This window comes from Pseudophryne corroboree, chromosome 3 (assembly GCF_028390025.1).
Source record: "Pseudophryne corroboree isolate aPseCor3 chromosome 3, aPseCor3.hap2, whole genome shotgun sequence".
Taxonomy (NCBI): Eukaryota; Metazoa; Chordata; class Amphibia; order Anura; family Myobatrachidae; genus Pseudophryne; species Pseudophryne corroboree.
This window is the reverse complement of record NC_086446.1, coordinates 134,902,614-134,974,702: the sequence shown is the minus strand read 5'-3', so window position 1 is coordinate 134,974,702 and position 72,089 is coordinate 134,902,614. Positions and strand designations below refer to the sequence as shown.

At 38.9% G+C, this 72,089-nt stretch overlaps 8 non-coding genes across 8 annotated transcripts; 7 read left to right on the top strand and 1 right to left on the bottom strand.

Moving 5' to 3' along the window:
- Window positions 1-26,175: 26,175 nt before the first annotated feature.
- Window positions 26,176-26,249, bottom strand: TRNAN-AUU (transfer RNA asparagine (anticodon AUU)). Its single transcript has one exon. It is a non-coding gene; the product is annotated as a tRNA-Asn (tRNA).
- A 17,806-nt stretch (window positions 26,250-44,055) lies between these two features.
- TRNAS-ACU (transfer RNA serine (anticodon ACU)) lies at window positions 44,056-44,129 on the top strand. Its single transcript has one exon. It is a non-coding gene; the product is annotated as a tRNA-Ser (tRNA).
- A 4,605-nt stretch (window positions 44,130-48,734) lies between these two features.
- TRNAS-ACU (transfer RNA serine (anticodon ACU)) lies at window positions 48,735-48,808 on the top strand. Its single transcript has one exon. It is a non-coding gene; the product is annotated as a tRNA-Ser (tRNA).
- A 4,595-nt stretch (window positions 48,809-53,403) lies between these two features.
- Window positions 53,404-53,477, top strand: TRNAS-ACU (transfer RNA serine (anticodon ACU)). Its single transcript has one exon. It is a non-coding gene; the product is annotated as a tRNA-Ser (tRNA).
- Window positions 53,478-58,081: 4,604 nt separating this feature from the next.
- TRNAS-ACU (transfer RNA serine (anticodon ACU)) lies at window positions 58,082-58,155 on the top strand. Its single transcript has one exon. It is a non-coding gene; the product is annotated as a tRNA-Ser (tRNA).
- A 9,759-nt stretch (window positions 58,156-67,914) lies between these two features.
- On the top strand, window positions 67,915-67,988 carry TRNAS-ACU (transfer RNA serine (anticodon ACU)). Its single transcript has one exon. It is a non-coding gene; the product is annotated as a tRNA-Ser (tRNA).
- A 2,259-nt stretch (window positions 67,989-70,247) lies between these two features.
- Window positions 70,248-70,321, top strand: TRNAS-ACU (transfer RNA serine (anticodon ACU)). Its single transcript has one exon. It is a non-coding gene; the product is annotated as a tRNA-Ser (tRNA).
- Window positions 70,322-71,416: 1,095 nt separating this feature from the next.
- TRNAS-ACU (transfer RNA serine (anticodon ACU)) lies at window positions 71,417-71,490 on the top strand. Its single transcript has one exon. It is a non-coding gene; the product is annotated as a tRNA-Ser (tRNA).
- Window positions 71,491-72,089: the final 599 nt, after the last annotated feature.

Here is a 72,089-nt window from a genome sequence, read left to right as displayed (position 1 = left end):
CTATTGCTCGCTGGATTTGTAACACGATTCAGCAAGCGCATTCTATGGCTGGATTGCAGTCACCGAAATCGGTCTAGGCCCATTCCACGAGGAAAGTGGGCTCTTCTTGGGCGGCTGCCCGAGGGGTCTCGGCACTACAGCTGTGCCGAGCTGCTACTTGGTCAGGTTCAAACACCTTTTCAAAATACTATAAGTTTGATACCCTGGCTGAGGAGGAACTCATGTTTGCTCAATCGGTGCTGCAGAGTCATCCGCACTCTCCCGCCCGTTTTGGAGCTTTGGTATAATCCCCATGGTCCTTACGGAGTCCCCAGCATCCTCTAGGACGTTAGAGAAAATAAGATTTTAAACCTACCGGTAAATCTTTTTCTCGTAGTCCGTAGAGGATGCTGGGCGACCGTCCCAAGTGCGGACTACTTCTGCAATACTTGTATATAGTTATTGCTTCAATAAGGGTTATGTTAGAGTTGCATCGGTCCTGCACTGATGCTACAGTATGTTGTTTTTTCGTACTCATAACTGGGTAGTTTATCACAAGTTATACGGTGTGATTGGTGTGGCTGGTATGAATCTTGCCCTGGATTAACAAAATCCTTTCCTCATACTGTCAGTCTCCTCTGGGCACAGTTTCTCTAACTGTGGCATAGAGGGTCATAGAGGGAGGAGCCAGTGCACACCCAGAACTAAAGTCTTTCTTAAAGTGCCCATGTCTCCTGCGGAGCCCGTCTATCCCCATGGTACTTACGGAGTCCCCAGCATCCTCTACGGACTACGAGAAAAAGATTTACCGGTAGGTTTAAAATCTTATTTTCTACTTTATTCTTTTCTATCCTAGTTTATTACGACCAACTTTCATCCAAGGAGTTTGATATTCTACTACCTGCATGCAATTTAAATTGCTTAAATTGTTTATATGGTTGATTTGTCCTTCACAATCCATAATCTGCAACTTGGATGTACTTGTGTCATTGAAAATCTTATAATAAAAATGTTTATATATTGAAAAAAAAAGTTATAAGACATATGCCTACCTACTAAATGGGGTAAAATTAGGGGATTCTGTACTGGAAAAGTACTTAGGTGTCCTCATAGATAGCAAGCTAAGCAGTAGTACCCAAAGTAGGACTGCAGCAAAGAAGGCTAATAAGATATTAGCATGCATAAAACGGGGTATTGATGCTAGGGACGAGAGTATTATACTCCCGTTATATAAATCACTAGTGAGGCCACACCTTGAATACTGTGTACAGTTCTGGGCACCGTACTACAAAAAGGATATCCTGGAGCTTGAAAAGGTACAGAGGAGGGCGACCAAACTAATTAAGGGCATGGAGATGATGGAATACAAGGAAAGGCTTGAAAGACTAGGCATGTTTACATTGGAAAAGCGGAGACTAAGAGGGGATATGATCAACATCTACAAATATATAAGGGGACAATACACAGAGCTTGCGCGGGACCTGTTTCTGGTTAGATCAACACAGAGGACTCGTGGACACTCGCTCAGGTTAGAGGAGAGGAGATTCCGCACAATACAGCGTAAAGGCTTTTTCACGGTAAGGACAATACGTGTTTGGAATTCCCTGCCCGAGGGAGTTGTAATGGCGGAATCTGTCAACACCTTTAAGAATGGGTTAGATAAATTCCTATTGGATAAGGATATCCAGGGGTATGGTGCATAGTCATGCATTACAGTTACTATAAATAGGGATAAAATGCAATGGCTGACAGCAGCATCAGTCAGAAATTTTAGTAAAATCATCATGCATAGGACACCACAAATAGGTTGAACTCGATGGACAATTGTCTTTTTTCAACCTCAGATACTATGTTACTATGTTACTATGTAATATTTGAAGAAACAAAATAAAATAAAGCTATGTATTGGGTTTCACTAACAAGCACATTGGAAGACTTGACTACTGTTAAAAGACATGCATTACATGGTATAGAGCCACAAACCACAATGTAGTAAAATAAAAACAAACTTACATGTGTATCAAACCTATGTGAGGCTTACATTGATAGTGCAAGATCAACACTCTATCAACTGTGCAAACTAGACTGCACATAAATGCCATAAAATTTATCTGAGATTTTAGTAAATAAGGCCCGTTGCTGTCCGGGTCACATAGCCGTCACGGCCCCGCCCCCATACGGTCCGGTCATGTCTGCGTTGTCCTGACTGTGCCCCCAAAATGGCGGCACAACGCCGCTGGCCCGACTCCTCCTGCCCAGTGACCGCCTCTACCTGTCAATCAGGCAGAGGCGCTCACTGGGCAGAGATGCTGATCGCATCTCTGGCATGTGCCGGTGCACTGTGGCACCAGCACACACGCACTTCAGACCTGATCTCCTGTTGTGTGAATATGCACAGCAGGGATCAGGTCTTAATTAGGCCCTATATACAGCTGTCAGTAAAGCAGGGATGTGCTGCTGCCAGTGAGGCAGGGATGTTCTGCTGTCAGTGAAGCAGTGATGTGCTGCTGTCAGTGAAGCAGTGATGTGCTGCTGTCAGCAAGGCAGTGATGTGCTGCTGTCAGCGAGGCAGGGATGTGCTGCTATAAGTGAGGCAGGGATGTGCTGCCGTCAATGAGGCAGGGATGTGCTGCCGTCAATGTTGCAGGGATGTGTTGCTGTCAACGTTGCAGGGATGTGCTGCTGTCAGTGAAGCAGGAATGTGCTGCTGCAGTGAGGCAGAGATATGCTGCCCACTATCTCCCTATCACCCCTGCCTGAGTCGCACACTTTCCCTGTCACCCCTGCCTCAGTTACCCACTATCTCCCAGTCACCGCTGCCTCAGTCAACCACTATACCTGCGACCCCTGCCTCAGTCACCCACTATCCCTGTCACCCCTGCCTCAGTCACCCACTGTCACTCTATCACCCCTGCTTCAGTCACCCACTATCCCTGTCAACCCTGCCTCAGTCTCTTACTGTTCCTGTCACCCCTGCCACAGTCATCCACTATCTCCCTATCATCCCTGCCTTATTCATTTATTATCCCTGTCACCCACTTTCTTCCCATACTTACCCAACCCCTTCCTATCACCCCTCCCTCAGTAACCCACTATCTCCCTGTCACCCCTGCCTAAGTCACCCACTATCACTGTCACCCCTGCATCAGTCACCCACTATCTCCCAGTCACCCCGGCTTCAGTCACCCACTATATCCCACTCATACATGCTTCAGTCACCCACTATCTCCCAGTCATCCCTGCCTCAGTCACCTACTGACACCAGTGCAGATATTTCTGCTGCAGCCTCTCCACTCTCCAGCGTGAACGTCCTGACGACTGAGGAAATCCGCTTCCCAGTTGAGGACTCCGGGAATGAACACTGCCGATATTGCTGGCAGATGACGTTCTACCCAACTGAGGATTTTTTTATACTTCCAGCTTTGCCATGCAGTTTCGAGTGCCGACTTGATGATTTGTGTACACTACCGTGGTGGCGTTGTCCGATTGTACTTGAACAGGCCTGTTCTGTACTAGAGGCAGGGCCAGTATCAATGAATTGAACACTGCCCGCAATTCCAGAATGTTTATCGGGAGGAGAGATTCCTCCCTGGTCCACCGATGATGAAGGGTCGTCATCACGGCCATGACCTTGGTGAATTTCCGAGGTGCCGTGGCCAAACCAGAAGGCAGGACCTGAAATCCAAAAACTAACCAGGCACAACACTGCTTAGCTTCCAACATCAGATGAGATTGGACATATCCAGTGTGATGCGGCTGTAGATGATTTTTGCTGTTTCTAACTTCTACATCAATGAATAAGTTTCAAAATAGAATGCATCAAGAGAACGGTGTTGGTAGTATAAAACTACCTACAGCACCTGGTATTCCCAGGTGGTCTCACATCCAAGAACAAACCAGGCCTAAGATCAGGTGATATTGGGCATATACAGTGTGGTGTGGCTGTAGATGAGCTTAGTGGTTTCTGTTAGAGTTCTTCTACTTCTAACTACTAGTACATAAATGAATAAGTGGCCGATTTATTAAACCTGGTGGAATGATAATTTGCATGGTGATAAAGTACCAGCCAATCAGCTCCTAATTGCCATGTCACAGGCTGGGTTTGAAAAATGACAGTTAGGAGCTGACTGCCTGGTACTTTATCACCTTGCACTTTATCAGTTCACCAGGCTTAATAGATCTGCCCCAATGTTTCAAAATGGAATGCATCAAGAGAACGGTGTTGGTATTGTAAAAATACACACAGCTCCTGGTATTTCCTGGTGGTCTCCCATCCAAGTACTAAAACCAGGACCAACACTGCTCCGCTTCCATGATCAGGAGAGATTGGGCAAATCCATTGTGCTGTGGCTGTAGATGAGCTGGTGGTTTCTGTTAGAGCTTTTCTACTTCTAACTTCTGGTACATAAAAGAATAAGTGTAAAAATTAAATGTACCAAGAAAAGGGTGTTGGTAGTTTAAAAACACCTAAAGAATCTGATAATACATGGATGGGAGACTGCTTGGTAGTAACAAAGTCCAATACTGCTTTGCTTCAAAGATCAAATGAGATTGGGCATATCCAGTGTGGTGTGGCTTTAGATAAGCTTTGTAGTTTCTGTCAGAGCTCTTCTACTTCTAACTACTGGTACATTAATGAATATGTATAAGGTTGTAGTTTATCCAATATGCCTTTACTACCTTACCTTACCCCCCCCCTCCCCTCCCCTCCTTATAGCTTCCTTTGTTCTCTCCTCCTGTGTGCGTTATTTGTTTTCTCATACGTCCTAGAGGATGCTGGGATCACATTAAGAACCATGGGGTATAGACTGGATCCGCAGGAGACATGGGCACTTTAAGACTTTCAAAGCTGTGAACTGTCTCCTCCCTCTATGCCCCTCCTCCAGACTCCAGTTTTAGAATTGTGCCTAGTGAGACTGGATGCACTACAGGGGAGCTCTACTGAGTTTCTCTGAAAATACTTATGTTAGTTTTTCTTATTTTCAGGGAGGCTGCTGGCAACAGTCTCCCTGCTTCGTGGGACTTAGGGGAGAGAAGTATGACCAACTTCTAGTGAGTTCAATGGCTCTACTTCTGGCTGACAGGACACCATTAGCTCCTGAGGGTGCTGATCGCTGGGTACGCCTAGATGCCCACTCCCGTAGCCTGCCGTCACCCCCTTACAGAGCCAGAAGTCAGAAGACAGGCGAGTAGCAGAAGAACAGATGGCATTCTGAGGTACCACGCAGCGAGCGGAATGCTGTGCGCCATGCTCCCACACAAACACAGGCACTGCAGGGTGCAGGGCGTTGGGGGGGGGGGGGGGGCACCCTGGGCAGCATAAATTCCTCACAAAAGGCTGGCAAAAGTGGACATTAGTGCCTGGGCACTGTCCTTACCCCACCAGCGTAATTAATTATTTGTTTCTGAGTGGGACAGAAGCGTGCCATTACAGCGGCGGGGCTTCTTCCTCACCTCACCAGCACATCTATAGAGCGTTACAAGTCTATCACTATAGAGTTTATTATTTCCCAGACTGTGTACTTTTGACGCTGGGTTGTGAGCTGAAAAATCCCATCTGTCCCTCTGACAGATTTACTGTAGGTCTATCCCCCATAAGCCGATGTGTCTGTGGGTACTTGGTACATGTGTGTCAACATGTCGGTGGCTGAATGTTTTTCCCAAGAGGAAACTATATTAGGAATGCAGACATATGATGGTGGCCCTGTTGGCACCACCAATAACTGACTGGGTGAAAGTTTCAGTAATATCAGAGTGAGGTTGGATAAATCTGTGTCCCAGACACAGACGTAGAGAAAAGATGTGATGTTCATGGCTATGCTTCTTTTCCCTCAGGCCCCGCAAAAATGTTATTTTGCCCAGTTACTACACACTGATACTGACTCGGATGCTGATTCCTATGTCGACCATAATATTTCCTGATTAGATCCAATATTGGCAAGGAGCATTCAGTACATGATTGTGGATATTAAGGACATATTAACATCACTGAGGACCCTGCTGTTCCTGACAAAGGGGTCTATATGTATGTATATATAGATATATAATGAAAGCTGATGTAACGTTCCTCCATCTCTGTTTGAGAAAGTCTGGGCCAGCTCGACAAGATGGTTTCAAATCCCCAAAAGGTTTCCGGTTGTTTATTCATTTCCTGCCGCGGACAGAATAAAGTGGGAATCACCCCCTGTTCTGCACGGGGCCCTGTCACAAATCCAGCGGATCGTATGCAGGAAGCTACATTATTTCTAGTTATGTAACCACGGGTACATTACTTAGACCTGCCATTACATGCGCATGGGTGAGTAGTAGTATTCAAGAATTGGTCGAATACCTTGTCATCCGATATAGATATCCTGGAGACATGGGATGCTCCTTACGTTGGATCATATCAAGGACACTGCAGCATACTTACGACTGCAAGGGATATAGGACTCTTGAGTTCACGGGCCAATTTCATGGCAGTCTCGGATAGGAGGGCATTGTGGATTCACCAAGGGAATGCTGATGCTGACTCCAAGAAGAAAGGGAGTCTCTTCCCTATGAAGGTGAAGCCTTGTTTGGCGACGGCTTAGTTAATTTGATCTCGGCAGCTCCCGCAGGTAAGTCAACCTTCTTGCCCTATGTTCCCTCTCAACGGATGAAGACGCATCATTATCTAACGCAGTCATTTTGGCCCAATAGATATGCAAGAAGTTAAGATTCCCCTTTCTTTGCAGGTAGAGGAAGGAGAAGAGGGAAGAGGTCTGTAGCCTCTTCAAGATCGCAGGAGCAGAGATCGTCCTCTGCTTCTGCCAAATCCACTGCATGACGCTGGGGCTCTCTTGCAGGAGCCCACACCAGTGGGGGCACGTCTAAAACACTTCAGTCAGTTCTGGATTAATTTGGACCTGGACTCGTGGGTTTTACAAATAGTGTCCCAAGGGTACAAACTGGGGTTTCAAGACGTTCCCCCTCACCGATTGTTCAAATCGGCCTTAGTCAGCAGGGAGAAGGCTTTTATTCAAGCCTCTTCGTGGTCCCGAAGCCGGAAGGCTCAGTCAGACCAATCTGAAATCTGAAATCCCTCAATTTCTACCTAAAGAAATTCAATTTCAAGATGGAATCTCTCAGGGTAGGGATCTCCAGTCCGGAGGAAGGAGATTTCATGGTTTTGGTAGACATAAGGATGCCTACTTACATGTTCCGTTTAGCCACTGCATCAAGCTACCTGAGGTTTGCAATTCAGGATTGTCATTACCAATTTCAGACGTTGCCGTTTGGTCTGTCCACGGCTCCGAGGATTTTCACCAGGGTGATGGCGGAAATGATGGTTCTCCTTCGCAAGCAAGGAGTCACAATTATCCCGTACTTGGATGATCTCTTGATAAAGGCGAGATCCAGGGACCAGTTGTTGCAAAACATTGCACTCTCCCTGACAGTTCTTCAACAACATGGTTGGCTCCTAAACTTGCCAAAATCGCAGTTGGTCCCAATGACGCGGTTGTTGTTTTTGGGAGTGATACTGGACACAGAAGAGGTTTTCTTCCAGTGGAAAGGCTATGGAGATCCAGAGTCTGGTCAAACAAATTCTGAAACCAGCAAGAGTGTTAATCCATCAATGCATTCGGTTGCTGGGGAAGATGGTTGCGGCCTACGAGGCCATTCAGTTTGGCAGGTTCCATGCTAGAGTGTTCCAGTGGGACCTGTTGGACAAGTGGTCCAGATCCCACCTGCACATGCACCGGAGGATAATCCTGTCTTCCAAGACCAGAATATCACTCCATTGGCGGCTGCACAGTTCTCACCTCCTAGAGGGGCGATGGTTCGGGATCCAGGACTTGATCCTAGGGACCACGGATGCAACCCTCCAAGGCTGGGGAGCAGTCACACAGGGGGAAAACATCCAAGGAAGATGGTCAAGTCGGGAAAGTTGTCTCCACATAAATGTTCTGGAGTTAAGGGCCATTTAATAACTGCAGACACAGTACGCACTGGGACGGGTGCCCAGCATCCTCTACGGACTAAGAGAAAAGGATTTACCAGTAGGTATTAAAATCCTATTTTCTCTAACGTCCTAGAGGATGCTGGGGACTCTGTAAGGACCATGGGGATAGACGGGCTCCGCAGGAGACATGGGCACTTTAAGAAAGACTTTAGTTCTGGGTGTGCAGTGGCTCCTCCCTCTATGCCCCTCCTCCATACCTCAGTTTGATACTGTGCCCAGTGGAAACTGTGTGCTTTTCAGGAGCTCTCCTGAACTTTCTGACAGAAAGTATTTTGTTAGGTTTTTAATTTTCAGGGAGCACTGCTGGCAACAGACTCCCTGCATCGAGGGACTGAGGGGAGAGAAGCAGCCCTACTCTCTGAGTTGCAAGGTCCTGCTTCTTAGGCTACTGGACACCATTAGCTCCAGCGGGATTGGTACGCAGGATCTCACCCTCGCCGTCCGTCCCAGAGCCGCGCCGCCATCCCCCTCGCAGAGCCGGAAGATAGAAGCCAGGTGAGTATGAGAAGAAAAGAGACTTCAGCGGTGGCAGAAGACTTCATGATCTTCACTGAAGTAACGCACAGCACTGCAGCTGTGCGCCATTGCTCCCATACACCTCACATACTCTGGTCACTGTAAGGGTGCAGGGCGCCCTGGGCAGCAATATAAACCTCTTTTTGCCAAAAATATAACATATATACAGCTGAGCACTGTATATATGTATGAGCCCCCGCCAATTTTACAGTTTAAGCGGGACAGAAGCCTGCCGCCGAGGGGGCGGGGCTTCTCCCTCAGCACTCACCAGCGCCATTTTTTCTCCACAGCACCGCTGAGGCAGCTCCCCAGACTCTCGCCTGCTGAAACCACGGTAGACAAGAGGGTTGAAAAGAGGGGGGGGCACATAATTCGGCGCAAATGACATACAGCAGCACTACTGGGCAAACATTAAGTTACTGTGTTATTCCTGGGTTATATAGCGCTGGGGTGTGTGCTGGCATACTCTCTCTCTCTGTCTCTCCAAAGGGCCTTGTGGGGAAACTGTTTTCAGAAAAAGCATTCCCTGTGTGTGGTGTGTCGGTACACGTGTGTCGACATGTCTGAGGAAGAAGGCTATATTAGAGAGGAGCGGGAGCAAATTAATGTGGTGTCTCTGCGACAGCTGATTGGATGGATATGTGGAATGTTTTAAATGCTAGTGTAAACTCAGTGCACAAAAGATTAGACAAGGCTGAAGCTTCGGGACAGTCAGGGTCTCAACCCATGCCTGATCCTATGTCGCAGGGACTGTCAGGGTCTCATAAGCGCCCACTATCCCAGATTGTTGACACAGATACTGACACGGATTCTGACTCCAGTGTCGATTACGATGATGCAAAGTTACAGCCAAAATTGGCAAAATCCATTCGATACAGGATTATGGCAATAAAAGATGTTTTGCACATCACAGAGGAACCCCCTGTCCCTGACAAGAGGGTACATAAGTACAAGGGAAAGAAGCCTGAGGTAACCTTTCCCCCCTCACACGAGCTTAACGAGTTATGTGAAAAAGCCTGGGAATCTCCAGATAAAAGACTGCAGATTTCCAAAAGGATTCTTATGGCGTATCCTTTCCCATCAATGGATAGGTTAAGATGGGAATCCTCCCCTAGGGTGGACAAAGCATTAACACGCTTATCCAAGAAGGTAGCCCTCCCGTCCCAGGATACGGCTACCCTCAAAGAGTCTGCTGACCGCAAACAGGAGATTACCCTGAAGTCCATTTATACACATTCGGGTACCTTACTCAGACCGGCAATTGCGTCGGCCTGGGTGTGTAGTGCTGTAGCAGCATGGACGGATGCCTTATCTGAGGGGATGGATACCCTAGATAAGGATACTATTTTATTGACCCTGGGGCATATAAGAGATGCTGTCCTATATGTGTGTATGCAAAGTACAGGTGGTGCTGCAGGGCTCACACCCTTTTACTTGTCTTGTAGAGCAACTCTGGAGCTGTTATTGGATCCATCTGCTGCAGGCCTTCCCCCAGGAATGCTTGCACTAGTTGTTGCATTTGGTTTGTTGTTTGGGGGTGCTTCAGTATTAGGCAGCCTTCTGCCCTCCCACATTCATCTGAAAATGTGTTCTCCCTGCAGTTGTTGTCCCCAGATGAGAGTTCCCTTGTGCTTCCTCAGTTGAATCTCCTTAACTTGACGGGGGTGTGCCCGAGCAGCCGCCCTCCACAGCCCTATCCCAACACATACTTATCTTGCATATGAGATCTCTTGATCATGAAGATAGTTCTCACAGGGTGAGGTTCATCCATTACATTTTAAAGTAGGAAGGTACAAATTACATATTCGAATTACATATATGTGCTGGATTCAAATGTTTTCCCCCCTTCCTTTCTCAATTGTGCCCATCAGCAGCTATTCTTATGTTGCTGCCAATGGTTGTGACACATTTTTTTCTTCTGTGGGGTACACTGGACTCCACAAGGATTCATATTGGGGTGTAGAGTAGGATCTTGATCTGAGGCACCAACAAGCTCAAAGCTTTTGACTGTTCACAAGATACTCAGCGCCCCCTCCTCTATAACCTCGCTTCCATGAACAGGGAGCTCAGTTTTTAGTTGGTGCCTTCAGTAGCAGGCCACTTAACAGGGGGCTGCCTCAGGCATCCTATTCTTAGCTATTAATTTTGACAAGAAAAGAAGAACTTTTTTAATAAGAATCTACAAGGGCTGCAGCAGCCTAGGTCTAATAGACATATTTACTGCAGCTCCATCACTCCCAGCGGCACAGTATACTCCAGTGCCCCGGTTGCTGGGTCACTGCAGCGGAGGCTCCGGTTTCTTCCTAAGGTCAGTCACACACACACCGCCCTCCGGGATCACGAGGCCGCTGATGAAAGGGTGGTAAGGGGCTTCTGTGCCCACTTTATACCGTGATCCAGCGTGGCTGTAGGGGGCGGGCCGTGTGCGCACTGGCGTGGACACTGATTACTGGGCAGCTGCTCCACTAGCCACCAGGGACAGTTAAGGAGCACAGCTCTGGGGGTTTTTCTCCTATATTAACCCCATTTTGTACTACCCGCAGTGCATTGTGATAGGTAATAGGGCCTGATTCAGGTTGGATTGCAATCGCAATAAGCAATCCAACTGCAAAAATTGCTAAGAGCATACGCATCCGCCTGCAGATAATGCGATCGCCTCTGCCTGTCAATCGGTGCGGGGGGGGGGGAGGGGGGTCAACAACACTCCATTTCCAAGTCGGAGATGGAGCGGTGCGGGGGCAGGGTTTCAATATTGGGTCGGCAACGGAGAAACAGGAGGCGTGGTCAGAGCGGCTGCATGACATCACATGGGCCGGACTCCGCCAGTGGAGCCCCAGCCTCATGCAATAGATTTTGTAGAGGCCGGGGAGGACTTCTGTTCCTGGGAGCTAGCTGTGTTGTGCATCTTTTTTCCTCTGCCCCTACCTCTGGCAAGAAAGGACGCACCTCGCACTTTATTGTTTCTTTGTGACCGAAAGGACTGCATTTGATAATGCAGAGCTTTCTTATGCTGTGAGGGAACATAAGGTAAAAAATTTGATTTTCCAGCTGTAGCTGTGCATGTTAATGCTTTGTCCATCCTAGGGGAGGATTCCCATCGTAACCTATCCGTTGATGGGAAAGGATACGCCATAAGAATCCTTTTGGAAATCTGCAGTCTTTTATCTGGAGATTCCCAAGCTTTTTCACATAACTCGTTCAGCTCGTGTGAGGGGGGGAAAGGTTACCTCAGGCTTCTTTCCCTTGTACATATGTACCCTCTTGTCAGGGACAGGGGGTTCCTCTGTGATGTGCAAAACATCTTTTATTGCCATAATCCTATATCGAATGGATTTTGCCAATTTTGGCTGTAACTTTGCATCAACGTAATCGACACTGGAGTTAGAATCCGTGTCGGTATCTGTGTCAACAATCTGGGATAGTGGGCACTTATGAGACCCTGACAGTCCCTGCGACATAGGATCAGGCATGGGTTGAGTCCCTGACTGTCCCAAAGCTTCAGCCTTGTCTAATCTTTTGTGCAATGAGTTTACACTAGCATTTAAAACATTCCACATATCCATCCAATCAGGTGTCGGCGGAGACACCACATTCATTTGCTCCCGCTCCTCTCTAATATAGCCTTCTTCCTCAGACATGTCGACACACGTGTACCGACACACCACACACACAGGGAATGCTTTTTCTGAAGACAGTTTCCCCACAAGGCCCATTGGAGAGACAGAGAGAGAGAGTATGCCAGCACACACCCCAGCGCTATATAACCCAGAAATAACACAGTAACTTAATGTTTGTCCAGTAGCGCTGCTGTATGTCATTTGCGCCGAATTATGTGCCCCCCCCTCTCTTTTCAACCCTCTTGTCTACCATGGTATAAGCAGGGGAGAGTCCGGGCAGCTTCCTCTCAGCGGTGCTGTGGAGAAAAAATGGCGCTGGTGAGTGCTGAGGGAGAAGCCCCGCCCCCTCGGCGGCGGGCTTCTGTCCCGCTTAAACTGTAAAATTGGCAGGGGCTCATACATATACAGTGCCCAGCTGTATATATGTTATATTTTTGCCAAAAAGAGGTTTATATTGCTGCCCAGGGCGCCCCCCCTGCGCCCTGCACCCTTACAGTGACCGGAGTATGTGAGGTGTATGGGAGCAATGGTGCACAGCTGCAGTGCTGTGCGTTACCTCAGTGAAGATCATGAACTCTTCTGCCGCCTCTGAAGTCTTCTTTTCTTCTCATACTCACCCGGCTTCTATCTTCTGAATCTGCGAGGGGGACAGCGGCGCGGCTCTGGGACGGACGGCGAGGGTGAGATCCTGCGTACCAATCCCTCTGGAGCTAATGGTGTCCAGTAGCCTAAGAAGCAGGACCTTGCAACTCAGAGAGTAGGGCTGCTTCTCTCCCCTCAGTCCCTCGATGCAGGGAGTCTGTTGCCAGCAGTGCTCCCTGAAAATTAAAAACCTAACAAAATACTTTCTGTCAGAAAGCTCAGGAGAGCTCCTGAAAAGCACCCAGTCTCAACTGGGCACAGTATCAAACTGAGGTATGGAGGAGGGGCATAGAGGGAGGAGCCAGTGCACACCCAGAACTAAAGTCTTTCTTAAAGTGCCCATGTCTCCTGCGGAGCCCGTCTATCCCCATGGTCCTTACGGAGTCCCCAGCATACTCTAGGACATTAGAGAAACTAGAATTTTAATACCTACCGGTAAATCCTTTTCTCTTAGTCCGTAGAGGATGCTGGGCATCCGTCCCAGTGTGTACTGTGTCTGCTGTTATTAAATGGCCCTTAACTCCAGAACATTTATGTGGAGACAACTTTCCTGACTTGACCATCTTCCTTGGACGTTTTCCCCCTGTGTGACTGCTCCCCACCTCGAAAGGGTTGCATCCGTGGTCCCTAGGATCCAGTCCTGGATCCCGAACCATCTCCCCTCTAGGAGGTGAGAACTGTGCAGCCACCAATGGAGTGAGATTCTGGTCTTGGAAGACAGGATTATCCTCCGGTGCATGTGTAAGTGGGATCCGGACCACTTGTCCAACAGGTCCCACTGGAACACTCTGGCATGGAACCTGTCAAACTGAATGGCCTCGTAGGCCAAAACCATTTTCCCCAGCAACCGAATGCATTGATGGATTAACACTCTTGCTGGTTTCAGAATTTGTTTGACCAGACTCTGGATCTCCATAGCCTTTCCACTGGAGGAAAACCTCTTCTGTGTCCAGTATCACTCCCAAAAACAACAACCGCGTCATTGGGACCAACTGCGATTTTGGCAAGTTTAGGAGCCAACCATGTTGTTGAAGAACTGTCAGGGAGAGTGCAATGTTTTGCACCAACTGGTCCCTGGATCTCGCCTTTATCAGGAGAACATCCAAGTACGGGATAATTGTGACTCCTTGCTTGCGAAGGAGAACCATCATTTCCGCCATCACCCTGGTGAAAATCCTCGGAGCCGTGGACAGACCAAATGGCAACGTCTGAAATTAGTAATGACAATCCTGAATTGCAAACCTCAGGTAGCTTGATGCAGTGGCTAAATGGGAACATGTAAGTAGGCATCCTTTAAGTTTACCAAAACCATGAAATCTCCTTCCTCCGGACTGGAGATCACTACCGTGAGAGATTCCATCTTGAAATTGAATTTCTTTAGGTAGAAAGCCCTAGCGTCATGCAGTGGATTTGGCAGAAGCAGAGGACAATCTCTGCTCCTGCAATCTTGAAGAGGCTACAGACCTCTTCCCTCTTCTCCTTCCTCTACCTGCAAAGAAAGGGGAATCTTAACTTCTTGCATATCTATTGGGCCGAAATGACTGCATCAGATAATGATGCGTCTTTATCCGTTGAGAGGGAACATAGTGCAAGAAGGTTGACTTACCTGCGGGAGCTGCCGAGATCAAATTAACTAGGCCGTCGCCAAACAAGGCTTCACCTTCATAGGGAAGAGACTCCCTTTCTTCTTGGAGTCAGTATCAGCATTTCCTTGGTGAATCCAGATATACAGGGAATGGGGGGAAGGGGATGTGTTCTGCACCAGCTATTAAATTCTAAATATTTGTATGAAGAGGCCCCAATAAATGTCCATCAGTTATATTAAATATTAATTGTAGGACGTTCGGGGGTGCTACCAGAGACAAGTAATGTTATGCAGGAAAGGAGAAGAGAAAAGAATGTCTCTTTTGCTGGCGCACAAATGATGATTTAAAAATTAACTTTTAATAAATTCGTTAAAATTGTCTAAACACGAAATAAAGTACAATAAGTTTGTATAATGTAATTACCATATATAATAAATGGAAATACATTTATTAATATCAAGGTTCGCTACCTGTGTTGTGTCTTTATTATTGATCCAAATTGACTATATCAATTAGTCTGATACTGAATTACTGGACACTATGTAATATTAGTTGAATGTATATTAGTAATTCACTTGACAAATGTCAGAACCTGGCAATAGTTCTACATATCATACACTTACAGCACTCTTTCCACAATATTTTCCCTTTATTCCAGATCAAATGGTATAATCCCCCACAGTAATTATTCCTGTTGTAGTATAGTACAGTATGGTTGCTGGGGACGTCTTTAATGAAAAGAGAGGGAACATCTAATGTGTCTCCTTATGGGTAAAATACTTGCAAGCTAAGTGCTATGAATAGCATCAGCATGTAGATAAATGCTGAGTGTTAGGTGAGTAATGGAGATAAATAGGGATATCTAATAATTCTATAGAATAGTGGGTGAATTATTAGATATCCCTATTTATCTGCACCTCTAAGCACACTATTTGACTGTCCACACCCTGCTGTGCCTATTACCCATCTCCTCCACCACCCTCAACACTGACCCACACATCATTCACCCACAAAGATACAATAAAGGTAGTTTGGATAAATTAGCTAAATGAAATGGATTTAACCAATTTATCTAAATGACCATTTTTGGATGTTTTCCAGTGTTTGGGAGCAAATGGTCAATTGTCATTTGCTGCCACATATTAGCATAATTTTGTTTCAACTAGAAAAAAAAATTGGACAGATAATCTAAGTGTGGATCCAGTTTAATGCTGATTTCAGAGCCAACTATAGACTTGATTGAGGTACTGTGTCCCCGGTACCAAATACCAATTAAAATAATATTGTGAGGTGTGAGGTGTTCAAAAAAGACTGAAAATGAGTGCAAATTATGGTTATTGAGGTTAATAATACTATGGGATCAAAATGACCCCCAAATTCTATGATTTAAGCTGTTTTTTAGGGTTTTTTGAAAAAAACACCCGAATCCAAAACACACCCGAATCCGACAAAAAAATTTCGGTGAGGTTTTGCCAAAACGCGTCCGAACCCAAAACACGGCCGCGGAACCGAACCCAAAACCAAAACCCGAAAAATTTCCAGTGCACATCACTACTTAATTAGAACTTCGGTCAATGTGAATTAACCATTGGACTCAACCATGGTTATCCTTAAAACCCAGGGGTCTATTTAAGATCGATCTTAATCGATGTTGGGCTTCCAGGTTGAAAAAAACACACATTTACTAACATTTTAAAATTTATATAAAAAATCATCTGTTCGTAAATGCAGTGCACATGGTTTTGCCCAACTGCTAACAAGATTCCTGCTGCGATCAACTTGGAATTACCCACATCGATTGATGTTTTCACACTGCTCGTTCCAACCCCAAAAACTATGAAGAAGATGGGGGCATATACGCAGGGTCCATCCTGTGCATGTGCCTACATTTTCTCCGGGTGCCCCGCAGAAAATGCGAATGCCTCTGCCTGTCAATCAATAGAGGGCGTACCTTCGCAGGTATATCGCGATCATGAGCCATGTCTCCCATTTTTGTCATTATAGGTGCTCTGTGAGCTGCTGACCATGCCCCAGCCCCTCTGTCTCCCGTGAATAGACATTGGGGCTTATTCAGACCAGATCGCTTCAATTTATTTTCACCCAGCGGGCAATCAGGTCTGCACTGCACATGCGTATGCGCCACAATGCGTAGGTGCGACGGTCCGGAGATCACAAGAAGATTGACAAGAAGAGGGTGTTTGTGTGGGTGGCAACTGAATGTTTCTAGGGAGTGTCCGGAAAAACACTGGAGGGACCCGGCGTTTTGTGATCACACACCTGCACAGCAAATTTTCCCTTCCGCTGTAGGCGGCAACCACCTGATCACAGGGATGCAAAAAAACACACCCTAGCGATCAGGTCTGAATTACCCACAATGTGCATATTTGCAGAGCAACAAGCTACAGGGAGCCTTCCACCCCCCCCCCTTCCCCATGACTATGGGACACTGGAGGGGGGGGGGGTTATTTGGGTTAGCTGGACATTCCCAAAAAAAGTGACTGTCCTGCAAAAATTGGGTTAGTTGGGAGGTATGTGCAAATACATTTATTGTTTTGCATGCAGGGTAAATACTGGCTTCTTTGACATTTAGCCACAAATGCTGCACAGTTGAATTACAGTATTACACTGCAATTAACAGTTATGCTAGGACATTCCTTCTCCCAAAATCTACCTCTCTCTGCATGTTACATCTGTCCCACAGTGGCGTGCGGTGAGGTCAGTGGCTAGTGAGGCACTACAGCCATAATGTCCGCCGAATCCTGCCGATGACCCTTAGCCAATGCCCGCTACTGCCTCTGAGCCGATACCCACTGCCACCGCCAATGGCTTACAAACTCTCCCACAATTAACTGACCCAGCCCTTCACCACTAATTTCTATCTCAGTCCGATGCCGCCAATGCCCGCTGCCTGCCTGCTCATTGTTCTTGTGATATATTATAAATTTTTAAAGAAAAAAAATGAGTGTTTGGGACTGGGAAGGGTGAGGGAGGAGGACATGAATGCAATTTTGTTGTCCAGGGCTTCCATTAACTTAAAGGAGAAGGGTCTGAATGGGTTAAAAAAAAATGTGTGAGGTCCCCCCTCCTTAGTATAACCAGCCTCTTTGAGCCGGTCCTGGTTATTTAAATACTGGGGGAAAAATTGGACAGAGGTTCCCCGTATTTAGACAACCAGCACCGGGCTCTTAGACGGGTCCTGGTTCCAAAAATACGTGGGACAAAAGATGTAGGGGTCCCCCATATTTTTAAAACCAGCACCGGGCTCCACGAGCCAGAGAGATAATGCCACAGCCAGGGGACACTTTTATGTAGGTCCCTGCGGCCCTGGCATTACCCCTCCAACTAGTCACCCCTGGCCGGGGTTCCCTGGAGGAGTGGGGACCCCTTAAATCAAGAGGTTCCTCCCCTCGAGGCACCCAAGGGCCAGGGGTGAAGCCCGAGGCTGTCCCCAGCACCCCTGGGTGGTGGGTGCCGGGCTGATAGCCATATGTGTAAAAAAAGAATATTGTTTTTTTGTTGTGGAACTACAAGGCCCAGCAAGCCTCCCCCACTTGCTGGTACTTGGAGAACCTCAAGTACCAGCAGGCGGGGAAATAACGGGCTCGCTGGTACCTGTAGTTCTACAACAACAAAAAATACCCAAATAAAAACACAAACACACACACCGTGACAGTAAAATTATTGAGACAGGCTGTAGCATGTGGATGCATGTAACCCTATAAAAGTGATGGATTGGGTGACTATTACAATACCCACTGTTGCTGTCTGTAAAATGATGGATTTATAGATTGCTCTGCCGAGATATGTTTTTTTTTCTAAAATGCACCACAGGTATGGATGGATAGTATACTTGACGACACAGAGGTAGGTAGAGCAGTGGCCTACTGTACCGTACTGCTATATATTATATTATTTATTATTATTATCCTTTATTTATATGGCGCCACAAGGGTTCCGCAGCACCAAATTACAGAGTACATAAACAAATAATCAAACAGGAAAACAGCAACTTACAGTTGATGACAATATAGGACAAGTACAGGGTAAATAAACATAGCTACATCAGCAGATGACACTGGAATAAGTATCAGGTGGCAGAAGACTGCTGGATTTGGTGCAGCTGAAGATTATTAAAGTAAGAAAAGAGTAAGCACATGAGGGAAGAGGGCCCTGCTCATGAGAGCTTACATTCTAAAGGGGAGGGGTAGACAGACAGGGGTGAGACAGATGGGGTACATAGAGAGCGTGGAACAGAGGTTTAGGATGAGATTTGGCTGGGTTTGGTGAAGAAGTGTGTCTTGAGAGCCCATTTGAAGTTTTGTAGAGAGGTGGAGAGTCTGAGGGGGAGAGGTAGGGAATTCCAGAGAAGTGGTGCAGCACATGAAAAATCTTGGAGGTAGGAGTGGGAGGAAGTAATCCGTAGGCAGGAGAGTCGGCGTGCATTAGCAGAGCGAAGAGGATGGGTGGGAGTGTAAAGCGAGATAAGATCAGAGATGTAGATGGGAGAGGAGTGGGTGAGGGTTTTGTAAGCAAGTGTGAGAAGCTTGAAATGGATTCTGAAAGGGAAGGGGAGCCAGTGAAGGACTAGTAAGAGAGGAGAGGAGGACGTAGTGCATTTGGTGAGGAAAATGAGCCGGGCAGCAGCATTGAGGATAGATTGGAGTGGAGAGAGGTATTTGTCAGGAATGCCAGTCAGGAGGAGATTACAGTAGTCCAGTCTGGAGATGACCAGTGAGTGGATAAGAGTCTTAGTAGCATCCTGGGTCAGAAAGGGTCTGATCCTGGAAATATTTTTTAGATGAAAACGGCAGGTTTGTGAGAGGTGCTGAATGTGTGGTTTGAAGGAGAGGGAGGAGTCAAGGATTACTCCAAGGCAGCGCACTTGGGGGGTAGAGGAGATAGTAGTGCCATCAATAGATAATGAGATTGTAGGAGGTGAGGTTATGCGGGAGGGAGGGAAGATGATCAGCTCGGTCTTAGACATGTTAAGTTTAAGAAAGCGCTGGGACATCCAGGAAGAGATAGCAGAGAGACAGTTGGAGATACGAGTGAGGAGAGTAGGGGAGAGGTCTGGAGAGGAAAGATAGATTTGAGTGTCATCAGCATAGAGATGATATTGGAAACCAAAAGAACTAATGAGCTTACCTAGTGAGGACGTATAGAGAGAGAAGAGGACCAAGGACAGAACCTTGGGGTACCCCTACAGTTAGTGGAAGTGAGGGGGAGGTGGAGTCATGAGAGGAGACAGAGAATGAACGGTCAGAAAGGTAGGATGACAACCAAGAGAGGGCAGTGTTACGCAGACCAATGGAGTGAAGGATTTGCAGTAGGAGAGGATGGTCCACAGTGTCAAAAGCAGCAGAGAGATCAAGTAGAATAAGTAGAGAGTAGTGTCCCTTAGATTTAGCAGCATGGAGGTCATTGCATACTTTTGTAAGGGCAGTTTCAGTGGAGTGGAGAGGACGGAAGCCAGACTGGAATGGGTCAAGCAGTGAGTGTGAGGAAAGAAAGGAAGTAAGGCGGTTGTAGACAATACGCTCAAGGAGTTTGGAGGCAAAAGGGAGAAGAGAGATGGGTCGGTAGTTGGAGAGAGTGTTTGGATCAAGGGTAGGTTTTTTAAGAATAGGAGAGATGAGAGCGTGCTTGAAGGCAGAGGGGACAGTGCCTGATGAGAGGGAGAGATTGAGAAGGTGGGACAGATGGGAACAAGCAGAAGAAGAGATTTGGCAGAGGAGGCGGGAGGGGATAGGGTCAAGTGGGGAGGTGGTGAGGGGACAGGAACGAATGAGGGCCATGACTTCCTCTCCAGATGCATGGGAGAAAGATGACAGAGTTGGTGCGAGGGATGGGGAGGGTTGGTAAGGGATGGGAGAAGGCTGGTTACTGATAGTCTGGTGTGATGTGATGTCCTGACGTATGGAGTCAATTTTGGATGTGAAGTAAGTGGCAAAGTCAAGAGCAGAGAGTGAGGAAGGGAGACGAGGTGGAGGTGGGCAGAGGAGTGAGTTGAGAGTGGCAAAGAGGCGCCGGGGGTTGGAAGACTGGGAGGAGATGAGGTTCTTGAAGTATGACTGTTTAGCAAGAGAAAGGGCAGCACTGAAGGATGAGAGCATAAGTTTGAAATGGAGGAAGTCTGCCTTAGAGCGTGATTTCCTCCAGTGTCGCTCAGCAGTACGTGAGCATTTTTGCAGATATCTGGTGCATTTGGTGTGCCAGGGTTGAGGTGTTAATTTGCGAGGGTGAACAGTGGTTGGTGGAGCAACAGAGTCAAGAGCAGAAGTAAGGGAAGCATTGTATGTGGAAGTGGCTTGTTCAGGGCATGAGAGAGAGAGAGAGAGAGAGAGAATAGGAGAGAGAAGTGAGTCAAACAGGGAGGAAAGGAATGTGGTGTCAATAGCTTCAATGTTACGCTTAGTGATGGTAGCCTTAGGAGGTTGAGATGGGGAAGTCGAGAGAGATAGGTTGAAGGAGAGCAGGTGGTGGTCAGAGAGGGGAAATGGGGAGTTGGAAAAATCAGAAATATCACAGCGGTGAGTGAAGACCAGATCCAGTGAGCTCCCATTCACATGGGAGGGTGAGGAGGTCCACTGGGAGAGACCAAGTGAAGAGGTGAGGTTAAGGAGTTTAGAGGCAGGGGATTGTGTGGGGATGTCAATAGGGATGTTGAAATCGCCTAGGATAATGGTGGGAATGTCAGAAGAGAGGAAGTGAGGAAGCCAGGAAGCAAAGTTGTCGATGAATTTGGAAGCAGTGCCAGGGGGGCGGTAAATGACAGCTACTCTAAGATGGACTGGTTGGAAGAGACATATGGAGTGGACCTCAAATGTAGATAATATAAGGGATGGTTCTGGTGGTATGAGTTGGTAGGAGTAACTAGAAGGTAAAAGGACCCCAACACCACCCCCATGGTGACCCCCAGGTCGGGGTGTGTGTGTGAATGTAAGGCCCCCAGCAGAGAGAGCAGCAGCAGAAGTAGTGTCAGAGGGCGGAGGGATGGAGGGGAGACAGAGGAGGAGGTGGAGGAGACTAGGGGGGGGGAAGGATAAAGATACATTATTAGGTAGACACTGAGTGATGTGGGGAGTATAAGAAAGCATTGACATAGTGTTAAGTAGGTAAATAGGTTGAGGGAAAGTGGAAGTAGGAGAGGAGACTGTAAGGGAATCCGAGCAGAAGAATTGTAGAAATGCAGGTGAGAAAAGCAGTGTAGGCTCAAGGGGTGTAGATTTAGTATGAAATGAGTCAAAAGCGTAGATAAAGTGGGTGCAGAAATGTATTTGGAGTGTAAGAAATGAAAGGATTGTGAGAGGTTTAAGAAGCAATGGTAATTATGTTAGATGTTTTAAGTGTTTGCAGGTAAAATTGCATTGGTGCAGCTGTGCTTAAAAAACAAAATTACAATAATACAGATACAGGCATTTGTAGGTGAAATGGATGGTTTATGAAATGTCCAAGTAAGGTAGTTCTGTGCTATGTAATCAGATGCAACAATCAGGAGGTGAGTGATCTGAGGAGTAAGTGACTCACATTTGTTATTAGTTCTTCAGTTTTCTTTGTTTTGTTAGATTGGTGTGCTTCTGTTTTCCTTCTTTTTCACTTCGATTGAACGCTAATTGAACACTGCTGTTATGTGTCAATTTTATCATGCTTTTATAAAAATGCACGCTTAGATCAATAAATGCACAGCCAAATGGCTTTGCACAGCCTACACCATTGGACTTTAGTAGAAGACTATTACAAGTGAAACCAATAATTGAAATCTGTAACCACACCCCACCCCCTCAAATGCCAGGCAATAAATTACCTTAAAAACAACAACCAGGCATTCCACAAAGATTAAACTGGGTCTATATCATTCAAAACTTTAAAAAAGTACTTCAAAATCACATACTATGCAATAATGTTTCAATTTGCATTACCCAGCAGAATTAGCTTTGCATATATAGATATAGTGCAGCAGAATAGATTGGTGGTTGTAGTCAATTGTAATTACCCAGCAGAATTAGCTTTGTAGATATAGTGCAGCAGAATAGATTGGTGGTTGTAGTCAATTGTAATTACCTGTAGGTGACAAGAAGAGAAGAAACGTCAATTCACAATCGATATCAGCTGAAGATAAATTAACGCTGATTGAACGCTGCGTTATGTGTCAATTTTATCACGCTTTGATAAAAATGCATGCTTAGATCAATAAATGCACAGCCAAACAGCTTTGCACATCCTACACCATTGGACTTAAGTAGAAGTCTGGTGGTCAGCAAAATTTTGCACTGTCCTCCTACTATATATAGTGCGCACAACTACTAAAATACACCACAGGTATGGATGGATAGTATACTTGACGACACAGAGCTAGGTAGAGCAGTGGCCTACTGTACCCTATTGCTATATATTATATACTGGTGGTCAGCAAAATTCTGCCCTGTCCTCCTACTATATATACTGCGCACAACTACTAAAATACACCACAGGTATGGATGGATAGTATACTTGACGACACAGAGGTAGGTAGAGCAGTGGCCTACTGTACCGTACTGCTATATATTATATACTGGTGGTCAGCAAAAATCTGCCCTGTCCTCATACTATATAATACAATGCAGAACAGATATGGAGCATTTTTCAGGCAGAGAACGTAGATATTTTCAGCACACTGAGCACAGATATTTGCAAGCACACGGAGCACAGATATTTGCAGCACACTGAACACAGAAACTGAGAAAACGCTGCACGTCCTCTCCCTATCATCTCCAATGCACAAGTGAAAATGGCGGCGACGCGTGGCTCCTTATATAGAATAGAATAGCTGCTGACGGGCACGATTGAGGGAGGAAATGTCCCATTTGAATCCAGCCCATAGATGCAATGTGAATATGTAATTTGTACCTTCCTATCTTAAAATGTATATACAGTGTATATGTCACAACTGAGGGCCTGAGCTGACTGGAGGCAGCCTCAGTTGTAGGGGCTGAGGTGTAGTGGAACCTGGGAGGTTGTATCAGACCCCTGGACATGTAAGTTAAATGTAGAAGAATTGCCCGAAGGCGTGCCCACGACAACCAGGATAAAAGTCAATGATGTTTATTTTGACAAACTCCATGCATCACAGCAGTAATAAAAGAGAAACATAAAATCAGCAGAGAAATAATACAGTTCCTGGGTACTACAGGAGGACAAGGACCACAGGGCTCTGGTAGTATGAGACAGTTCTTATTATCTTCTAGTTGGAAAGTCCTTACCAGGCCCGACTGTAGCAATGGAGATAGCCCAGGATCATACTAGCTGGTGTTCCAGGAAAAGCTGGGCTGCTGTGGATAAAATGGCTGCTGTGGGTACTGGCTGAAACCAGACTGATGTAAGCACGGAGTGGATTGCTGGATGGAACCAGCCAAATAATAAATGAAGCTTGAGAGCGATGAAATATGATTGATATATGGAGTTTGAGAGCGGTGAAATAATAGTGCCGGTGGTGAGTGGTAATCTGCGGAAATGATACCGGCACTTTAAGAAGAGCTGATCTCTGCTGGAAGCTAGGCTGGAAGCAGGTAAATCTGTAACTGGAAACAGATGAGTCCCAGAGGACTGGAGAGTCAGGCTGCACCGCAGGTGGTAGACTAGAGCGGGTCTCTTTAGTGGAGGTTTGGAGATGGTAACTGGAACCTGGAAAACAACCACGGGAGAGAGACAAACTGGAACTAGGTTTGACAACCAAATCACTGACGCCTTCCTTGCTCAGGCACAGAATACTTATACCTGCAGCAAGGAAGGGATTGGCTAGGCAATTATGCAGATTACAATGGAAACAGCGGATTGGTGGAAATGAACAGGTGACAGAATCCAACATGGCTGCGCCCATGCAGACACTTGGAGGGAAGATTGGTTTGATAATCCATGTGGGAACTTTAACAGCAATGGCGGCGCCGGCCACAGTAAACAGGAGACGCCAGACTGATGAGTGCACATTTGAACCACGCGGGCAACAGCGGAGGCCGCGGCTGACATAAGCGCCACTCTGACATCCTGCATGCAGAAACTCAGGGATGGCGGCGGAGGCCGCGGGAGATGCCATTCAAGATGTAACATGGCGCCGCTGTGACAGCGTCTCAGAGTGACAGGAGAGGAGGCAGGAATGGGGACATCAGAATAACAGATGGGATCCGGTCCTGGAGCGCTGAGCCAGCCTTAGGAGGCATCTGAAAGGTAAGTTATGGCGTCCAGATACCCGGATCGTGACAGTATACACTAGAGGTCTTTCCGAACCCCCTATTCCTAACATTGTAATTTGCTTTAGGGCGCACCTCCAATTAGTCTAGTGTTTCTTGCTGCCTTTCCAATGAAGCAAGTTTAATTTAGTAATAGGTGAAAAACCATCCCATCAAAGGTGTTAATCAGAGACTTGGCTTTGTGGACACTTTTCAGAGAACAACTTTGTTAGCATAAAAGTAAAGCCAGAAAATGAAGAGCTGTTTAATCACTCAATTGGATTTTTTTGCCAGCATATTTCTTTTTCTCTGCAACCCACTGCTAAATTGTGCTTCCTAGCTGTTTTTATAAAATCACTGAATCAAATCTAACTCTGATTACATCAGAGAAGGCCAGGTACCCTACACCATTACAGTGGGTTTGAAATTTTGACTTGTCTACTTAAAGATCACCAAAATCTGATCACAAGGTCAATTACGTCCCTGAGTGGGATTGAACCACCAACCTTTTGGTTAATAGCCGAACACACTAACCGATTGCGCCACAGAGACACTTTGCAAAAAGTACATACTGACAAAGGCTAATAAGCATTTATCTAGAACGTTTCCTAGAAAAACTTTAAAAAGTCAATAATCTGGAGAGTTTTTGTAAGATGTTTCTTCCATCAACCAACGAAGAAACACATTGGTACTTTTCCATGATGAGTGAGTGCTTCAGGTTCTCTTGCACTTACATGTGCAGCAGAGTACTGCAATGGAAGCATGCTGGGCCCATAACCCAGAGGTAGGCAGATTGAAACTATCCTCTGCTATATGCATTTTTTTTTTGTTAATTAAAGTAATCCAAAACTGGGATTGATATTTTGGTTCTTTTATTTTTACTTAAAGTACAATAACTTTTACCATTTTAATTTGTTTTAATAGTATATTGCCAGTATTGTTTTCTTTCAAAAATCCACTTAATTTTCTTTACCCTATTATTAAAATGGTAATTGACAAAAACAAACTACATTGTCACCAGAAGAGCAATACAAAATGTACAAGTAATATATTAAAATCATCTTTCCAGCTTGAATTTCAATGATGCATTGGGGCAACGATTTTGTTAGCAACATCTTCACCCTTAAATAAAGATTTTCTTAATTCCTTACCTGTGTGCTAATTAGATATCACCTTGTTTTCACAATAAACAGACTTCCACATGAGAAAGCAGCAAGGATGCAGTGGCGTTAATGTTTCCTGGCTTCAACCTGTATTATTTCAGTAGACATTGAAATGAGGATGCATCTTGCTGCCTTTCCAATGAAGCAAATTTAATTTAGTAATAGGTGAAAAACCATCCCTACAAAGGTGTTAATCAGAGACTTGGCTTTGTGGACACTTTTCAGAGAACAAATTTGTTAGCATAAAAATAAAGCCAGAAAATGAAGAGCTGTTTAATCACTCAATTGGATTTTTTTGCCAGCATATTTCTTTTTCTCTGCAACCCACTGTTAAATTGTGCGTCCTAGCTGTTTTTATAAAATCACTGAATCAAATCTAACTCTGATTACATCAGAGAAGGCCAGGTACCCTACACCATTACAGGGGGTTTGAAACTTTGACTTGTCTACTTAAAGATCACCAAAATCTGATCACAAGGTCAATTACGTCCCTGAGTGGGATTGAACCACCAACCTTTTGGTTAATAGCCAAACACACTAACCGATTGCGCCACAGAGACACTTTGCAAAAAGTACATACTGACAAAGGCTAATAAGCATTTATCTAGAACGTTTCCTAGAAAAACTTTAAAAAGTCAATAATCTGGAGAGTTTTTGTAAGATGTTTCTTTCATCAACCAACGAAGAAACACATTGGTACTTTTCCATGATGAGTGAGTGCTTCAGGTTCTCTTGCACTTACATGTGCAGCAGAGTACTGCAATGGAAGCATGCTGGGCCCATAACCAAGAGGTAGGCAGATTGAAACTATCCTCTGCTATATGCATTTTTTTTTTGTTAATTAAAGTAATCCAAAACTGGGATTGATATTTTGGTTCTTTTATTTTTACTTAAAGTACAATAACTTTTACCATTTTAATTTGTTTTAATAGTATATTGCCAGTATTGTTTTCTTTCAAAAATCCACTTAATTTTCTTTACCCTATTATTAAAATGGTAATTGACAAAAACAAACTACATTGTCACCAGAAAAGCAATACAAAATGTACAAGTAATATATGAAAATCATCTTTCCAGCTTGAATTTCAATGATGCATTGGGGCAACGATTTTGTTAGCAACATCTTCACCCTTAAATAAAGATTTTCTTAATTCCTTACCTGTGTGCTAATTAGATATCACCTTGTTTTCACAATAAACAGACTTCCACATGAGAAAGCAGCAAGGATGCAGTGGCGTTAATGTTTCCTGGTGTCAACCTGTATTATTTCAGTAGACATTGAAATGAGGATGCATCTTGCTGCCTTTCCAATGAAGCAAATTTAATTTAGTAATAGGTGAAAAACCATCCCTACAAAGGTGTTAATCAGAGACTTGGCTTTGTGGACACTTTTCAGAGAACAAATTTGTTAGCATAAAAATAAAGCCAGAAAATGAAGAGCTGTTTAATCACTCAATTGGATTTTTTTGCCAGCATATTTCTTTTTCTCTGCAACCCACTGCTAAATTGTGCTTCCTAGCTGTTTTTATAAAATCACTGAATCAAATCTAACTCTGATTACATCAGAGAAGGCCAGGTACCCTACACCATAAGAGGGGGTTTGAAATTTTGACTTGTCTACTTAAAGATCACCAAAATCTGATAACAAGCTCAATTACGTCCCTGGGTGGGCTTGAACCACCAACCTTTTGGTTTATAGCCGTACACACTAACTGATTGCGCCACAGAGACACTTTGCAAAAGTCCATTCTGACAAAGGCTAATAAGCATTCATCTAAAACGTTTCCTAGAAAAACTTTAAAAAGTCAATAATCTGGAGAGATTTTGTAAGATGTTTCTTCCATCAACCAACGAAGAAACACATTGGTACTTTCCCATGATGAGTGAGTGCTTCAGGATCTCTTGCACTTACATGTGCAGCAGAGTACAGCAATGGAAGCATGCTGGGCCCATAACCCAGCGGTAGGCAGATTGAAACTATCCTCTGCTATATGCATTTTTTTTTGTTAATTAAAGTAATCCAAAACTGGGATTGATATTTTGGCTCTTTTATTTTTACTTAAAGTACAATAACTTTTACCATTTTAATTTGTTTTAATAGTATATTGACAGCATTGTTTTCTTTCAAAAATCCACTTAATTTTCTTTACCCTATTATTAAAATGGTAATTGACAAAAACAAACTACATTGTCACCAGAAGAGCAATACAAAATGTACAAGTGATATATTAAAATCATCTTTCCTGCTTGAATTTCAATGATGCATTGGGGCAACGATTTTGTGAGAAACATCTTCACCCTTAAATAAAGATTTTCTTAATTCCTTACCTGTGTGCTAATTAGATATCACCTTGTTTTCACATTAAACAGACTTCCACATGAGAAAGCAGCAAGGATACAGTGGCGTTAATGTTTCCTGGTGTCAACCTGTATTATTTCAGTAGACATTGAAATGAGGATGCATCTTGCTGCCTTTCCAATGAAGCAAGTTTAATTTAGTAATAGGTGAAAAACCATCCCTACAAAGGTGTTAATCAGAGACTTGGCTTTGTGGACACTTTTCAAAGAACAAATTTGTTAGCATAAAAATAAAGCCAGAAAATGAAGAGCTGATTAATCACTCAATTGGATTTTTTTTGCCAGCATATTTCTTTTTCTCTGCAACCCACTGCTAAATTGTGCTTCCTAGCTTTTTTTATAAAATCACTGAATCAAATCTAACTCTGATTACATCAGAGAAGGACAGGTACCCTACACCATAACAGGGGGTTTGAAATTTTGACTTGTCTACTTAAAGATCACCAAAATCTGATAACAAGGTCAATTACGTCCCTGGTTGGGATTGAACCACCAACCTTTTGGTTAGTAGCCGGACACACTAACCAATTGCGCCACAGAGACACTTTGCAAAAAGTACATACTGACAAAGTCTAATAAGCATACATCTAGATCGTTTCCTAGAAAAACTTTAAAAAGTCAATAATCTGGAGAGTTTTTGTAAGATGTTTCTTCCATCAACCAATGAAGAAACACATTGGTACTTTCCCATGATGAGTGAGTGCTTCAGGATCTCTTGCACTTACATGTGCAGCAGAGTACTGCAATGGAAGCATGCTGGGCCCATAACCCAAAGGTAGGCAGATTGAAACTATCCTTTGCTATATGCATTTTTTTTTGTTAATTTAAGTAATCAAAACTGGGATTGATATTTTTGCTCTTTTATTTTTACTTAAAGTACAATAACTTTTACCATTTTAATTTGTTTTAATAGTATATTGACAGTATAGTTTTCTTTAAAAAATCCACTTAATTTTCTTTACCCTATTATTAAAAGGGTAATTGACAAAAACAAACTACATTGTCACCAGAAGAGCAATACAAAATGTACAAGTGATATATTAAAATCATCTTTCCAGCTTGAATTTCAATGATGCATTGGGGCAACGATTTTGTGAGAAACATCTTCACCCTTAAATAAAGATTTTATTAATTCCTTACCTGTGTGCTAATTAGATATCACCTTGTTTTCACATTAAACAGACTTCCACATGAGAAAGCAGCAAGGATGCAGTGGCGTTAATGTTTCCTGGTGTCAACCTGTATTATTTCAGTAGAAATTGAAATGAGGATGCATCTTGCTGCCTTTCCAATAAAGCAAGTTTAATTTAGTAATAGGTGAAAAACCATCCCTACAAAGGTGTTAATCAGAGACTTGGCTTTGTGGACACTTTTCAGAGAACAAATTTGTTAGCATAAAAATAAAGCCAGAAAATGAAGAGCTGTTTAATCACTCAATTGGATTTTTTTTGCCAGCATATTTCTTTTTCTCTGCAACCCACTGCTAAATTGTGCTTCCTATCTGTTTTTATAAAATCACTGAATCAAATCTAACTCTGATTACATCAGAGAAGGCCAGGTACCCTACACCATAACAGGGGGTTTGAAATTTTGACTTGTCTACTTAAAGATCACCAAAATCTGATAACAAGGTCAATTACGTCCCTTGGTGGGATTGAACCACCAACCTTTTGGTTAGTAGCTAGACACACTAACCGATTGCGCCACACAGACACTTTGTAAAAAGTACATACTGACAAAGGCTAATAAGCATACATCTAGAACGTTTCCTAGAAAAACTTTAAAAAGTCAATAATCTGGAGAGTTTTTGTAAGATGTTTCTTCCATCAACCAAGGAAACATTAACGCCAATGCATCCTTGCTGCTTTCTCATGTGGAAGTCTGTTTAATGTGAAAACAAGGTGATATCTAATTAGCACACAGGTAAGGAATTAAGAAAATCTTTATTTAAGGGTGAAGATGTTTCTCACAAAATCGTTGCCCCAATGCATTAACATTAACGCCACTGTATCCTTGCTGCTTTCTCATGTGGAAGTCTGTTTAATGTGAAAACAAGGTGATATCTAATTAGCACACAGGTAAGGAATTAAGAAAATCTTTATTTAAGGGTGAAGATGTTTCTCACAAAATCGTTGCCCCAATGCATCATTGAAATTCAAGCTGGAAAGATGATTTTAATATATCACTTGTACATTTTGTATTGCTCTTCTGGTGACAATGTAGTTTGTTTTTGTCAATTACCATTTTAATAATAGGGTAAAGAAAATTAAGTGGATTTTTGAAAGAAAACAATACTGTCAATATACTATTAAAACAAATTAAAATGGTAAAAGTTATTGTACTTTAAGTAAAAATAAAAGAGCCAAAATATCAATCCCAGTTTTGGATTACTTTAATTAACAAAAAAAAATGCATATAGCAGAGGATAGTTTCAATCTGCCTACCGCTGGGTTATGGGCCCAGCATGCTTCCATTGCTGTACTCTGCTGCACATGTAAGTGCAAGAGATCCTGAAGCACTCACTCATCATGGGAAAGTACCAATGTGTTTCTTCGTTGGTTGATGGAAGAAACATCTTACAAAAACTCTCCAGATTATTGACTTTTTAAAGTTTTTCTAGGAAACGTTTTAGATGAATGCTTATTAGCCTTTGTCAGTATGGACTTTTGCAAAGTGTCTCTGTGGCGCAATCAGTTAGTGTGCACGGCTATTAACCAAAAGGTTGGTGGTTCAATCCCACCCAGGGATGTAATTGACCTTGTTATCAGATTTTGGTGATCTTTAAGTAGACAAGTCAAAATTTCAAACCCCCTGTTCTGGTGTAGGGTACCTGGCCTTCTCTGATGTAATCAGAGTTAGATTTGATTCAGTGATTTTATAAAAACAGCTAGGAAGCACAATTTAGCAGTGGGTTGCAGAGAAAAAGAAATATGCTGGCAAAAAAAATCCAATTGATGCAGTACTCTGCTGCACATGTAAGTGCAAGAGATCCTGAAGCACTCACTCATCATGGGAAAGTACCAATGTGTTTCTTCGTTGGTTGATTTAAGAAAATTCTTACAATAACTCTCCAGATTATTGACTTTTTAAAGTTTTTCTAGGAAACGTTCTAGATGAATGCTTATTAGCCTTTGTCAGTACGTACTTTTTGCAAAGTGTCTCTGTGGCGCAATCGGTTAGTGTGTCCGGCTACTAACCAAAAGGTTGGTGGTTCAATCCCACCCAGGGACGTAATTGACCTTGTTATCAGATTTCGGTGATCTTTAAGTAGACAAGTCAAAATTTCAAACCCTCTTTTATGGTGTAGGGTACCTGGCCTTCTCTGATGTAATCAGAGTTAGATTTGATTCAGTGATTTTATAAAAGCAGCTAGGAAGCACAATTTAGCAGTGGGTTGCAGAGAAAAAGAAATATGCTGGCAAAAAAATCCAATTGAGTGATTAAACAGCTCTTAATTTTCTGGCTTTATTTTTATGCTAACAAATTTGTTCTCTGAAAAGTGTCCACAAAGCCAAGTCTCTGATTAACACCTTTGTAAGGATGGTTTTTCACCTATTACTAAATTAAACTTGATTCATTGGAAAGGCAGCAAGATGCATCCTCATTTCAATGTCTACTGAAATAATACATGTTGACACCAGGAAACATTAACGCCACTGCATCCTTGCTGCTTTCTCATGTGGAAGTCTGTTTAATGTGAAAACAAGGTGATATCTAATTAGCACACAGGTAAGGAATTAAGAAAATCTTTATTTAAGGGTGAAGATGTTGCTAACAAAATCGTTGACCCAATGCATCATTGAAATTCAAGCTGGAAAGATGATTTTAATATATCACTTGTACATTTTGTATTGCTCTTCTGGTGACAATGTAGTTTGTTTTTGTCAATTACCATTTTAATAATAGGGTAAAGAAAATGAAGTGGATTTTTAAAAGAAAACAATACTTTCAATATACTATTAAAACAAATTAAAATGGTAAAAGTTATTGTACTTTAATGAAAAATAAAAGAGCAAAAATATCAATCCCAGTTTTGGATTACTTTAATTAACAAAAAAAAATGCATATAGCAGAGGATAGTTTTAATCTGCCTACCTCTGGGTTATGGGCCCAGCATGCTTCCATTGCAGTACTCTGCTGCACATGTAAGTGCAAGAGATCCTGAAGCACTCACTCATCATGGGAAAGTACCAATGTGTTTCTTCGTTGGTTGATGGAAGAAACATCTTACAAAAACTCTCCAGATTATTGACTTTTTAAAGTTTTTCTAGGAAACGTTTTAGATGAATGCTTATTAGCCTTTGTCAGTATGTAATTTTGCAAAGTGTCTCTGTGGCGCAATCAGTTAGTGTGTACGGCTATTAACCAAAAGGTTGGTGGTTCAATCCCACCAAGGGACATAATTGACCTTGTTATCAGATTTTGGTGATCTTTAAGTAGACAAGTCAAAATTTCAAACCCCCTCTTATGGTGTAGGGTACCTGGCCTTCTCTGATGTAATCAGAGTTAGATTTGATTCAGTGATTTTATAAAAACAGCTAGGAAGCACAATTTAGCAGTGGGTTGCAGAGAAAAAGAAATATGCTGGCAAAAAAAATCCAATTGAGTGATTAAACAGCTCTTCATTTTCTGGCTTTATTTTTATGCTAACAAATTTGTTCTCTGAAAAGTGTCCACAAAGCCAAGTCTCTGATGAACACCTTTGTAAGGATGGTTTTTACCTATTACTAAATTAAACTTGCTTCATTGGAAAGGCAGCAAGATGCATCCTCATTTCAATGTCTACTGAAATAATACAGGTTGACACCAGGAAACATTAACGCCAATGCATCCTTGCTGCTTTCTCATGTGGAAGTCTGTTTAATGTGAAAACAAGGTGATATCTAATTAGCACACAGGTAAGGAATTAAGAAAATCTTTATTTAAGGGTGAAGATGTTTCTCACAAAATCGTTGCCCCAATGCATTATTGAAATTCAAGCTGGAAAGATGATTTTAATATATCACTTGTACATTTTGTATTGCTCTTCTGGTGACAATGTAGTTTGTTTTTGTCAATTACCATTTTAATAATAGGGTAAAGAAAATTAAGTGGATTTTTGAAAGAAAACTATACTGTCAATATACTATTAAAACAAATTAAAATGGTAAAAGTTATTATACTTTAAGTAAACATAAAATAGCTAACATATCAATCCCAGTTTTGGATTACTTTAATTAACAAAAAAAATGCATATAGCAGAGGATAGTTTCAATCTGCCTACCTCTGGGTAATGGGCCCAGCATGCTTCCATTGCAGTACTCTGCTGCACATGTAAGTGCAAGAGATCCTGAAGCACTCACTCATCATGGGAAAGTACCAATGTGTTTCTTCGTTGGTTGATCTAAGAAACATCTTACAAAAACTCTCCAGATTATTGACTTTTTAAAGTTTTTCTAGGAAACGTTTTAGATGAATGCTTATTAGCCTTTGTCAGTATGTACTTTTGCAAAGTGTCTTTGTGGCGCAATCAGTTAGTGTGTATGGCTATTAACCAAAAGGTTGGTGGTTCAATCCCACCCAGGGACGTAATTGACCTTGTTATCAGATTTTGGTGATATTTAAGTAGACAAGTCAAAATTTCAAACCCCCTCTTATGGTGTAGGGTACCTGGCCTTCTCTGATATAATCAGAGTTAGATTTGATTCAGTGATTTTATAAAAACAGCTAGGAAGCACAATTTAGCAGTGGGTTGCAGAGAAAAATAAATATGCTGGCAAAAAAAATCCAATTGAGTGATTAAACAGCTCTTAATTTTCTGGCTTTATTTTTATGCTAACAAATTTGTTCTCTGAAAAGTGTCCACAAAGCCAAGTCTCTGATTAACACCTTTGTAAGGATGGTTTTTAACCTATTACTAAATTAAACTTGCTTCATTGGAAAGGCAGCAAGATGCATCCTCATTTCAATGTCTACTGAAATAATACAGGTTGACACCAGGAAACATTAACGCCACTGTATCCTTGCTGCTTTCTCATGTGGAAGTCTGTTTAATGTGAAAACAAGGTGATATCTAATTAGCACACTGGTAAGGAATTAAGAAAATCTTTATTTAAGGGTGAAAATGTTTCTCACAAAATCGTTGCCCCAATGCATCATTGAAATTCAAGCTGGAAAGATGATTTTAATATATCACTTGTACATTTTGTATTGCTCTTCTGGTGACAATGTAGTTTGTTTTTGTCAATTACCATTTTAATAATAGGGTAAAGAAAATTAAGTGGATTTTTGAAAGAAAACAATACTGTCAATATACTATTAAAACAAATTAAAATGGTAAAAGTTATTGTACTGTAAGTAAAAATAAAAGAGCCAACATATCAATCCCAGTTTTGGATTACTTTAATTAACAAAAAAAAAATGCATATAGCAGAGGATAGTTTCAATCTGCCTACCTCTGGGTTATGTGCCCAGCATGCTTCCATTGCTGTACTCTGCTGCACATGTAAGTGCAATAGATCCTGAAGCACTCACTCATCCTGGGAAAGTACCAATGTGTTTCTTCGTTGGTTGATGGAAGAAACATATTACAAAAACTCTCCAGATTATTGACTGTTTAAAGTTTTTCTAGGAAACGTTTTAGATGAATGCTTATTAGCCTTTGTCAGTATGTACTTTTGCAAAGTGTCTCTGTGGCGCAATCAGTGAGTGTGTATGGCTATTAACCAAAAGGTTGGTGGTTCAATCCCACCCAGGGACGTAATTGACCTTGTTATCAGATTTTGGTGATATTTAAGTAGACAAGTCAAAATTTCAAACCCCCTCTTATGGTGTAGGGTACCTGGCCTTCTCTGATATAATCAGAGTTAGATTTGATTCAGTGATTTTATAAAAACAGCTAGGAAGCACAATTTAGCAGTGGGTTGCAGAGAAAAAAAATATGCTGGCAGAAAAATCCAATTGAGTGATTAAACAGCTCTTCATTTTCTGGCTTTATTTTTATGCTAACAAATTTGTTCTCTGAAAAGTGTCCACAAAGCCAAGTCTCTGATGAACACCTTTGTAAGGATGGTTTTTACCTATTACTAAATTAAACTTGCTTCATTGGAAAGGCAGCAAGATGCATCCTCATTTCAATGTCTACTGAAATAATACAGGTTGACACCAGGAAACATTAACGCCAATGCATCCTTGCTGCTTTCTCATGTGGAAGTCTGTTTAATGTGAAAACAAGGTGATATCTAATTAGCACACAGGTAAGGAATTAAGAAAATCTTTATTTAAGGGTGAAGATGTTTCTCACAAAATCGTTGCCCCAATGCATCATTGAAATTCAAGCTGGAAAGATGATTTTAATATATCACTTGTACATTTTGTATTGCTCTTCTGGTGACAATGTAGTTTGTTTTTGTCAATTACCATTTTAATAATAGGGTAAAGAAAATTAAGTGGATTTTTGAAAGAAAACTATACTGTCAATATACTATTAAAACAAATTAAAATGGTAAAAGTTATTATACTTTAAGTAAACATAAAATAGCTAACATATCAATCCCAGTTTTGGATTACTTTAATTAACAAAAAAAATGCATATAGCAGAGGATAGTTTCAATCTGCCTACCTCTGGGTAATGGGCCCAGCATGCTTCCATTGCAGTACTCTGCTGCACATGTAAGTGCAAGAGATCCTGAAGCACTCACTCATCATGGGAAAGTACCAATGTGTTTCTTCGTTGGTTGATTTAAGAAAATTCTTACAAAAACTCTCCAGATTATTGACTTTTTAAAGTTTTTCTAGGAAACGTTCTAGATGAATGCTTATTAGCCTTTGTCAGTATGTACTTTTTGCAAAGTGTCTCTGTGGCGCAATCGGTTAGTGTGTCTGGCTACTAACCAAAAGGTTGGTGGTTCAATCCCACCCAGGACATAATTGACCTTGTGATCAGGTTTTGGTGATATTTAAGTAGACAAGTCAAAATTTCAAACCCCCTGTTATGGTGTAGGGTACCTGGCCTTTTCTGATGTAATCAGAGTTAGATTTGATTCAGTGATTTAATAAAAACAGCTAAGAAGCACAATTTAGCAGTGGGTTGCAGAGAAAAAGAAATATGCTGGCAAAAAAAATCCAATTGAGTTATTAAACAGCTCTTCATTTTCTGGCTTTATTTTTATGCTAACAAATTTGTTCTCTGAAAAGTGTCCACAAAGCCAAGTCTCTGATTAATACCTTTGTAGGGATGGTTTTTCACCTATTACTAAATTAAACTTGCTTCATTGGAAAGGCAGCAAGATGCATCCTCATTTCAATGTCTACTGAAATAATACAGGTTGACACCAGGAAACATTAACGCCACTGCATCCTTGCTGCTTTCTCATGTAGAAGTCTGTTTAATGTGAAAACAAGGTGATATCTAATTAGCACACAGGTAAGGAATTAAGAAAATCTTTATTTAAGGGTGAAGATGTTTCTCACAAAATCGTTGCCCCAATGCATCATTGAAATTCAAGCTGGAAAGATGATTTTAATATATCACTTGTACATTTTGTATTGCTCTTCTGGTGACAATGTTGTTTGTTTTTGTCAATTACCCTTTTAATAATAGGGTAAAGAAAATTAAGTGGATTTTTTAAAGAAAACTATACTGTCAATATACTATTAAAACAAATTAAAATGGTAAAAGTTATTGTACTTTAAGTAAAAATAAAAGAGCCAAAATATCAATCCCAGTTTTGGATTACTTTAATTAACAAAAAAAAATGCATATAGCAGTGGATAGTTTCCATCTGCCTACCACTAGGTTATGGGCCCAGCATGCTTCCATTGCTGTACTCTGCTGCACATGTAAGTGCAAGAGATCCTGAAGCACTCACTCATCATGGGAAAGTACCAATGTGTTTCTTCGTTGGTGGATGGAAGAAACATCTTACAAAAACTCTCCAGATTATTGACTTTTTAAAGTTTTTCTAGGAAACGTTTTAGATGAATGCTTATTAGCCTTTGTCAGTATAGACTTTTGCAAAGTGTCTCTGTGGCGCAATCAGTTAGTGTGCACGGCTATTAACCAAAAGGTTGGTGGTTCAATCCCACCCAGGGACGTAATTGACCTTGTTATCAGATTTTGGTGATCTTTAAGTAGACAAGTCAAAATTTCAAACCCCCTGTTCTGGTGTAGGGTACCTGGCCTTCTCTGATGTAATCAGAGTTAGATTTGATTCAGTGATTTTATAAAAACAGTTAGGAAGCACAATTTAGCAGTGGGTTGCAGAGAAAAAGAAATATGCTGGCAAAAAAAATCCAATTGAGTGATTAAACAGCTCTTAATTTTCTGGCTTTATTTTTATGCTAACAAATTTGTTCTCGGAAAAGTGTCCACAAAGCCAAGTCTCTGATTAACACCTTTGTAAGGATGGTTTTTAACTTATTACTAAATTAAACTTGCTTCATTGGAAAGGCAGCAAGATGCATCCTCATTTCAATGTCTACTGAAATAATACAGGTTGACACCAGGAAACATTAACGCCACTGCATCCTTGCTGCTTTCTCATGTGGAAGTCTGTTTAATGTGAAAACAAGGTGATATCTAATTAGCACACAGGTAAGGAATTAAGAAAATCTTTATTTAAGGGTGAAAATGTTTCTCACAAAATCGTTGCCCCAATGCATCATTGAAATTCAAGCTGGAAAGATGATTTTAATATATCACTTGTACATTTTGTATTGCTCTTCTGGTGACAATGTAGTTTGTTTTTGTCAATTACCATTTTAATAATAGGGTAAAGAAAATTAAGTGGATTTTTGAAAGAAAACAATACTGTCAATATACTATTAAAACAAATTAAAATGGTAAAAGTTATTGTACTGTAAGTAAAAATAAAAGAGCCAACATATCAATCCCAGTTTTGGATTACTTTAATTAACAAAAAAAATGCATATAGCAGAGGATAGTTTCAATCTGCCTACCTCTGGGTTATGTGCCCAGCATGCTTCCATTGCTGTACTCTGCTGCACATGTAAGTGCAATAGATCCTGAAGCACTCACTCATCCTGGGAAAGTACCAATGTGTTTCTTCGTTGGTTGATGGAAGAAACATCTTACAAAAACTCTCCACATTATTGACTTTTTAAAGTTTTTCTAGGAAACGTTTTAGATGAATGCTTATTAGCCTTTGTCAGTATGTACTTTTGCAAAGTGTCTCTGTGGCGCAATCAGTTAGTGTGTATGGCTATTAACCAAAAGGTTGGTGGTTCAATCCTACCCAGGGACGTAATTGACCTTGTTATCAGATTTTGGTGATCTTTAAGTAGACAAGTCAAAATTTCAAACCCCCTCTTATGGTGTAGGGTACCTGGCCTTCTCTGATGTAATCAGAGTTAGATTTGATTCAGTGATTTTATAAAAACAGCTAGGAAGCACAATTTAGCAGTGGGTTGCAGAGAAAAAGAAATATGCTGGCAAAAAAATCCAATTGAGTGATTAAACAGCTCTTCATTTTCTGGCTTTATTTTTATGCTAACAAATTTGTTCTCTGAAAAGTGTCCACAAAGCCAAGTCTCTGATTAATACCTTTGTAGGGATGGTTTTTCACCTATTACTAAATTAAACTTGCTTCATTGGAAAGGCAGCAAGATGCATCCTCATTTCAATGTCTACTGAAATAATACAGGTTGACACCAGGAAACATTAACGCCACTGCATCCTTGCTGCTTTCTCATGTAGAAGTCTGTTTAATGTGAAAACAAGGTGATATCTAATTAGCACACAGGTAAGGAATTAAGAAAATCTTTATTTAAGGGTGAAGATGTTTCTCACAAAATCGTTGCCCCAATGCATCATTGAAATTCAAGCTGGAAAGATGATTTTAATATATCACTTGTACATTTTGTATTGCTCTTCTGGTGACAATGTAGTTTGTTTTTGTCAATTACCCTTTTAATAATAGGGTAAAGAAAATTAAGTGGATTTTTTAAAGAAAACTATACTGTCAATATACTATTAAAACAAATTAAAATGGTAAAAGTTATTGTACTTTAAGTAAAAATAAAAGAGCCAACATATCAATCCCAGTTTTGGATTACTTTAATTAACAAAAAAAATGCATATAGCAGAGGATAGTTTTAATCTGCTTACCTCTGGGTTATGGGCCCAGCATGCTTCCATTGCAGTACTCTGCTGCACATGTAAGTGCAAGAGATCCTGAAGCACTCACTCATCATGGGAAAGTACCAATGTGTTTCTTCGTTGGTGGATGGAAGAAACATCTTACAAAAACTCTCCAGATTATTGACTTTTTAAAGTTTTTCTAGGAAACGTTTTAGATGAATGCTTATTAGCCTTTGTCAGTATGGACTTTTGCAAAGTGTCTCTGTGGCGCAATCAGTTAGTGTGTATGGCTATTAACCAAAAGGTTGGTGGTTCAATCCCACCCAGGGACGTAATTGACCTTGTTATCAGATTTTGGTGATCTTTAAGTAGACAAGTCAAAATTTCAAAATCCCTCTTATGGTGTAGGGTACCTGGCCTTCTCTGATGTAATCAGAGTTAGATTTGATTCAGTGATTTTATAAAAACAGCTAGGAAGCACAATTTAGCAGTGGGTTGCAGAGAAAAAGAAATATGCTGGCAAAAAAAATCCAATTGAGTGATTAAACAGCTCTTAATTTTCTGGCTTTATTTTTATGCTAACAAATTTGTTCTCTGAAAAGTGTCCACAAATCCAAGTCTCTGATTAACACCTTTGTAGGGATGGTTTTTCACCTATTACTAAATTAAACTTGCTTCATTGGAAAGGCAGCAAGATGCATCCTCATTTCAATGTCTACTGAAATAATACGGGTTGACACCAGGAAACATTAACGCCACTGCATCCTTGCTGCTTTCTCATGTGGAAGTCTGTTTAATGTGAAAACAAGGTGATATCTAATTAGCACACAGGTAAGAAATTAAGAAAATCTTTATTTAAGGATGAAGATGTTTCTCACAAAATCGTTGCCCCAATGCATCATTGAAATTCAAGCTGGAAAGATGATTTTAATATATCACTTGTACATTTTGTATTGCTCTTCTGGTGACAATGTAGTTTGTTTTTGTCAATTACCCTTTTAATAATAGGGTAAAGAAAATTAAGTGGATTTTTTAAAGAAAACTATACTGTCAATATACTATTAAAACAAATTAAAATGGTAAAAGTTATTGTACTTTAAGTAAAAATAAAAGAGCCAACATATCAATCCCAGTTTTGGATTACTTTAATTAACAAAAAAAAAATGCATATAGCAGAGGATAGTTTTAATCTGCTTACCTCTGGGTTATGGGCCCAGCATGCTTCCATTGCAGTACTCTGCTGCACATGTAAGTGCAAGAGATCCTGAAGCACTCACTCATCATGGGAAAGTACCAATGTGTTTCTTCGTTGGTGGATGGAAGAAACATCTTACAAAAACTCTCCAGATTATTGACTTTTTAAAGTTTTTCTAGGAAACGTTTTAGATGAATGCTTATTAGCCTTTGTCAGTATGGACTTTTGCAAAGTGTCTCTGTGGCGCAATCAGTTAGTGTGCACGGCTATTAACCAAAAGGTTGGTGGTTCAATCCCACCCAGGGACGTAATTGACCTTGTTATCAGATTTTGGTGATCTTTAAGTAGACAAGTCAAAATTTCAAACCCCCTGTTCTGGTGTAGGGTACCTGGCCTTCTCTGATGTAATCAGAGTTAGATTTGATTCAGTGATTTTATAAAAACAGTTAGGAAGCACAATTTAGCAGTGGGTTGCAGAGAAAAAGAAATATGCTGGCAAAAAAAATCCAATTGAGTGATTAAACAGCTCTTAATTTTCTGGCTTTATTTTTATGCTAACAAATTTGTTCTCTGAAAAGTGTCCACAAATCCAAGTCTCTGATTAACACCTTTGTAGGGATGGTTTTTCACCTATTACTAAATTAAACTTGCTTCATTGGAAAGGCAGCAAGATGCATCCTCATTTCAATGTCTACTGAAATAATACGGGTTGACACCAGGAAACATTAACGCCACTGCATCCTTGCTGCTTTCTCATGTGGAAGTCTGTTTAATGTGAAAACAAGGTGATATCTAATTAGCACAAAGGTAAGGAATTAAGAAAATCTTTATTTAAGGATGAAGATGTTTCTCACAAAATCGTTGCCCCAATGCATCGTTGAAATTCAAGCTGGAAAGATGATTTTAATATATCACTTGTACATTTTGTATTGCTCTTCTGGTGACAATGTAGTTTGTTTTTGTCAATTACCCTTTTAATAATAGGGTAAAGAAAATTAAGTGGATTTTTTAAAGAAAACTATACTGTCAATATACTATTAAAACAAATTAAAATGGTAAAAGTTATTGTACTTTAAGTAAAAATAAAAGAGCCAACATATCAATCCCAGTTTTGGATTACTTTAATTAACAAAAAAAAATGCATATAGCAGAGGATAGTTTTAATCTGCTTACCTCTGGGTTATGGGCCCAGCATGCTTCCATTGCAGTACTCTGCTGCACATGTAAGTGCAAGAGATCCTGAAGCACTCACTCATCATGGGAAAGTACCAATGTGTTTCTTCGTTGGTGGATGGAAGAAACATCTTACAAAAACTCTCCAGATTATTGACTTTTTAAAGTTTTTCTAGGAAACGTTTTAGATGAATGCTTATTAGCCTTTGTCAGTATGGACTTTTGCAAAGTGTCTCTGTGGCGCAATCAGTTAGTGTGCACGGCTATTAACCAAAAGGTTGGTGGTTCAATCCCACCCAGGGACGTAATTGACCTTGTTATCAGATTTTGGTGATCTTTAAGTAGACAAGTCAAAATTTCAAACCCCCTGTACTGGTGTAGGGTACCTGGCCTTCTCTGATGTAGTTAGATTTGATTCAGTGATTTTATAAAAACAGTTAGGAAGCACAATTTAGCAGTGGGTTGCAGAGAAAAAGAAATATGCTGGCAAAAAAAATCCAATTGAGTGATTAAACAGCTCTTAATTTTCTGGCTTTATTTTTATGCTAACAAATTTGTTCTCTGAAAAGTGTCCACAAAGCCAAGTCTCTGATTAACACCTTTGTAAGGATGGTTTTTAACCTATTACTAAATTAAACTTGCTTCATTGGAAAGGCAGCAAGATGCATCCTCATTTCAATGTCTACTGAAATAATACAGGTTGACACCAGGAAACATTAACGCCACTGCATCCTTGCTGCTTTCTCATGTGGAAGTCTGTTTAATGTGAAAACAAGGTGATATCTAATTAGCACACAGGTAAGGAATTAAGAAAATCTTTATTTAAGGGTGAAAATGTTTCTCACAAAATCGTTGCCCCAATGCATCATTGAAATTCAAGCTGGAAAGATGATTTTAATATATCACTTGTACATTTTGTATTGCTCTTCTGGTGACAATGTAGTTTGTTTTTGTCAATTACCCTTTTAATAATAGGGTAAAGAAAATTAAGTGGATTTTTAAAAGAAAACAAAACTTTCAATATACTATTAAAACAAATTAAAATGGTAAAAGTTATTGTACTTTAATGAAAAATAAAAGAGCAAAAATATCAATCCCAGTTTTGGATTACTTTAACAAAAAAAATGCATATAGCAGAGGATAGTTTCAATCTGCCTACCTCTGGGTAATGGGCCCAGCATGCTTCCATTGCAGTACTCTGCTGCACATGTAAGTGCAAGAGATCCTGAAGCACTCACTCATCATGGGAAAGTACCAATGTGTTTCTTCGTTGGTTGATCTAAGAAACATCTTACAAAAACTCTCCAGATTATTGACTTTTTAAAGTTTTTCTAGGAAACGTTCTAGATGAATGCTTATTAGCCTTTGTCAGTATCCACTTTTGCAAAGTGTCTCTGTGGTGCAATCAGTTAGTGTGTTTGGCTACTAACCAAAAGGTTGGTGGTTCAATCCCACCCAGGGATGTAAGTGACCTTGTGATCAGGTTTTGGTGATCTTTAAGTAGACAAGTCAAAATTTCAAACCCCCTTTTATGATGTAGGGTACCTGGCCTTCTCTGATGTAATCAGAGTTAGATTTGATTAAGTGATTTTATAAAAAAAACAGCTAGGAAGCACAATTTAGCAGTGGGTTGCAGAGAAAAAAAATATGCTGGCAGAAAAATCCAATTGAGTGATTAAACAGCTCTTCATTTTCTGGCTTTATTTTTATGCTAACAAATTTGTTCTCTGAAAAGTGTCCACAAAGCCAAGTCTCTGATGAACACCTTTGTAAGGATGGTTTTTACCTATTACTAAATTAAACTTGCTTCATTGGAAAGGCAGCAAGATGCATCCTCATTTCAATGTCTACTGAAATAATACGGGTTGACACCAGGAAACATTAACGCCACTGCATCCTTGCTGCTTTCTCATGTGGAAGTCTGTTTAATGTGAAAACAAGGTGATATCTAATTAGCACACAGGTAAGGAATTAAGAAAATCTTTATTTAAGGGTGAAGATGTTTCTCACAAAATCGTTGCCCCAATGCATCATTGAAATTCAAGCTGGAAAGATGATTTTAATATATCACTTGTACATTTTGTATTGCTCTTCTGGTGACAATGTAGTTTGTTTTTGTCAATTACCATTTTAATAATAGGGTAAAGAAAATTAAGTGGATTTTTGAAAGAAAACTATACTGTCAATATACTATTAAAACAAATTAAAATGGTAAAAGTTATTATACTTTAAGTAAACATAAAATAGCTAACATATCAATCCCAGTTTTGGATTACTTTAATTAACAAAAAAAATGCATATAGCAGAGGATAGTTTCAATCTGCCTACCTCTGGGTAATGGGCCCAGCATGCTTCCATTGCAGTACTCTGCTGCACATGTAAGTGCAAGAGATCCTGAAGCACTCACTCATCATGGGAAAGTACCAATGTGTTTCTTCGTTGGTTGATTTAAGAAAATTCTTACAAAAACTCTCCAGATTATTGACTTTTTAAAGTTTTTCTAGGAAACGTTCTAGATGAATGCTTATTAGCCTTTGTCAGTATGTACTTTTTGCAAAGTGTCTCTGTGGCGCAATCGGTTAGTGTGTCTGGCTACTAACCAAAAGGTTGGTGGTTCAATCCCACCCAGGGACATAATTGACCTTGTGATCAGGTTTTGGTGATATTTAAGTAGACAAGTCAAAATTTCAAATCCCCTGTTATGGTGTAGGGTACCTGGCCTTTTCTGATGTAATCAGAGTTAGATTTGATTCAGTGATTTAATAAAAACAGCTAAGAAGCACAATTTAGCAGTGGGTTGCAGAGAAAAAGAAATATGCTGGCAAAAAAAATCCAATTGAGTTATTAAACAGCTCTTCATTTTCTGGCTTTATTTTTATGCTAACAAATTTGTTCTCTGAAAAGTGTCCACAAAGCCAAGTCTCTGATTAATACCTTTGTAGGGATGGTTTTTCACCTATTACTAAATTAAACTTGCTTCATTGGAAAGGCAGCAAGATGCATCCTCATTTCAATGTCTACTGAAATAATACAGGTTGACACCAGGAAACATTAACGCCACTGCATCCTTGCTGCTTTCTCATGTAGAAGTCTGTTTAATGTGAAAACAAGGTGATATCTAATTAGCACACAGGTAAGGAATTAAGAAAATCTTTATTTAAGGGTGAAGATGTTTCTCACAAAATCGTTGCCCCAATGCATCATTGAAATTCAAGCTGGAAAGATGATTTTAATATATCACTTGTACATTTTGTATTGCTCTTCTGGTGACAATGTAGTTTGTTTTTGTCAATTACCCTTTTAATAATAGGGTAAAGAAAATTAAGTGGATTTTTTAAAGAAAACTATACTGTCAATATACTATTAAAACAAATTAAAATGGTAAAAGTTATTGTACTTTAAGTAAAAATAAAAGAGCCAAAATATCAATCCCAGTTTTGGATTACTTTAATTAACAAAAAAAAAATGCATATAGCAGTGGATAGTTTCCATCTGCCTACCACTAGGTTATGGGCCCAGCATGCTTCCATTGCTGTACTCTGCTGCACATGTAAGTGCAAGAGATCCTGAAGCACTCACTCATCATGGGAAAGTACCAATGTGTTTCTTCGTTGGTGGATGGAAGAAACATCTTACAAAAACTCTCCAGATTATTGACTTTTTAAAGTTTTTCTAGGAAACGTTTTAGATGAATGCTTATTAGCCTTTGTCAGTAGGGACTTTTGCAAAGTGTCTCTGTGGCGCAATCAGTTAGTGTGCACGGCTATTAACCAAAAGGTTGGTGGTTCAATCCCACCCAGGGACGTAATTGACCTTGTTATCAGATTTTGGTGATCTTTAAGTAGACAAGTCAAAATTTCAAACCCCCTGTTCTGGTGTAGGGTACCTGGCCTTCTCTGATGTAATCAGAGTTAGATTTGATTCAGTGATTTTATAAAAACAGTTAGGAAGCACAATTTAGCAGTGGGTTGTAGAGAAAAAGAAATATGCTGGCAAAAAAAATCCAATTGAGTGATTAAACAGCTCTTAATTTTCTGGCTTTATTTTTATGCTAACAAATTTGTTCTCTGAAAAGTGTCCACAAAGCCAAGTCTCTGATGAACACCTTTGTAAGGATGGTTTTTAACTTATTACTAAATTAAACTTGCTTCATTGGAAAGGCAGCAAGATGCATCCTCATTTCAATGTCTACTGAAATAATACAGGTTGACACCAGGAAACATTAACGCCACTGCATCCTTGCTGCTTTCTCATGTGGAAGTCTGTTTAATGTGAAAACAAGGTGATATCTAATTAGCACACAGGTAAGGAATTAAGAAAATCTTTATTTAAGGGTGAAAATGTTTCTCACAAAATCGTTGCCCCAATGCATCATTGAAATTCAAGCTGGAAAGATGATTTTAATATATCACTTGTACATTTTGTATTGCTCTTCTGGTGACAATGTAGTTTGTTTTTGTCAATTACCATTTTAATAATAGGGTAAAGAAAATTAAGTGGATTTTTGAAAGAAAACAATACTGTCAATATACTATTAAAACAAATTAAAATGGTAAAAGTTATTGTACTGTAAGTAAAAATAAAAGAGCCAACATATCAATCCCAGTTTTGGATTACTTTAATTAACAAAAAAAAATGCATATAGCAGAGGATAGTTTCAATCTGCCTACCTCTGGGTTATGTGCCCAGCATGCTTCCATTGCTGTACTCTGCTGCACATGTAAGTGCAATAGATCCTGAAGCACTCACTCATCCTGGGAAAGTACCAATGTGTTTCTTCGTTGGTTGATGGAAGAAACATCTTACAAAAACTCTCCACATTATTGACTTTTTAAAGTTTTTCTAGGAAACGTTCTAGATGAATGCTTATTAGCCTTTGTCAGTATGTACTTTTGCAAAGTGTCTCTGTGGCGCAATCAGTTAGTGTGTATGGCTATTAACCAAAAGGTTGGTGGTTCAATCCTACCCAGGGACGTAATTGACCTTGTTATCAGATTTTGGTGATCTTTAAGTAGACAAGTCAAAATTTCAAACCCCCTCTTATGGTGTAGGGTACCTGGCCTTCTCTGATGTAATCAGAGTTAGATTTGATTCAGTGATTTTATAAAAACAGCTAGGAAGCACAATTTAGCAGTGGGTTGCAGAGAAAAAGAAATATGCTGGCAAAAAAATCCAATTGAGTGATTAAACAGCTCTTCATTTTCTGGCTTTATTTTTATGCTAACAAATTTGTTCTCTGAAAAGTGTCCACAAAGCCAAGTCTCTGATTAATACCTTTGTAGGGATGGTTTTTCACCTATTACTAAATTAAACTTGCTTCATTGGAAAGGCAGCAAGATGCATCCTCATTTCAATGTCTACTGAAATAATACAGGTTGACACCAGGAAACATTAACGCCACTGCATCCTTGCTGCTTTCTCATGTAGAAGTCTGTTTAATGTGAAAACAAGGTGATATCTAATTAGCACACAGGTAAGGAATTAAGAAAATCTTTATTTAAGGGTGAAGATGTTTCTCACAAAATCGTTGCCCCAATGCATCATTGAAATTCAAGCTGGAAAGATGATTTTAATATATCACTTGTACATTTTGTATTGCTCTTCTGGTGACAATGTAGTTTGTTTTTGTCAATTACCCTTTTAATAATAGGGTAAAGAAAATTAAGTGGATTTTTTAAAGAAAACTATACTGTCAATATACTATTAAAACAAATTAAAATGGTAAAAGTTATTGTACTTTAAGTAAAAATAAAAGAGCCAACATATCAATCCCAGTTTTGGATTACTTTAATTAACAAAAAAAATGCATATAGCAGAGGATAGTTTTAATCTGCTTACCTCTGGGTTATGGGCCCAGCATGCTTCCATTGCAGTACTCTGCTGCACATGTAAGAGCAAGAGATCCTGAAGCACTCACTCATCATGGGAAAGTACCAATGTGTTTCTTCGTTGGTGGATGGAAGAAACATCTTACAAAAACTCTCCAGATTATTGACTTTTTAAAGTTTTTCTAGGAAACGTTTTAGATGAATGCTTATTAGCCTTTGTCAGTATGGACTTTTGCAAAGTGTCTCTGTGGCGCAATCAGTTAGTGTGTATGGCTATTAACCAAAAGGTTGGTGGTTCAATCCCACCCAGGGACGTAATTGACCTTGTTATCAGATTTTGGTGATCTTTAAGTAGACAAGTCAAAATTTCAAAATCCCTCTTATGGTGTAGGGTACTTGGCCTTCTCTGATGTAATCAGAGTTAGATTTGATTAAGTGATTTTATAAAAAAAACAGCTAGGAAGCACAATTTAGCAGTGGGTTGCAGAGAAAAAAAATATGCTGGCAGAAAAATCCAATTGAGTGATTAAACAGCTCTTCATTTTCTGGCTTTATTTTTATGCTAACAAATTTGTTCTCTGAAAAGTGTCCACAAAGCCAAGTCTCTGATGAACACCTTTGTAAGGATGGTTTTTACCTATTACTAAATTAAACTTGCTTCATTGGAAAGGCAGCAAGATGCATCCTCATTTCAATGTCTACTGAAATAATACAGGTTGACACCAGGAAACATTAACGCCAATGCATCCTTGCTGCTTTCTCATGTAGAAGTCTGTTTAATGTGAAAACAAGGTGATATCTAATTAGCACACAGGTAAGGAATTAAGAAAATCTTTATTTAAGGGTGAAGATGTTTCTCACAAAATCGTTGCCCCAATGCATCATTGAAATTCAAGCTGGAAAGATGATTTTAATATATCACTTGTACATTTTGTATTGCTCTTCTGGTGACAATGTAGTTTGTTTTTGTCAATTACCATTTTAATAATAGGGTAAAGAAAATTAAGTGGATTTTTGAAAGATAACTATACTGTCAATATACTATTAAAACAAATTAAAATGGTAAAAGTTATTATACTTTAAGTAAACATAAAATAGCTAACATATCAATCCCAGTTTTGGATTACTTTAATTAACAAAAAAAATGCATATAGCAGAGGATAGTTTCAATCTGCCTACCTCTGGGTAATGGGCCCAGCATGCTTCCATTGCAGTACTCTGCTGCACATGTAAGTGCAAGAGATCCTGAAGCACTCACTCATCATGGGAAAGTACCAATGTGTTTCTTCGTTGGTTGATTTAAGAAAATTCTTACAAAAACTCTCCAGATTATTGACTTTTTAAAGTTTTTCTAGGAAACGTTCTAGATGAATGCTTATTAGCCTTTGTCAGTATGTACTTTTTGCAAAGTGTCTCTGTGGCGCAATCGGTTAGTGTGTCTGGCTACTAACCAAAAGGTTGGTGGTTCAATCCCACCCAGGGACATAATTGACCTTGTGATCAGGTTTTGGTGATATTTAAGTAGACAAGTCAAAATTTCAAACCCCCTGTTATGGTGTAGGGTACCTGGCCTTTTCTGATGTAATCAGAGTTAGATTTGATTCAGTGATTTAATAAAAAATAGCTAGGAAGCACAATTTAGCAGTGGGTTGCAGAGAAAAAGAAATATGCTGGCAAAAAAAATCCAATTGAGTTATTAAACAGCTCTTCATTTTCTGGCTTTATTTTTATGCTAACAAATTTGTTCTCTGAAAAGTGTCCACAAAGCCAAGTCTCTGATTAATACCTTTGTAGGGATGGTTTTTCACCTATTACTAAATTAAACTTGCTTCATTGGAAAGGCAGCAAGATGCATCCTCATTTCAATGTCTACTGAAATAATACAGGTTGACACCAGGAAACATTAACGCCACTGCATCCTTGCTGCTTTCTCATGTAGAAGTCTGTTTAATGTGAAAACAAGGTGATATCTAATTAGCACACAGGTAAGGAATTAAGAAAATCTTTATTTAAGGGTGAAGATGTTTCTCACAAAATCGTTGCCCCAATGCATCATTGAAATTCAAGCTGGAAAGATGATTTTAATATATCACTTGTACATTTTGTATTGCTCTTCTGGTGACAATGTAGTTTGTTTTTGTCAATTACCCTTTTAATAATAGGGTAAAGAAAAATAAGTGGATTTTTTAAAGAAAACTATACTGTCAATATACTATTAAAACAAATTAAAATGGTAAAAGTTATTGTACTTTAAGTAAAAATAAAAGAGCCAAAATATCAATCCCAGTTTTGGATTACTTTAACAAAAAAAAAAAATGCATATAGCAGTGGATAGTTTCCATCTGCCTACCACTGGGTTATGGGCCCAGCATGCTTCCATTGCTGTACTCTGCTGCACATGTAAGTGCAAGAGATCCTGAAGCACTCACTCATCATGGGAAAGTACCAATGTGTTTCTTCGTTGGTTGATGGAAGAAACATCTTACAAAAACTCTCCAGATTATTGACTTTTTAAAGTTTTTCTAGGAAACGTTTTAGATGAATGCTTATTAGCCTTTGTCAGTATCCACTTTTGCAAAGTGTCTCTGTGGTGCAATCAGTTAGTGTGTTTGGCTACTAACCAAAAGGTTGGTGGTTCAATCCCACCCAGGGATGTAAGTGACCTTGTGATCAGGTTTTGGTGATCTTTAAGTAGACAAGTCAAAATTTCAAACCCCCTCTTATGATGTAGGGTACCTGGCCTTCTCTGATGTAATCAGAGTTAGATTTGATTCAGTGATTTTATAAAAACAGTTAGGAAGCACAATTTAGCAGTGGGTTGCAGAGAAAAAGAAATATGCTGGCAAAAAAAATCCAATTGAGTGATTAAACAGCTCTTAATTTTCTGGCTTTATTTTTATGCTAACAAATTTGTTCTCTGAAAAGTGTCCACAAATCCAAGTCTCTGATTAACACCTTTGTAGGGATGGTTTTTCACCTATTACTAAATTAAACTTGCTTCATTGGAAAGGCAGCAAGATGCATCCTCATTTCAATGTCTACTGAAATAATACGGGTTGACACCAGGAAACATTAACGCCACTGCATCCTTGCTGCTTTCTCATGTGGAAGTCTGTTTAATGTGAAAACAAGGTGATATCTAATTAGCACAAAGGTAAGGAATTAAGAAAATCTTTATTTAAGGATGAAGATGTTTCTCACAAAATCGTTGCCCCAATGCATCGTTGAAATTCAAGCTGGAAAGATGATTTTAATATATCACTTGTACATTTTGTATTGCTCTTCTGGTGACAATGTAGTTTGTTTTTGTCAATTACCCTTTTAATAATAGGGTAAAGAAAATTAAGTGGATTTTTTAAAGAAAACTATACTGTCAATATACTATTAAAACAAATTAAAATGGTAAAAGTTATTGTACTTTAAGTAAAAATAAAAGAGCCAACATATCAATCCCAGTTTTGGATTACTTTAATTAACAAAAAAAAATGCATATAGCAGAGGATAGTTTTAATCTGCTTACCTCTGGGTTATGGGCCCAGCATGCTTCCATTGCAGTACTCTGCTGCACATGTAAGTGCAAGAGATCCTGAAGCACTCACTCATCATGGGAAAGTACCAATGTGTTTCTTCGTTGGTGGATGGAAGAAACATCTTACAAAAACTCTCCAGATTATTGACTTTTTAAAGTTTTTCTAGGAAACGTTTTAGATGAATGCTTATTAGCCTTTGTCAGTATGGAATTTTGCAAAGTGTCTCTGTGGCGCAATCAGTTAGTGTGCACGGCTATTAACCAAAAGGTTGGTGGTTCAATCCCACCCAGGGACGTAATTGACCTTGTTATCAGATTTTGGTGATCTTTAAGTAGACAAGTCAAAATTTCAAACCCCCTGTTCTGGTGTAGGGTACCTGGCCTTCTCTGATGTAGTTAGATTTGATTCAGTGATTTTATAAAAACAGTTAGGAAGCACAATTTAGCAGTGGGTTGCAGAGAAAAAGAAATATGCTGGCAAAAAAAATCCAATTGAGTGATTAAACAGCTCTTAATTTTCTGGCTTTATTTTTATGCTAACAAATTTGTTCTCTGAAAAGTGTCCACAAAGCCAAGTCTCTGATTAACACCTTTGTAAGGATGGTTTTTAACCTATTACTAAATTAAACTTGCTTCATTGGAAAGGCAGCAAGATGCATCCTCATTTCAATGTCTACTGAAATAATACAGGTTGACACCAGGAAACATTAACGCCACTGCATCCTTGCTGCTTTCTCATGTGGAAGTCTGTTTAATGTGAAAACAAGGTGATATCTAATTAGCACACAGGTAAGGAATTAAGAAAATCTTTATTTAAGGGTGAAGATGTTTCTCACAAAATCGTTGCCCCAATGCATCATTGAAATTCAAGCTGGAAAGATGATTTTAATATATCACTTGTACATTTTGTATTGCTCTTCTGGTGACAATGTAGTTTGTTTTTGTCAATTACCCTTTTAATAATAGGGTAAAGAAAATTAAGTGGATTTTTAAAAGAAAACAAAACTTTCAATATACTATTAAAACAAATTAAAATGGTAAAAGTTATTGTACTTTAATGAAAAATAAAAGAGCAAAAATATCAATCCCAGTTTTGGATTACTTTAACAAAAAAAATGCATATAGCAGAGGATAGTTTCAATCTGCCTACCTCTGGGTAATGGGCCCAGCATGCTTCCATTGCAGTACTCTGCTGCACATGTAAGTGCAAGAGATCCTGAAGCACTCACTCATCATGGGAAAGTACCAATGTGTTTCTTCGTTGGTTGATCTAAGAAACGTCTTACAAAAACTCTCCAGATTATTGACTTTTTAAAGTTTTTCTAGGAAACGTTCTAGATGAATTCTTATTAGCCTTTGTCAGTATCCACTTTTGCAAAGTGTCTCTGTGGTGCAATCAGTTAGTGTGTTTGGCTACTAACCAAAAGGTTGGTGGTTCAATCCCACCCAGGGATGTAAGTGACCTTGTGATCAGGTTTTGGTGATCTTTAAGTAGACAAGTCAAAATTTCAAACCCCCTTTTATGATGTAGGGTACCTGGCCTTCTCTGATGTAATCAGAGTTAGATTTGATTAAGTGATTTTATAAAAAAAACAGCTAGGAAGCACAATTTAGCAGTGGGTTGCAGAGAAAAAAAATATGCTGGCAGAAAAATCCAATTGAGTGATTAAACAGCTCTTCATTTTCTGGCTTTATTTTTATGCTAACAAATTTGTTCTCTGAAAAGTGTCCACAAAGCCAAGTCTCTGATGAACACCTTTGTAAGGATGGTTTTTACCTATTACTAAATTAAACTTGCTTCATTGGAAAGGCAGCAAGATGCATCCTCATTTCAATGTCTACTGAAATAATACGGGTTGACACCAGGAAACATTAACGCCACTGCATCCTTGCTGCTTTCTCATGTGGAAGTCTGTTTAATGTGAAAACAAGGTGATATCTAATTAGCACACAGGTAAGGAATTAAGAAAATCTTTATTTAAGGGTGAAGATGTTTCTCACAAAATCGTTGCCCCAATGCATCATTGAAATTCAAGCTGGAAAGATGATTTTAATATATCACTTGTACATTTTGTATTGCTCTTCTGGTGACAATGTAGTTTGTTTTTGTCAATTACCATTTTAATAATAGGGTAAAGAAAATTAAGTGGATTTTTGAAAGAAAACTATACTGTCAATATACTATTAAAACAAATTAAAATGGTAAAAGTTATTATACTTTAAGTAAACATACAATAGCTAACATATCAATCCCAGTTTTGGATTACTTTAATTAACAAAAAAAATGCATATAGCAGAGGATAGTTTCAATCTGCCTACCTCTGGGTAATGGGCCCAGCATGCTTCCATTGCAGTACTCTGCTGCACATGTAAGTGCAAGAGATCCTGAAGCACTCACTCATCATGGGAAAGTACCAATGTGTTTCTTCGTTGGTTGATTTAAGAAAATTCTTACAAAAACTCTCCAGATTATTGACTTTTTAAAGTTTTTCTAGGAAACGTTCTAGATGAATGCTTATTAGCCTTTGTCAGTATGTACTTTTTGCAAAGTGTCTCTGTGGCGCAATCGGTTAGTGTGTCTGGCTACTAACCAAAAGGTTGGTGGTTCAATCCCACCCAGGGACATAATTGACCTTGTGATCAGGTTTTGGTGATATTTAAGTAGACAAGTCAAAATTTCAAACCCCCTGTTATGGTGTAGGGTACCTGGCCTTTTCTGATGTAATCAGAGTTAGATTTGATTCAGTGATTTAATAAAAACAGCTAAGAAGCACAATTTAGCAGTGGGTTGCAGAGAAAAAGAAATATGCTGGCAAAAAAAATCCAATTGAGTTATTAAACAGCTCTTCATTTTCTGGCTTTATTTTTATGCTAACAAATTTGTTCTCTGAAAAGTGTCCACAAAGCCAAGTCTCTGATTAATACCTTTGTAGGGATGGTTTTTCACCTATTACTAAATTAAACTTGCTTCATTGGAAAGGCAGCAAGATGCATCCTCATTTCAATGTCTACTGAAATAATACAGGTTGACACCAGGAAACATTAACGCCACTGCATCCTTGCTGCTTTCTCATGTAGAAGTCTGTTTAATGTGAAAACAAGGTGATATCTAATTAGCACACAGGTAAGGAATTAAGAAAATCTTTATTTAAGGGTGAAGATGTTTCTCACAAAATCGTTGCCCCAATGCATCATTGAAATTCAAGCTGGAAAGATGATTTTAATATATCACTTGTACATTTTGTATTGCTCTTCTGGTGACAATGTAGTTTGTTTTTGTCAATTACCCTTTTAATAATAGGGTAAAGAAAATTAAGTGGATTTTTTAAAGAAAACTATACTGTCAATATACTATTAAAACAAATTAAAATGGTAAAAGTTATTGTACTTTAAGTAAAAATAAAAGAGCCAAAATATCAATCCCAGTTTTGGATTACTTTAATTAACAAAAAAAAATGCATATAGCAGTGGATAGTTTCCATCTGCCTACCACTAGGTTATGGGCCCAGCATGCTTCCATTGCTGTACTCTGCTGCACATGTAAGTGCAAGAGATCCTGAAGCACTCACTCATCATGGGAAAGTACCAATGTGTTTCTTCGTTGGTGGATGGAAGAAACATCTTACAAAAACTCTCCAGATTATTGACTTTTTAAAGTTTTTCTAGGAAACGGTTTAGATGAATGCTTATTAGCCTTTGTCAGTATGGACTTTTGCAAAGTGTCTCTGTGGCGCAATCAGTTAGTGTGCACGGCTATTAACCAAAAGGTTGGTGGTTCAATCCCACCCAGGGATGTAATTGACCTTGTTATCAGATTTTGGTGATCTTTAAGTAGACAAGTCAAAATTTCAAACCCCCTGTTCTGGTGTAGGGTACCTGGCCTTCTCTGATGTAATCAGAGTTAGATTTGATTCAGTGATTTTATAAAAACAGTTAGGAAGCACAATTTAGCAGTGGGTTGCAGAGAAAAAGAAATATGCTGGCAAAAAAAATCCAATTGAGTGATTAAACAGCTCTTAATTTTCTGGCTTTATAATTATGCTAACAAATTTGTTCTCTGAAAAGTGTCCACAAAGCCAAGTCTCTGATGAACACCTTTGTAAGGATGGTTTTTAACTTATTACTAAATTAAACTTGCTTCATTGGAAAGGCAGCAAGATGCATCCTCATTTCAATGTCTACTGAAATAATACAGGTTGACACCAGGAAACATTAACGCCACTGCATCCTTGCTGCTTTCTCATGTGGAAGTCTGTTTAATGTGAAAACAAGGTGATATCTAATTAGCACACAGGTAAGGAATTAAGAAAATCTTTATTTAAGGGTGAAAATGTTTCTCACAAAATCGTTGCCCCAATGCATCATTGAAATTCAAGCTGGAAAGATGATTTTAATATATCACTTGTACATTTTGTATTGCTCTTCTGGTGACAATGTAGTTTGTTTTTGTCAATTACCATTTTAATAATAGGGTAAAGAAAATTAAGTGGATTTTTGAAAGAAAACAATACTGTCAATATACTATTAAAACAAATTAAAATGGTAAAAGTTATTGTACTGTAAGTAAAAATAAAAGAGCCAACATATCAATCCCAGTTTTGGATTACTTTAATTAACAAAAAAAAATGCATATAGCAGAGGATAGTTTCCATCTGCCTACCTCTGGGTTATGTGCCCAGCATGCTTCCATTGCTGTACTCTGCTGCACATGTAAGTGCAATAGATCCTGAAGCACTCACTCATCCTGGGAAAGTACCAATGTGTTTCTTCGTTGGTTGATGGAAGAAACATCTTACAAAAACTCTCCACATTATTGACTTTTTAAAGTTTTTCTAGGAAACGTTCTAGATGAATGCTTATTAGCCTTTGTCAGTATGTACTTTTGCAAAGTGTCTCTGTGGCGCAATCAGTTAGTGTGTATGGCTATTAACCAAAAGGTTGGTGGTTCAATCCTACCCAGGGACGTAATTGACCTTGTTATCAGATTTTGGTGATCTTTAAGTAGACAAGTCAAAATTTCAAACCCCCTCTTATGGTGTAGGGTACCTGGCCTTCTCTGATGTAATCAGAGTTAGATTTGATTCAGTGATTTTATAAAAACAGCTAGGAAGCACAATTTAGCAGTGGGTTGCAGAGAAAAAGAAATATGCTGGCAAAAAAATCCAATTGAGTGATTAAACAGCTCTTCATTTTCTGGCTTTATTTTTATGCTAACAAATTTGTTCTCTGAAAAGTGTCCACAAAGCCAAGTCTCTGATTAATACCTTTGTAGGGATGGTTTTTCACCTATTACTAAATTAAACTTGCTTCATTGGAAAGGCAGCAAGATGCATCCTCATTTCAATGTCTACTGAAATAATACAGGTTGACGCCAGGAAACATTAACGCCACTGCATCCTTGCTGCTTTCTCATGTAGAAGTCTGTTTAATGTGAAAACAAGGTGATATCTAATTAGCACACAGGTAAGGAATTAAGAAAATCTTTATTTAAGGGTGAAGATGTTTCTCACAAAATCGTTGCCCCAATGCATCATTGAAATTCAAGCTGGAAAGATGATTTTAATATATCACTTGTACATTTTGTATTGCTCTTCTGGTGACAATGTAGTTTGTTTTTGTCAATTACCCTTTTAATAATAGGGTAAAGAAAATTAAGTGGATTTTTTAAAGAAACCTATACTGTCAATATACTATTAAAACAAATTAAAATGGTAAAAGTTATTGTACTTTAAGTAAAAATAAAAGAGCCAACATATCAATCCCAGTTTTGGATTACTTTAATTAACAAAAAAAATGCATATAGCAGAGGATAGTTTTAATCTGCTTACCTCTGGGTTATGGGCCCAGCATGCTTCCATTGCAGTACTCTGCTGCACATGTAAGAGCAAGAGATCCTGAAGCACTCACTCATCATGGGAAAGTACCAATGTGTTTCTTCGTTGGTGGATGGAAGAAACATCTTACAAAAACTCTCCAGATTATTGACTTTTTAAAGTTTTTCTAGGAAACGTTTTAGATGAATGCTTATTAGCCTTTGTCAGTATGGACTTTTGCAAAGTGTCTCTGTGGCGCAATCAGTTAGTGTGTATGGCTATTAACCAAAAGGTTGGTGGTTCAATCCCACCCAGGGACGTAATTGACCTTGTTATCAGATTTTGGTGATCTTTAAGTAGACAAGTCAAAATTTCAAAATCCCTCTTATGGTGTAGGGTACCTGGCCTTCTCTGATGTAATCAGAGTTAGATTTGATTAAGTGATTTTATAAAAAAAACAGCTAGGAAGCACAATTTAGCAGTGGGTTGCAGAGAAAAAAAATATGCTGGCAGAAAAATCCAATTGAGTGATTAAACAGCTCTTCATTTTCTGGCTTTATTTTTATGCTAACAAATTTGTTCTCTGAAAAGTGTCCACAAAGCCAAGTCTCTGATGAACACCTTTGTAAGGATGGTTTTTACCTATTACTAAATTAAACTTGCTTCATTGGAAAGGCAGCAAGATGCATCCTCATTTCAATGTCTACTGAAATAATACAGGTTGACACCAGGAAACATTAACGCCAATGCATCCTTGCTGCTTTCTCATGTAGAAGTCTGTTTAATGTGAAAACAAGGTGATATCTAATTAGCACACAGGTAAGGAATTAAGAAAATCTTTATTTAAGGGTGAAGATGTTTCTCACAAAATCGTTGCCCCAATGCATCATTGAAATTCAAGCTGGAAAGATGATTTTAATATATCACTTGTACATTTTGTATTGCTCTTCTGGTGACAATGTAGTTTGTTTTTGTCAATTACCATTTTAATAATAGGGTAAAGAAAATTAAGTGGATTTTTGAAAGAAAACTATACTGTCAATATACTATTAAAACAAATTAAAATGGTAAAAGTTATTATACTTTAAGTAAACATAAAATAGCTAACATATCAATCCCAGTTTTGGATTACTTTAATTAACAAAAAAAATGCATATAGCAGAGGATAGTTTCAATCTGCCTACCTCTGGGTAATGGGCCCAGCATGCTTCCATTGCAGTACTCTGCTGCACATGTAAGTGCAAGAGATCCTGAAGCACTCACTCATCATGGGAAAGTACCAATGTGTTTCTTCGTTGGTTGATTTAAGAAAATTCTTACAAAAACTCTCCAGATTATTGACTTTTTAAAGTTTTTCTAGGAAACGTTCTAGATGAATGCTTATTAGCCTTTGTCAGTATGTACTTTTTGCAAAGTGTCTCTGTGGCGCAATCGGTTAGTGTGTCTGGCTACTAACCAAAAGGTTGGTGGTTCAATCCCACCCAGGGACATAATTGACCTTGTGATCAGGTTTTGGTGATATTTAAGTAGACAAGTCAAAATTTCAAACCCCCTGTTATGGTGTAGGGTACCTGGCCTTTTCTGATGTAATCAGAGTTAGATTTGATTCAGTGATTTAATAAAAAACAGCTAGGAAGCACAATTTAGCAGTGGGTTGCAGAGAAAAAGAAATATGCTGGCAAAAAAAATCCAATTGAGTTATTAAACAGCTCTTCATTTTCTGGCTTTATTTTTATGCTAACAAATTTGTTCTCTGAAAAGTGTCCACAAAGCCAAGTCTCTGATTAATACCTTTGTAGGGATGGTTTTTCACCTATTACTAAATTAAACTTGCTTCATTGGAAAGGCAGCAAGATGCATCCTCATTTCAATGTCTACTGAAATAATACAGGTTGACACCAGGAAACATTAACGCCACTGCATCCTTGCTGCTTTCTCATGTAGAAGTCTGTTTAATGTGAAAACAAGGTGATATCTAATTAGCACACAGGTAAGGAATTAAGAAAATCTTTATTTAAGGGTGAAGATGTTTCTCACAAAATCGTTGCCCCAATGCATCATTGAAATTCAAGCTGGAAAGATGATTTTAATATATCACTTGTACATTTTGTATTGCTCTTCTGGTGACAATGTAGTTTGTTTTTGTCAATTACCCTTTTAATAATAGGGTAAAGAAAATTAAGTGGATTTTTTAAAGAAAACTATACTGTCAATATACTATTAAAACAAATTAAAATGGTAAAATTTATTGTACTTTAAGTAAAAATAAAAGAGCCAAAATATCAATCCCAGTTTTGGATTACTTTAATTAACAAAAAAAAAAATGCATATAGCAGTGGATAGTTTCCATCTGCCTACCACTGGGTTATGGGCCCAGCATGCTTCCATTGCTGTACTCTGCTGCACATGTAAGTGCAAGAGATCCTGAAGCACTCACTCATCATGGGAAAGTACCAATGTGTTTCTTCGTTGGTTGATGGAAGAAACATCTTACAAAAACTCTCCAGATTATTGACTTTTTAAAGTTTTTCTAGGAAACGTTTTAGATGAATGCTTATTAGCCTTTGTCAGTATCCACTTTTGCAAAGTGTCTCTGTGGTGCAATCAGTTAGTGTGTTTGGCTACTCACCAAAAGGTTGGTGGTTCAATCCCACCCAGGGATGTAAGTGACCTTGTGATCAGGTTTTGGTGATCTTTAAGTAGACAAGTCAAAATTTCAAACCCCCTCTTATGATGTAGGGTACCTGGCCTTCTCTGATGTAATCAGAGTTAGATTTGATTAAGTGATTTTATAAAAAACAGCTAGGAAGCACAATTTAGCAGTGGGTTGCAGAGAAAAAAAATATGCTGGCAGAAAAATCCAATTGAGTGATTAAACAGCTCTTCATTTTCTGGCTTTATTTTTATGCTAACAAATTTGTTCTCTGAAAAGTGTCCACAAAGCCAAGTCTCTGATTAACACCTTTGTAAGGATGGTTTTTCACCTATTACTAAATTAAACTTGCTTCATTGGAAAGGCAGCAAGATGCATCCTCATTTCAATGTCTACTGAAATAATACAGGTTGACACCAGGAAACATTAACGCCACTGCATCCTTGCTGCTTTCTCATGTGGAAGTCTGTTTAATGTGAAAACAAGGTGATATCTAATTAGCACACAGGTAAGGAATTAAGAAAATCTTTATTTAAGGGTGAAAATGTTTCTCACAAAATCGTTGCCCCAATGCATCATTGAAATTCAAGCTGGAAAGATGATTTTAATATATCACTTGTACATTTTGTATTGCTCTTCTGGTGACAATGTAGTTTGTTTTTGTCAATTACCCTTTTAATAATAGGGTAAAGAAAATTAAGTGGATTTTTTAAAGAAAACTATACTGTCAATATACTATTAAAACAAATTAAAATGGTAAAAGTTATTGTACTTTAAGTAAAAATAAAAGAGCCAAAATATCAATCCCAGTTTTGGATTACTTTAATTAACAAAAAAAAATGCATATAGCAGAGGATAGTTTTAATCTGCTTACCTCTGGGTTATGGGCCCAGCATGCTTCCATTGCAGTACTCTGCTGCACATGTAAGTGCAAGAGATCCTGAAGCACTCACTCATCATGGGAAAGTACCAATGTGTTTCTTCGTTGGTGGATGGAAGAAACATCTTACAAAAACTCTCCAGATTATTGACTTTTTAAAGTTTTTCTAGGAAACGTTTTAGATGAATGCTTATTAGCCTTTGTCAGTATGGACTTTCGCAAAGTGTCTCTGTGGCGCAATCAGTTAGTGTGCACGGCTATTAACCAAAAGGTTGGTGGTTCAATCCCACCCAGGGACGTAATTGACCTTGTTATCAGATTTTGGTGATCTTTAAGTAGACAAGTCAAAATTTCAAACCCCCTGTTCTGGTGTAGGGTACCTGGCCTTCTCTGATGTAATCAGAGTTAGATTTGATTCAGTGATTTTATAAAAACAGTTAGGAAGCACAATTTAGCAGTGGGTTGCAGAGAAAAAGAAATATGCTGGCAAAAAAAATCCAATTGAGTGATTAAACAGCTCTTAATTTTCTGGCTTTATTTTTATGCTAACAAATTTGTTCTCTGAAAAGTGTCCACAAAGCCAAGTCTCTGATTAACACCTTTGTAAGGATGGTTTTTAACCTATTACTAAATTAAACTTGCTTCATTGGAAAGGCAGCAAGATGCATCCTCATTTCAATGTCTACTGAAATAATACAGGTTAACACCAGGAAACATTAACGCCACTGCATCCTTGCTGCTTTCTCATGTGGAAGTCTGTTTAATGTGAAAACAAGGTGATATCTAATTAGCACACAGGTAAGGAATTAAGAAAATCTTTATTTAAGGGTGAAAATGTTTCTCACAAAATCGTTGCCCCAATGCATCATTGAAATTCAAGCTGGAAAGATGATTTTAATATATCACTTGTACATTTTGTATTGCTCTTCTGGTGACAATGTAGTTTGTTTTTGTCAATTACCATTTTAATAATAGGGTAAAGAAAATTAAGTGGATTTTTGAAAGAAAACAATACTGTCAATATACTATTAAAACAAATTAAAATGGTAAAAGTTATTGTACTTTAAGTAAAAATAAAAGAGCCAAAATATCAATCCCAGTTTTGGATTACTTTAATTAACAAAAAAAAATGCATATAGCAGAGGATAGTTTCAATCTGCCTACCGCTGGGTTATGGGCCCAGCATGCTTCCATTGCTGTACTCTGCTGCACATGTAAGTGCAAGAGATCCTGAAGCACTCACTCATCATGGGAAAGTACCAATGTGTTTCTTCGTTGGTTGATGGAAGAAACATCTTACAAAAACTCTCCAGATTATTGACTTTTTAAAGTTTTTCTAGGAAACGTTTTAGATGTATGCTTATTAGCCTTTGTCAGTATAGACTTTTGCAAAGTGTCTCTGTGGCGCAATCAGTTAGTGTGCATGGCTATTAACCAAAAGGTTGGTGGTTCAATCCCACCCAGGGATGTAATTGACCTTGTTATCAGATTTTGGTGATCTTTAAGTAGACAAGTCAAAATTTCAAACCCCCTGTTCTGGTGTAGGGTACCTGGCCTTCTCTGATGTGATCAGAGTTAGATTTGATTCAGTGATTTTATAAAAACAGCTAGGAAGCACAATTTAGCAGTGGGTTGCAGAGAAAAATAAATATGCTGGCAAAAAAAATCCAATTGAGTGATTAAACAGCTCTTAATTTTCTGGCTTTATTTTTATGCTAACAAATTTGTTCTCTGAAAAGTGTCCACAAAGCCAAGTCTCTGATTAACACCTTTGTAAGGATGGTTTTTAACCTATTACTAAATTAAACTTGCTTCATTGGAAAGGCAGCAAGATGCATCCTCATTTCAATGTCTACTGAAATAATACAGGTTGACACCAGGAAACATTAACGCCACTGTATCCTTGCTGCTTTCTCATGTGGAAGTCTGTTTAATGTGAAAACAAGGTGATATCTAATTAGCACACAGGTAAGGAATTAAGAAAATCTTTATTTAAGGGTGAAAATGTTTCTCACAAAATCGTTGCCCCAATGCATCATTGAAATTCAAGCTGGAAAGATGATTTTAATATATCACTTGTACATTTTGTATTGCTCTTCTGGTGACAATGTAGTTTGTTTTTGTCAATTACCATTTTAATAATAGGGTAAAGAAAATTAAGTGGATTTTTGAAAGAAAACAATACTGTCAATATACTATTAAAACAAATTAAAATGGTAAAAGTTATTGTACTGTAAGTAAAAATAAAAGAGCCAACATATCAATCCCAGTTTTGGATTACTTTAATTAACAAAAAAAAATGCATATAGCAGAGGATAGTTTCAATCTGCCTACCTCTGGGTTATGTGCCCAGCATGCTTCCATTGCTGTACTCTGCTGCACATGTAAGTGCAATAGATCCTGAAGCACTCACTCATCCTGGGAAAGTACCAATGTGTTTCTTCGTTGGTTGATGGAAGAAACATATTACAAAATCTCTCCAGATTATTGACTTTTTAAAGTTTTTCTAGGAAACGTTTTAGATGAATGCTTATTAGCCTTTGTCAGTATGTACTTTTGCAAAGTGTCTCTGTGGCGCAATCAGTTAGTGTGTATGGCTATTAACCAAAAGGTTGGTGGTTCAATCCCACCCAGGGACGTAATTGACCTTGTTATCAGATTTTGGTGATATTTAAGTAGACAAGTCAAAATTTCAAACCCCCTCTTATAGTGTAGGGTACCTGGCCTTCTCTGATATAATCAGAGTTAGATTTGATTCAGTGATTTTATAAAAACAGCTAGGAAGCACAATTTAGCAGTGGGTTGCAGAGAAAAAGAAATATGCTGGCAAAAAAATCCAATTGAGTGATTAAACAGCTCTTCATTTTCTGGCTTTATTTTTATGCTAACAAATTTGTTCTCTGAAAAGTGTCCACAAAGCCAAGTCTCTGATTAACACCTTTGTAAGGATGGTTTTTCACCTATTACTAAATTAAACTTGCTTCATTGGAAAGGCAGCAAGATGCATCCTCATTTCAATGTCTACTGAAATAATACAGGTTGACACCAGGAAACATTAACGCCACTGCATCCTTGCTGCTTTTTCATGTGGAAGTCTGTTTAATGTGAAAACAAGGTGATATCTAATTAGCACACAGGTAAGGAATTAAGAAAATCTTTATTTAAGGGTGAAAATGTTTCTCACAAAATCGTTGCCCCAATGCATCATTGAAATTCAAGCTGGAAAGATGATTTTAATATATCACTTGTACATTTTGTATTGCTCTTCTGGTGACAATGTAGTTTGTTTTTGTCAATTACCCTTTTAATAATAGGGTAAAGAAAATTAAGTGGATTTTTAAAAGAAAACAATACTTTCAATATACTATTAAAACAAATTAAAATGGTAAAAGTTATTGTACTTTAATGAAAAATAAAAGAGCAAAAATATCAATCCCAGTTTTGGATTACTTTAACAAAAAAAATGCATATAGCAGAGGATAGTTTTAATCTGCCTACCTCTGGGTTATGGACCCAGCATGCTTCCATTGCAGTACTCTGCTGCACATGTAAGTGCAAGAGATCCTGAAGCACTCACTCATCATGGGAAAGTACCAATGTATTTCTTCATTGGTTGATGGAAGAAACATATTACAAAAACTCTCCAGATTATTGACTTTTTAAAGTTTTTCTAGGAAATGTTCTAGATGTATGCTTATTAGCCTTTGTCAGTATGGACTTTTGCAAAGTGTCTCTGTGGCGCAATCAGTTAGTGTGCACGGCTATTAACCAAAAGGTTGGTGGTTCAATCCCACCCATGGACGTAATTGAACTTGTTATCAGATTTTGGTGATCTTTAAGTAGACAAGTCAAAATTTCAAACCCCCTGTTCTGGTGTAGGGTACCTGGCCTTCTCTGATGTGATCAGAGTTAGATTTGATTCAGTGATTTTATAAAAACAGCTAGGAAGCACAATTTAGCAGTGGGTTGCAGAGAAAAAGAAATATGCTGGCAAAAAAAATCCAATTGATGCAGTACTCTGCTGCACATGTAAGTGCAAGAGATCCTGAAGCACTCACTCATCATGGGAAAGTACCAATGTGTTTCTTCGTTGGTTGATTTAAGAAAATTCTTACAAAAACTCTCCAGATTATTGACTTTTTAAAGTTTTTCTAGGAAACGTTCTAGATGAATGCTTATTAGCCTTTGTCAGTACGTACTTTTTGCAAAGTGTCTCTGTGGCGCAATCGGTTAGTGTGTCCGGCTACTAACCAAAAGGTTGGTGGTTCAATCCCACCCAGGGACGTAACTGACCTTGTTATCAGATTTTGGTGATCTTTAAGTAGACAAGTCAAAATTTCAAACCCTCTTTTATGGTGTAGGGTACCTGGCCTTCTCTGATGTAATCAGAGTTAGATTTGATTCAGTGATTTTATAAAAACAGCTAGGAAGCACAATTTAGCAGTGGGTTGCAGAGAAAAAGAAATATGCTGGCAAAAAAATCCAATTGAGTGATTAAACAGCTCTTAATTTTCTGGCTTTATTTTTATGCTAACAAATTTGTTCTCTGAAAAGTGTCCACAAAGCCAAGTCTCTGATTAACACCTTTGTAAGGATGGTTTTTCACCTATTACTAAATTAAACTTGATTCATTGGAAAGGCAGCAAGATGCATCCTCATTTCAATGTCTACTGAAATAATACAAGTTGACACCAGGAAACATTAACGCCACTGCATCCTTGCTCCTTTCTCATGTGGAAGTCTGTTTAATGTGAAAACAAGGTAATATCTAATTAGCACACAGGTAAGGAATTAAGAAAATCTTTATTTAAGGGTGAAGATGTTGCTAACAAAATCGTTGACCCAATGCATCATTGAAATTCAAGCTGGAAAGATGATTTTAATATATCACTTGTACATTTTGTATTGCTCTTCTGGTGACAATGTAGTTTGTTTTTGTCAATTACCATTTTAATAATAGGGTAAAGAAAATGAAGTGGATTTTTAAAAGAAAACAATACTTTCAATATACTATTAAAACAAATTAAAATGGTAAAAGTTATTGTACTTTAATGAAAAATAAAAGAGCAAAAATATCAATCCCAGTTTTGGATTACTTTAATTAACAAAAAAAAATGCATATAGCAGAGGATAGTTTTAATCTGCCTACCTCTGGGTTATGGGCCCAGCATGCTTCCATTGCAGTACTCTGCTGCACATGTAAGTGCAAGAGATCCTGAAGCACTCACTCATCATGGGAAAGTACCAATGTGTTTCTTCGTTGGTTGATGGAAGAAACATCTTACAAAAACTCTCCAGATTATTGACTGTTTAAAGTTTTTCTAGGAAACGTTTTAGATGAATGCTTATTAGCCTTTGTCAGTATGTAATTTTGCAAAGTGTCTCTGTGGCGCAATCAGTTAGTGTGTACGGCTATTAACCAAAAGGTTGATGGTTCAATCCCACCAAGGGACGTAATTGACCTTGTTATCAGATTTTGGTGATCTTTAAGTAGACAAGTCAAAATTTCAAACCCCCTCTTATGGTGTAGGGTAGCTGGCCTTCTCTGATGTAATCAGAGTTAGATTTGATTCAGTGATTTTATAAAAACAGCTAGGAAGCACAATTTAGCAGTGGGTTGCAGAGAAAAAGAAATATGCTGGCAAAAAAAATCCAATTGAGTGATTAAACAGCTCTTAATTTTCTGGCTTTATTTTTATGCTAACAAATTTGTTCTCTGAAAAGTGTCCACAAAGCCAAGTCTCTGATTAACACCTTTGTAGGGATGGTTTTTCACCTATTACTAAATTAAACTTGCTTCATTGGAAAGGCAGCAAGATGCATCCTCATTTCAATGTCTACTGAAATAATACGGGTTGATACCAGGAAACATTAATGCCACTGCATCCTTGCTGCTTTCTCATGTGGAAGTCTGTTTAATGTGAAAACAAGGTGATATCTAATTAGCACACAGGTAAGGAATTAAGAAAATCTTTATTTAAGGGTGAAGATGTTTCTCACAAAATCGTTGCCCCAATGCATCATTGAAATTCAAGCTGGAAAGATGATTTTAATATATCACTTGTACATTTTGTATTGCTCTTCTGGTGACAATGTAGTTTGTTTTTGTCAATTACCATTTTAATAATAGGGTAAAGAAAATTAAGTGGATTTTTGAAAGAAAACTATACTGTCAATATACTATTAAAACAAATTAAAATGGTAAAAGTTATTATACTTTAAGTAAACATAAAATAGCTAACATATCAATCCCAGTTTTGGATTACTTTAATTAAAAAAAATGCATATAGCAGAGGATAGTTTCAATCTGCCTACCTCTGGGTAATGGGCCCAGCATGCTTCCATTGCAGTACTCTGCTGCACATGTAAGTGCAAGAGATCCTGAAGCACTCACTCATCATGGGAAAGTACCAATGTGTTTCTTCGTTGGTTGATCTAAGAAACATCTTACAAAAACTCTCCAGATTATTGAATTTTTAAAGTTTTTCTATTAAACGTTCTATATGAATGCTTATTAGCCTTTGTCAGTATCCACTTTTGCAAAGTGTCTCTGTGGTGCAATCAGTTAGTGTGTTTGGCTACTAACCAAAAGGTTGGTGGTTCAATCCCACCCAGGGATGTAAGTGACCTTGTGATCAGGTTTTGGTGATCTTTAAGTAGACAAGTCAAAATTTCAAACCCCCTTTTATGATGTAGGGTACCTGGCCTTCTCTGATGTAATCAGAGTTAGATTTGATTAAGTGATTTTATAAAAAAAACAGCTAGGAAGCACAATTTAGCAGTGGGTTGCAGAGAAAAAAAATATGCTGGCAGAAAAATCCAATTGAGTGATTAAACAGCTCTTCATTTTCTGGCTTTATTTTTATGCTAACAAATTTGTTCTCTGAAAAGTGTCCACAAAGCCAAGTCTCTGATGAACACCTTTGTAAGGATGGTTTTTACCTATTACTAAATTAAACTTGCTTCATTGGAAAGGCAGCAAGATGCATCCTCATTTCAATGTCTACTGAAATAATACAGGTTGACACCAGGAAACATTAACGCCAATGCATCCTTGCTGCTTTCTCATGTGGAAGTCTGTTTAATGTGAAAACAAGGTGATATCTAATTAGCACACAGGTAAGGAATTAAGAAAATCTTTATTTAAGGGTGAAGATGTTTCTCACAAAATCGTTGCCCCAATGCATCATTGAAATTCAAGCTGGAAAGATGATTTTAATATATCACTTGTACATTTTGTATTGCTCTTCTGGTGACAATGTAGTTTGTTTTTGTCAATTACCATTTTAATAATAGGGTAAAGAAAATTAAGTGGATTTTTGAAAGAAAACAATACTGTCAATATACTATTAAAACAAATTAAAATGGTAAAAGTTATTATACTTTAAGTAAACATAAAATAGCTAACATATCAATCCCAGTTTTGGATTACTTTAATTAACAAAAAAAATGCATATAGCAGAGGATAGTTTCAATCTGCCTACCTCTGGGTAATGGGCCCAGCATGCTTCCATTGCAGTACTCTGCTGCACATGTAAGTGCAAGAGATCCTGAAGCACTCACTCATCATGGGAAAGTACCAATGTGTTTCTTCGTTGGTTGATTTAAGAAAATTCTTTCAAAAACTCTCCAGATTATTGACTTTTTAAAGTTTTTCTAGGAAACGTTCTAGATGAATGCTTATTAGCCTTTGTCAGTATGTACGTTTTGCAAAGTGTCTCTGTGGCGCAATCGGTTAGTGTGTCTGGCTACTAACCAAAAGGTTGGTGGTTCAATCCCACCCAGGGACGTAATTGACCTTGTTATCAGATTTTGGTGATCTTTAAGTAGACAAGTCAAAATTTCAAACCCCCTGTTATGGTGTAGGGTACCTGGCCTTCTCTGATGTAATTAGATTTGATTCATTGATTTTATAAAAACAGCTAGGAAGCACAATTTAGCAGTGGGTTGCAGAGAAAAAGAAATATGCTGGCAAAAAAAATCCAATTGAGTGATTAAACAGCTCTTAATTTTCTGGCTTTATTTTTATGCTAACAAATTTGTTCTCTGAAAAGTGTCCACAAAGCCAAGTCTCTGATTAACACCTTTGTAAGGATGGTTTTTAACTTATTACTAAATTAAACTTGCTTCATTGGAAAGGCAGCAAGATGCATCCTCATTTCAATGTCTACTGAAATAATACAGGTTGACACCAGGAAACATTAACGCCACTGCATCCTTGCTGCTTTCTCATGTGGAAGTCTGTTTAATGTGAAAACAAGGTGATATCTAATTAGCACACAGGTAAGGAATTAAGAAAATCTTTATTTAAGGGTGAAAATGTTTCTCACAAAATCGTTGCCCCAATGCATCATTGAAATTCAAGCTGGAAAGATGATTTTAATATATCACTTGTACATTTTGTATTGCTCTTCTGGTGACAATGTAGTTTGTTTTTGTCAATTACCATTTTAATAATAGGGTAAAGAAAATTAAGTGGATTTTTGAAAGAAAACAATACTGTCAATATACTATTAAAACAAATTAAAATGGTAAAAGTTATTGTACTGTAAGTAAAAATAAAAGAGCCAACATATCAATCCCAGTTTTGGATTACTTTAATTAACAAAAAAAAATGCATATAGCAGAGGATAGTTTCAATCTGCCTACCTCTGGGTTATGTGCCCAGCATGCTTCCATTGCTGTACTCTGCTGCACATGTAAGTGCAATAGATCCTGAAGCACTCACTCATCCTGGGAAAGTACCAATGTGTTTCTTCGTTGGTTGATGGAAGAAACATCTTACAAAAACTCTCCACATTATTGACTTTTTAAAGTTTTTCTAGGAAACGTTTTAGATGAATGCTTATTAGCCTTTGTCAGTATGTACTTTTGCAAAGTGTCTCTGTGGCGCAATCAGTTAGTGTGTATGGCTATTAACCAAAAGGTTGGTGGTTCAATCCTACCCAGGGACGTAATTGACCTTGTTATCAGATTTTGGTGATCTTTAAGTAGACAAGTCAAAATTTCAAACCCCCTCTTATGGTGTAGGGTACCTGGCCTTCTCTGATGTAATCAGAGTTAGATTTGATTCAGTGATTTTATAAAAACAGCTAGGAAGCACAATTTAGCAGTGGGTTGCAGAGAAAAAGAAATATGCTGGCAAAAAAATCCAATTGAGTGATTAAACAGCTCTTCATTTTCTGGCTTTATTTTTATGCTAACAAATTTGTTCTCTGAAAAGTGTCCACAAAGCCAAGTCTCTGATTAACACCTTTGTAGGGATGGTTTATTAACCTATTACTAAATTAAACTTGCTTCATTGGAAAGGCAGCAAGATGCATCCTCATTTCAATGTCTACTGAAATAATACAGGTTGACACCAGGAAACATTAACGCCACTGCATCCTTGCTGCTTTCTCATGTAGAAGTCTGTTTAATGTGAAAACAAGGTGATATCTAATTAGCACACAGGTAAGGAATTAAGAAAATTTTTATTTAAGGGTGAAGATGTTTCTCACAAAATCGTTGCCCCAATGCATCATTGAAATTCAAGCTGGAAAGATGATTTTAATATATCACTTGTACATTTTGTATTGCTCTTCTGGTGACAATGTAGTTTGTTTTTGTCAATTACCCTTTTAATAATAGGGTAAAGAAAATTAAGTGGATTTTTTAAAGAAAACTATACTGTCAATATACTATTAAAACAAATTAAAATGGTAAAAGTTATTGTACTTTAAGTAAAAATAAAAGAGCAAAAATATCAATCCCAGTTTTGATTACTTAAATTAACAAAAAAAATGCATATAGCAAAGGATAGTTTCAATCTGCCTACCTCTGGGTTATGGGCCCAGCATGCTTCCATTGCAGTACTCTGCTGCACATGTAAGTGCAAGAGATCCTGAAGCACTCACTCATCATGGGAAAGTACCAATGTGTTTCTTCATTGGTTGATGGAAGAAACATCTTACAAAAACTCTCCAGATTATTGACTTTTTAAAGTTTTTCTAGGAAACGTTCTAGATGTATGCTTATTAGCCTTTGTCAGTATGTACTTTTTACAAAGTGTCTCTGTGGCGCAATCGGTTAGTGTGTCTGGTTACTAACCAAAAGGTTGGTGGTTCAATCCCACCCAGGGACGTAATTGACCTTGTTATCAGATTTTGGTGATCTTTAAGTAGACAAGTCAAAATTTCAAACCCCCTGTTATGGTGTAGGGTACCTGGCCTTCTCTGATGTAATCAGAGTTAGATTTGATTCAGTGATTTTATAAAAACAGATAGGAAGCACAATTTAGCAGTGGGTTGCAGAGAAAAAGAAATATGCTGGCAAAAAAAATCCAGTTGAGTGATTAAACAGCTCTTCATTTTCTGGCTTTATTTTTATGCTAACAAATTTGTTCTCTGAAAAGTGTCCACAAAGCCAAGTCTCTGATTAACACCTTTGTAGGGATGGTTTTTCACCTATTACTAAATTAAACTTGCTTCATTGGAAAGGCAGCAAGATGCATCCTCATTTCAATTTCTACTGAAATAATACAGGTTGACACCAGGAAACATTAACGCCACTGCATCCTTGCTGCTTTCTCATGTGGAAGTCTGTTTAATGTGAAAACAAGGTGATATCTAATTAGCACACAGGTAAGGAATTAAGAAAATCTTTATTTAAGGGTGAAGATGTTTCTCACAAAATCGTTGCCCCAATGCATCATTGAAATTCAAGCTGGAAAGATGATTTTAATATATCACTTGTACATTTTGTATTGCTCTTCTGGTGACAATGTAGTTTGTTTTTGTCAATTACCCTTTTAATAATAGGGTAAAGAAAATTAAGTGGATTTTTTAAAGAAAACTATACTGTCAATATACTATTCAAACAAATTAAAATGGTAAATGTTATTGTACTTCAAGTAAAAATAAAAGAGCAAAAATATCAATCCCAGTTTTGATTACTTAAATTAACAAAAAAAATGCATATAGCAAAGGATAGTTTCAATCTGCCTACCTCTGGGTTATGGGCCCAGCATGCTTCCATTGCAGTACTCTGCTGCACATGTAAGTGCAAGAGATCCTGAAGCACTCACTCATCATGGGAAAGTACCAATGTGTTTCTTCGTTGGTTGATGGAAGAAACATTTTACAAAAACTCTCCAGATTATTGACTTTTTAAAGTTTTTCTAGGAAACGTTCTAGATGTATGCTTATTAGCCTTTGTCAGTATGTACTTTTTGCAAAGTGTCTCTGTGGCGCAATCGGTTAGTGTATCTGGCTACTAACCAAAAGGTTGTTGGTTCAATCCCACCCAGGGACGTAACTGACCTTGTTATCAGATTTTGGTGATCTTTAAGTAGACAAGTCAAAATTTCAAACCCCCTGTTCTGGTGTAGGGTACCTGGCCTTCTCTGATGTAATCAGAGTTAGATTTGATTCAGTGATTTTATAAAAACAGCTAGGAAGCACAATTTAGCAGTGGGTTGCAGAGAAAAAGAAATATGCTGGCAAAAAAAATCCAATTGAGTGATTAAACAGCTCTTCATTTTCTGGCTTTATTTTTATGCTAACAAATTTGTTCTTTGAAAAGTGTCCACAAAGCCAAGTCTCTGATTAACACCTTTGTAGGGATGGTTTTTCACCTATTACTAAATTAAACTTGCTTCATTGGAAAGGCAGCAAGATGCATCCTCATTTCAATGTCTACTGAAATAATACAGGTTGACACCAGGAAACATTAACGCCACTGTATCCTTGCTGCTTTCTCATGTGGAAGTCTGTTTAATGTGAAAACAAGGTGATATCTAATTAGCACACAGGTAAGGAATTAAGAAAATCTTTATTTAAGGGTGAAGATGTTTCTCACAAAATCGTTGCCCCAATGCATCATTGAAATTCAAGCTGGAAAGATGATTTTAA